This window comes from Anabrus simplex, chromosome 2 (genome assembly GCF_040414725.1).
Source record: "Anabrus simplex isolate iqAnaSimp1 chromosome 2, ASM4041472v1, whole genome shotgun sequence".
Taxonomy (NCBI): Eukaryota; Metazoa; Arthropoda; class Insecta; order Orthoptera; family Tettigoniidae; genus Anabrus; species Anabrus simplex.
Genome location: NC_090266.1, coordinates 197,614,512 through 197,686,600, shown reverse-complemented (window position 1 = coordinate 197,686,600; position 72,089 = coordinate 197,614,512).

The following is a 72,089-nucleotide window of genomic DNA, read 5'->3' as shown; positions in this document are numbered from 1 at the left end:
ATACATCTTTATCTTCAAAGGAAATTCAAAATACCGATTTTCACGTCTGTAACATCTTCAGTTTTTGAGATATAAGTACCCTCACATAAGAATTCAACTCTTCTTTCACTTCCGATAAGAGCCTTTCCCGAAAAACAAAAATTAAACATGTTCCTGTATTTTTACAGGACTTTCCAAATACCAAGTTTCAAGTCTGTAAGATGTTAGTTTTTGACATACATTATACTGTGCATATTGCAACCATACCACCCACGCCATTGCCCCATAGAATCACATGACAGCACCATTGTTCCCATTTTTCGGGCTACCGCCATATCGAATCATACGCTAAGGCGTTCGATGGTATGGGACCTTTTTAGTCTAGAGTCAAATGCCACCTCATGGAGAAAAACGAAGAAAAATAAACTTCAAAGTGATGGGTGAGCAAAAGCTCTTTCGACCGTGCAAGGACCAACTGCACTCCTCCGTTCCAAGGAAACAAACCAACGGCCTCCCAGGGCCATGGTGCGTTCGCGACAAAAGACCATAATATAACACTAAACTAACTTAAAGGCATAAATGAACGTAGGTAAATGTAGGATGCAATGTTTTTGCGGCAAAATGACAAGCAAAGAAAATTTTTAAAACCTATTTATTATTCCTTGATAAAATCACGATTAATTGAAATTAACCCTGAATAATTCTAATGTAATAAAAATAAAATATACAATGTCCGATGGACTAAATACAAATTAGGAAATGTCACTCCTTTCATTAAAATTTTTATAATTCATATTTGTTAATATGTATCGATTAAATGTCGAAATTGTTTGCTCCATTCTCTTTTTGACATGATAATAAGTATTACATTAAATAATCGGCACAAAATCCTTAATTTAAGAACAGAAATATCCTTATAAATGCGACGGTTCACATTACAATCCTTCTTCACTATTAGAAGAAACAATTATCTATGCGAAAAATTGGAGACAACTTGGAGTGGTCGCCTAACTAATTAATTATACTACTAAATAAATAATCAAAAGAATAAGCGAACACAAGTGGATAAAATCATAATCATCAAAATAAAATTTGACTGATGTCGGGTCCAGAAATCGAACCGACATCACAATGAATCCAATGACAAATAAGGAGACAGAACCCGTTTTGGAATCCAAATAAAAATTAAACTCAACTCAAGGAGCATATTAAAAAATATGTGCACATATTTTAAAACAAACTATAAACAAATAAACGCATGCAACTGGCTGTACAACGTAAAAGAAATATTGTGTGATAAAGAAAATCCATGGTCTGTCTTGGAGTTCGAACCGATGATCACCAAGATGCCATCGACAAACGGGTCTCTAAAAACTCCCTATCTCAATTATTCATAAGGTCAACAAATGAATAATAATACTGGCGTACCAGTTACTTAATTTCTTTATAGAAATAAACGAACGAGTTAAAATAATTCTTTAAATGTTATCGGGTTTATGCGAATCCCCAAACATTCAGTCTCAGTGGACAGGCTTGAACAATACACTTGGCAGTTTCCTTCCTAACAAGGGATTGCTAGCGCTCCATCTTTCTAAAATCATAAATCATACAACGCAGAACCGCACCTAATAATGGGTGGCCGCAGATCAGTTCTTGTCAACAAACTCAAGGCGAGAAAAACCGCCTCCCTGAAAATACATGTTGGTAAATAATAACATTTCAACTGATATCCTCTTATCATATTCCAAAGCACCACTGGCTTATTAATTAACAGCCCTGTTACAATTCTTTAATTCAATATCCCGCCACTGTTCATCTTTTCAATTTCACATCCATGGACTTAGAATGTCCAAGTTCACATCCATCCGACTACATAGAATATCTCAGCCTATGTATTCCTACAGTTTGAACTCAGACAAAAATCAATATGGATTTAAACGTATCCATAATGTTATTCTCATATTACAGAAAAGCAAATACTTGACATAACAGGAAAAAATGTATCTAAAATGGGAGTGCGTTTGTTCGTTGTCCAGGCTTGTCACAAGTTGCGCATATAATTAATACAGCCATCTAGATATTCTTATGATGCAAAATTACATTAAAACAAGAATGCCCTCCTATCTTCATGATTATTATGCAGATAGTGCATTCTGAAGAAACTGCCACCATGCATTACCCGAATAGGCTTGAATATTCCATAAAATAAAATATACATATCTCGGTTTGAAATCATCAATAATACATTACATACATACATACATACATACATACATACATACATACATACATACTTACATACATACATACATACATACATACATACATACATAATTACATACATACATACATACATCATTATAGACTGCTATGCCTTTCAGCGTTCAGTCTGCAAGCCTCTGTGGATTTACTAAACGTCGCCACAATCCTCGATTTGCAACTAGTGTTGTGGCCTCATTTAGTTCTATACCTCCTATCTTTAAATCGTTAGAAACCGAGTCTAACCATCGTCGTCTTGGTCTACCTCTACTTCTCTTACCCTCCATAGCAGAGTCCATTACTCTCCTACGTAAACTATCCTTCTCCATTCGCCTCACATGACCCACCAACGAAGCCGGTTTATGCATACTGCTTCATCCATCGAGTTCATTCCTAAATTACCCTTTATTTCCTCATTCCGAGTACCCTCCTGCCATTGTTCCCACCTGTTTATACCACCAGTCATTCTTGCTACTTTCATGTCTGATACTTCTAATTTATCAATAAAATATCCTGAGTCCACCCAGTTTTCGATCCCGTAAAGCAAAGTTGGTCTGAGCACAGACCGATGTAAAGATAGTTTCGTCTGGGAGGTGACTTCCTTCTTACAGAATACTTTTGATCGTAACTACGAGCTCACTGCATTAGCATAATACAAATCTACATTTTCCCCACCTAATCTAAAGCACTCTCAGACTTACTGATATTTTTCCATTAAATCACGTACATGCTTTACATTAAAATTATATTTTTCAGGCCCGAAATTTTAGCCCATATAATAGAGTTTCAATTCCCATCTAGATTAATATATAAAAATATGATGACCACTCACAAGTTCTTTCTCTCTAATTCAAGAATACATGCAATTTACATTACTAACCTAATTTATGTGATCTACATATTACATAACCGTGCATTTATTTAGATACAAATTTATATTTTCTGTACTTATCATCATGTCGTGAAATCCATGGTTCGGGCCCAGGGAAAGGCCCCTATCGTCTCTTAGCCTCTCATGGCGCTGACGTGGATCACAGGTTCGAATCCACTTCTATTAATGCTGAGCACGTTCATAATCCCAGGGCCTTCTTCACTGTAACAACTCTAATGACGTTGAAATAATTTCCGTCACTCAAAACATAATTTTTCAAAACTGCAACACAGTTCTCGCGGTCACATTACTTAAATAGTATCAATACTATCACTTGGACAATGTTTCTCACACAGCGTATTTGCAAAATTTATATTATCACTCCCAAATACAGGTAAGGTCAGAACACCAGCGGACCGTGGGTCTGCCTTCAATCTTTCGCGTCAAGTGGATGTTGTGTCATCATGGCTGCCCCTTTTATAACATTACTCCTACACACACAATAGACGGCGGTCAGTCCCCACCACATTTTGTTTTAAATTAGTGGTTCTACGTGTTGTATGACATCGGTAATGCGCTCAAATGTTTGATTCAGACTCTTAAGTACTCTTGTTATGTGCGGAACACGCATAGATCGGCGCTTTATTTAAAATTTATTATCAAAATGATGCCTTTACGGGGATCCCCCGTGAGGAGTCTGCGTACTTAGTTGGCGTGGGTACGCTACTAGTGGTTATATAATCAGATGGTAGCGTATTTTTCCACATGTTAACATTTTATAAACAACTCGAATTTTGGCAGAGGTCTATTTTAAACACATATGACATGCCAAGGTTTTCCTTACTAATTGCTGTGCATATATCGAAATCTCACCGTACAAATCAAGCTTGCACGTTGGCATTGCCGTGTTTCGGCCATTTTTAGTGGGCGGAGTTAATAGTATTGATTTTCTTTCCTTGTCATGTTTCATAGCTCTCTCTCTCTCTCTCTATCTGGGGATTCCCCAGCTATGACGGACTCGTGTTTACCAAGTTAGAGGTGTTGTGCAAACAGATGCAACCTAATGGAACATTCTGTAATATGTACAATGGCGCTTAACAAAAGTTTTCACTGCCAAAATAATTATTAAATAAATATGTACATGACCGATACGCTCACATCTGCCCTTCCGTCGGACTCAGGAAATTAGGAATGGGTTACGAATTTCTTGACTTATTACAATTTAGTGAAACGGACTCTCATTCACATATTTGTTTATGGTCTCTTCGGCAGTGTATTGTTCTCATGAGCTCTCGGTTTTGAACTCTCAACCTCTGGTTATCCCGTTCGAGTATAAAACCAAGTTAACGCAAAATTTCTCGTCGTTGTTCTAGCTCTTCACAATATTCACACCATTGGATACCCTCGTCTTCCTGGTGTTGAGTTCTTGTCATCTGGACCTCTGCTTCCTGAAGATTCTCATCTTCTTCATCCTGTGGAATGTTACCATCATCTTCATCTTGATCCTCTCCTTCTTCCTCGGAGTTCGGGTCCGGATGGTCCAAATCTGCTCTAATGCTCCCTGGTGGATAATATAGTTTTAAATATGCTGCATTGTACACGGTTTCTGTTAAACCATCCATACTCTGGCCTTTATAGGCATTATTTTCAAGATTTTCAATCACTCCATAAGGTCCGAAGTACAACTCCGCTAATTTATGATAAAATTTATTGGCGGGGTCGGACACTGCCTGTCTCTTTACCAACACGTATTCTCCTACCCTCAAAGGTCGATTGTACCTCTTACCTCTAAGTCGTCGCAGTCTTTTCTTTGCCTGTTGTCTCATATACTCTGCTGTTGCTTGGATGCATAGTTCTGCTGAAAATCGCGGATCTTGTGGACAATGTATGGTATTCTGCCACGGTCTCTTCGGCATCTCATCGAAATGGATAACGCTTCGAATCTGGCCCGTTGACTCGTGTACAGTACCATTTATGCACTCTTCAGTGATTGGGAGGACATCTATTCAACGCCAATGTTGACGGGGGCAATAGATCCGGCAAAACTTCCCGATCTCGCTCATGATTCGTTCTGCAGGATTAGATTTGGGGTGACGAATCGAACTTAAATGATGTTTCACCCCGTAATTGACCAAGGTCTCTGTTGAAAATCCCGGAAATAAATTGGGAACCATGGTCTGGCAGAATGCATTCTTGTTTTCCCATTTTAGGAATTAATTTGTTTTTAATTTGGTTGATGACGGCTCGGGTATTGGCCCTTTGGACCGGACATAGTTTGACATACTTCGAAAATATCCCCCCCACACACACACAAGAACACGTTGCGGGCCGCGCCTGGCACGTGGTAACCGGACGTAAAAATCCAAAACATACAGCTCCTTGGGCTTACTTGTCAGCAAATGTCGTGGTATCTGTTTTAACAAAACGGTATTGGGCTTCACCCTTTGACACGTGTGACAAGTAACCAATACTCGGGGAACTCTCTTTCTAAGATTCGGCCAAATGAATGCTTCTTTCAGGGTTGCTGACACTTTATCTATCCCTGCATGACTTATGGCTCGGTGGGCTAACCACACCAACTCATTCTGTAGAACTGGTGGTATCACAATTCGGTATCGTGTATGATTTTCTTCGACGAACTTATGCATAATGCCATTCCGCTCGCTTCTCCAATTCTGCATATTCTGGCGTGCCTGGTTGGACTCGTCGCTTGAAGAAGTCAATCAACCGACTAGTCTTCTGATACCTATCTTGTTCCTCACCGATGCTCTTTAATTTCTCTAATGTCTCACGATCCTCATTCACAAGCTGGATCTGATGAACTACAATACTCTCATGATCGGGATTCCGACTGAGTGCATCAGCAATGACGTTATTTTTGCCTGCACAGTGTTCTATTGTCAAATCATATTGCTGTGCAAACAAACACCACCGATTAACTCTTTCGCAAGTAATGGGTGATTTTAACATATATGTAAGAGCTTTATGGTCATTTCGCAATACAACGGGGGAAACCATAAATATATTTCCGCCAATGAGTTAGGGCTGTTATAACGGCTAACATCTCGAGCTCAGTTACGGTATATTTCAATTCATGTGCTCGTAACTTACGGATCATGAATGCCAAAAATGTGACCTTCGGTTTCTTCCCGGGATCTTCCTAATACAGGACGGCGCCTACTCCTATAATTGACTAGTCCGTCTGTACAATGAATTTCCTTTTATAATCTGGATACCTGAGCTTTACGCGATTTGTGAGGAGTCCCTTCGTTTTTACGAATGCCGCCTCGCATTCATCGTCCCAATTGCCATCGATTATTTTTTTCATCAAATTTTGCAGAGGGGCCACAACCTCTGTGTACCCTGGACAGTGTACGCGAAGAAATTACAAATACCCAGAAACTGCCTAATATGCTTCACCCTAGTTGGTCTCGGAAACTTCTGAATGGCCTGAATCTTGACTGGGTTTGGGGTCACAACTTCGGAATCAATAATATGACCCAGAAATAGAATGCTCCTTTGGCAAAATTGGGATTTCGAGAGGTTAATTTTGAAATTGTTTCTGTTCAAATCTAAAAGTAATTTCTTGATATTCTCGAGATGTTGGTCTACAGTTTCCGATGCAATCAAAATGTCATCGACATATCTTACTGTGAAGCCCTTCACTTCATCAATCAAATTTCTATCTAAAGCTCTAATGAGGGCAGATCCTGCATTCATTATCACAAATGGGAGCCTGTTAAAAACATATGTAGTTTAAACAAACATAAAACCTGTTTTTGGATCGAGTTCCACATGGTGAAATGATGAAGTCAAGTAAACCCCTGTGAATAATTTCCTATGAAGAAATTGCTTCATAATATCCTTGATGCAAGGAGTTTGGTCATACTCTGGAACAAGACGTTTGTTTATTGCCCGAACATCTAAGCAAACTCGTAATGACCCATTTGCTTTCTCCACAATCACTAGCGGATTTAAGAATGGTGTGGGGGATTTAGAAATAAAATATACAATGTCCGATGGACTAAATGAAAATTTGGAGATGTCACTCCATTCATTAAAAAATATAATTTATATTTGTTGATATTTGACGATTAAATGTCGAAATTGTTTGTAGCATTCTCTTTTTGTCTTGACAATAAGTATTACATTAAATAATCGTCACAAAATCCTTCTTTAAGAACAGAAATATGATTATAAATGCGACGGTTCTCATTACAATCCTTCTTCGCTATAAGAAGAAACAATTATCTATGCGAAAAATTAGACCATCCTTCCAGCTTACTACTAAATAAATAAACAAAAGAATAAGCGAAAACTAGTGGATAAAATCATAATCATCAAAATAAAATTTGACTGATGTCGGGTCCAGAAATCGAACCCACATCACAATGAATCCGATGACAAATAAGGAGACAGAACCCGTTTTGGAATCCAAACAAAAAAATAAGCACAACTCAAGGAGCATATTGAAAAAGTATGAGCACATATTTTAAAACAAACTATAAACAAATAAACGCATGCAACTGGCTGTACAACGTAAAAGAAATATTGTCTGTCAAAGAAAATCCATGGTCTGTCTTGGAATTTGAACCGATGATCACAAAGATGCCATTGACAAACGGGTCTCTAAAAACTCCCTATCTCAATTATTCATAAGGTCAACAAATCAATAATAATACTGGCGTTCCAGCTATGTAATTTCTTTATAGAAATAAATATGAACGAGTTAAAGGAATCCTTTAAATGTAATCGGGTTTATGCGAAACCCCAAACATTCAGTCTTAGTGACAGGCTTGAACAATACACTTGGCAGTTTCCTTCCTAACAAGGGATTGCTAGCGCTCGCTCTTCCTAAAATCATAAATCATACAAAGCAGAACCGCACCTAATAATGAGTGACCGCAGATCACTTATTGTCAACAAACTCAAGGCGAGACAAACCGTCTCCCTGAAAATACATCTTGGTAAAAAATAGCATTTCAACTGATATCCTCTTATCACAGTATCGTAGCCAGGATTTCAGTTTGGGGGGGCCATTTATCCAGAATTTTATTTTATAGGTGTCCAAACTTCCATAGTTTATGTGGGGTAGAATACCGAAAATGAAAACGAGTGTCCTTGGATCCAAGTAAGAGTGGTGGATTCGCGCGGATTCCGGAATCTAATTGTAATTTTCTTATTCTTCTTCTTCTGCTTCCTCCCCCGCTTTTCCCACATCTGTGGGGTCGCGGGTTCAAACTGTGTCCCTCATGTGATTTGGCCCTGTTTCACGGCCGGATGTCCTTCCCGACGCTAACCCTATATCGAGGGATGTAATCAGTGTTGTGCGTTCCTTTGGTGGTTGGTAGTGTAGTATGTTGTCTGAATATGAATATGTTGGGACAAACACCCAGTTCCCATCCAGAAGAATTAATCAGACGCGATTAAAATCTCCGAACCAGCCGGGAATCAAAACCGGGACCGTCTGAACCGATGGCCTCAACACTGATCATTCAGCCAATGAGTCGGACCTCGGAAGCTAATATTAATGTACATTATGTATAAAATGCTCAATAAAAGGAAATTCGTTAAAACTCCTGGGATGATTGGACTCCTTGGACGACAACCCCCCTCTCCCGTTCCCAGGCTACCTCCGTTACTCCCAACCCAACATAACTGCAGCATTTCATATATTCCGAGTACAAATGAAATTAATGCAAAAATAAACAGTTTGAGTAAGGATGCAATATTCTGGTTTAGAATAAATACGGTAATGTTATTATACTAATGATCATGTGATAAGCAATAAAGAAGTGACATTTTATACAAATAATGCGGCAAGGATACACACACACTCGTCCAATACAGGTTTTACGTCCTTCTTGTCCATGACTAGATGATAAAGGCAAGAGAATGATGGCCCACCGTGACTCGTTATTTCGACATTATAAACAAACCCTAGATGACACAGACTTAGAATCTTACCGCATCTTCAAACATCGCACAAAGCAGTTAATCAAAAACAAGAAATGTATATATTTCCAGAATTTAGCTAACAACTTCTAATCGCGCATGGGACCAACTTAGAGCTCTGGGAATAGGAAAACATCAACAGAGACAGACGACTTCTGACATCCCCACTTGACGAACTGAACGATTACTTTAGTAGAATAAATATTCAACCTACCCCCAATTAACTGCAACGACTCACCGCTCTCCCCTCCAGCCAATTCACCATTCACATTTCACAGTGTCACAGAAAATCAGGTTGAAAAGGCTTTGCATTCCATTAAATCAAAGGCTACAGGTGCAGATGATATTCCTGTTACTTTTATACATAACATTATGGGTGCTGTCTTGCCTATACTACTGACGCACATACTGATTTACTATTTACTAAACGGAAATTTCCCTACTGTCTGCAAAACAGCCAATATTATACCGATACCTAAGAGTTTGAACCTACAATCACCCTCTGAATATCGTCCTATGTCTATACTCCCTGCGCTTTCTAAAGCCTTTGAACGTTTATTATACGAGCAAGTTCTGGAATACCTAAATAAAAATGCTCTTTTGGACACTTTGAAGTCTGGATTTAAGAAGGATCACAGTAACGCGACAGCACTTTTGAAGGTTACTGAAGACATTAGGAACGCTATGAACAAACGACTGCTCACTATATTTATCATTCTTGACTTCAGTAGCGCCTTTGACACTATAGTAATTCCGACTATGATAAAGAAAATGAAACTGCTAAATTTCGACCTGGCTGCGCTTAAGGTTTTTAGTCCTTTCTTGAGTAACCGTCAACAGCGTGTAACAGTAAACGACAAGGCCTCTAAATGGAAAATGAAACTTAGTGTTGTCCCACAGGGCAGTCTTCCAGGGCCTCTAATTGTCTGTATTTATATCAATGACATACCTTCTGTCGCAGGAAATAACACACACCACCTCAATGCTGACGATCTTCAAATATATCGACATTGCAAGACAAGATATTAACAATGACCTCCGACGACTCAATATATATGCACAACGAAACTCTCTTATACTAAACTGCACAAAATCTCAGGCAAACATCATTTGATCAAGAAAATTACTGAGCTGCTCAAACAATGTCGCAATCCCGCCTATCCTACTGAATGGTAACATTATTCCCTACAGTAAAACGGTAAAAAATCACGGCGTAATGATGAATGAAACAGTTGATTGGTCTGATCACACGAAAGAAATACGTAAACAGATTTTTAGAGTTCTTCACCCTCTTAAACGGCAGAGGGATGTATTTCCATTTGAGCTACAAGCCAAACTAATACAGACACTTATTCTCCCTATTCTTGACTATTGTGACGTTGTTTTAGTTGACATGACGAGAGAAGAAACACTTAAACTTCAACAAGCACTGAATACCTGCCAGCGATTTATTTACAATATCGGGTACGATGTTCATATCACCCCATACTATCAGGCTGTCTCATGGCTGATGTCTGATAAACGTCGGCAGCTACACACTTTAACGACGGTGATCAGAGTGGTAGCTCAAAGTCAGCCAATGTATATTTCTCCTAAATTCATCTTTTTATCATCATTTCACAACTTAAATACACGTTCTAGATTCATTCTTTCTATTCCACTGCACCGCACAAATAAAATTAATAGATCATTTGTGATGACTGTCGCCAGATTATGGAATTCCCTGCCAGTTCAGGTCAGAGAAACTAGTTTTTTAAAATCACGATTTAAGGTCACCTGCCTAGACTACCTGCTGAGGACAGCTGACTGAATTTTTGAAGTATGAATGTATGCGTTCCTGAGGATTAGCATTGTTAAGAGTTTTAATATTAATTAGTTCTAATAATAATTTAGTAAGTAATTTATTTAAATTTATTTTCAATTCTCTTAATTTATGTAGTTTTAACTATTTTAAGTATCTAAGTATTTTATTTAAGATTCTGATTAGTATGTGGTTAAATGTATGAGAGGGCCTGGAGCTCTAACTTCGCTACTGAACTGAAGGCACTAATAATAAATAAATAAATAAATAAATAAATAAATAAATAAATAAATAAATAAATAAATAAATAAATAAATAAATAAATAAATAAATAAATAAATAATCTAAAGCATATGGGTATAGATATTTTGTTAGTTGGTAAAGAAAATACACGTTACAACATATGCTATGTAGGGTTTACCTTGTGCTATTAGTTTCCGACGCGGTTAGGGCAACGCAGCTGTGAGCTGGCATCTGGGAGATAGTGGATTGGAATTCCACTGTCGGCACCACTGAAAATATTTTCCTGTAGTTTCCCTTTTTCACACCAAGCTGTAGCTTAATTAAGTTCACGGCCGCTTCCTTCCCACTCCTAAGCCTTTCCTATCCCACCGTCGCCATAAGACCTATCTGTGTCGGTGCGACGTAAAGTAAATTGTTATTTACATTTCCACGTAACCCTGCGATACAGAATATAGTAGTATAAAGTTAGAGTTTTGTGACGCTAATATTCGTATGTATAATTTTTATTAACGTACCAGAAACCAACAACACTGAGCTGTTGCCATTTCAACACCATTTTAAGGGTTACCGATTCAAGCCGGGATTTGAACCTGCGAACTCAGACTCAGAAGGACAGCTACTCAACCAACTGAGCCACATGAAAAGGAGGCGTTTGTTATTATTGTTATAAATAGATGCAGTTAGTATTTTTACAAAGGTTTTATGAGGAGCATTTATTAAGGCGTACGTTTTCTTACTGTCCTAAATGCACGAGGCCGGACAGAAGAACTAGCTGGAAGCTAAGGAGACTTGCAGGGGTGTTGCTTCCTTCTCTGTTCACTTTTCCAAACCAAACTCCATGGCGTAAGAACCCCGAAGGGCCATCGCCTACCAAGCGACTGCTGTTCTATCCGAAGGCCTGCAGATTACGAGGTGTCGTGTGGTCAGCACGACGAATCCTCTCCGCCGTTATTCCTGGCCTTCTAGACCGCGGCCGCCATCTCACCGTCAGATAGCTCCTCACTTATAAACACGTGGGCTGAGTGTACCTCGCAGCAGTCCTCAGACCCAGGTAAAAGTCCCTGACCTGGTCGGGAATCCAACCTGGGGGCTCCGGTAAGAGGCAGGCACGCTACCCCTACACCGTGGGGCCGGCTGGTTACTTTTAGGGATCCCTATTTTCGAATTTGACTTAAGGCATCCTGCATTCGATTCCCGACACTGACGGAGTTAAGAAAGGCATGGGATGAGGAGGATGGCTTGTTTTGGGGTGCAGTAGAGTTTTCCTTGAGTCTACCGTAATCTGAATATCTACGGCCTGGGAAGTAGTCACCTTCACGGGGTGTAGTACCAAAGTGGTTCCTTTTTTTAAGAAGACAAATTAAATGAACGTTCTACTTCCTCACAAACGAAGAACGATATTACCAATTTTACGAACGGTTTCAATAATGCAACAGGTTCCTATAAAGTGTACAGAAGCTATGATTGTACATGGTTACAATAAAAACCAACAAAATCTACTGAAAATCCGTCACCGCACTCGTTCTTTTCATATCCACCGGGCGAGTGGATCGTGCGGTTAGGGGCGCAGAGCTGTGTGCTTGCATCCGGGAGATAGTGGGTTGAAACACCACTGTCGGCAGCCCTAAAGATGGTTTTGTGTGGTTTCACAAGTTCACACCAGGCAAATGCTGGGGCTGTACCTTAATTAAGGCCACGGCCGTTTCTTCCCACTCTCATCCCTTTCCTTTCCCATCGTCGCCATAAGACCTACGGTGCGACGTAAAGCAAATTCTAAATAAAAAGTAAAATATCTTTTCACAACCCCTTCCAAGGAAAAGTTGTATCCACACCACTGGCCACTGAAATTATACGCCATTGCATTCACTCACCCGGCATTTGACAATACAGTATATATAGGCCTATCTGTCGAACTTAAATCACGCATCCGCGATTGTCTTGCAACTGTAAGAAAAAAAATATTTTTCATAACTTACCGAGGATGCACATAGTGTTGGCTTCTCAGTGACAAAACGGTCCCTCTTCAAGAAACTTACTTATATGGCACAAAATGAGGAACTAACGTGCAGCTCACAATCCTGTCACAGTCTTCCCAACGCTGCAACTTAAACACAGCACATCTCTCAACCACGGTACAACCCGAGGATCCCTAGGACATTGTTGTTTCCTGGAACCGATATGAAAAGCTGACACGAAGTTGTAAGCTTGCAACTGTTCCTGGCCGTCGTCCCTGTTATCTCGGTGGTCGCGTTCCGGCCCCCTACTGAGTAATCCCTTGCTAATTGCCCCTCTCTTCATGTCTTGACATTTTTCAACACACGGTCACGTTCTCAATAGTGAGACCTCTACAGGGAAATATCCCCGCGCATCACAATCCTAAGTGTCTTCCTTTCTTTCAAGGAGTACAAATATGGAGAATTATGTATGGCCCTATTGAACCCTGCTAGTAGATTCTTGCCGCTACGTTAAATTAACATTTCGACGTACGTTTTTAAGTTGTTCGTAACGTACGTAAAACAACGGCTGATCCTCGCTCTAGTTTCAGGAATTTTTTTGGGGTGGGCCTGCCCCACTGACCCCCCCCTTGGCTACGTCAGTGTCTTATCATATTCCAAAGCTCCACTGGCGTATTAATTAACTGCCCTGTTACAATTCTTTAATTCAATATCAAGCCACTGTTCATTTTTTCAATTTCACATCCATGGACTTAGAATGTCCAGGTTCACATTCATCCGACTACATAGAATATCTCAGCCTATGTTTTCCTACAGTTTGAACTCAGGCAAAAAGTCAAATATGGATTTAAACGTATCCATAATGTTATTCTCATATTACAGAAAAGCAAATACTTGACATAACAGGAAAACATTTATCTAAAATGGGAGTGCATTTGTTCGTTGTCCAGGCTTGTCACAAGTTGCGCATATAATTAATACAAACATCTAGATATTCTTATCATGCAAAATTACATTAAAGCAAGAGCGCCTTCCTATCTCCATGATTATTATGCCGATAGTGCATTTTGAAGACACTGTCACCATGCATTACCAAAATAGGCTTGAATATTCCATAAAACAAAATATACATATTACGGTTTGAAATCATCAATAATACAAATCTACATTTTTCCCATCTAATCTAAACACTCTCAGACTTATATTTTTCCATTAAATCACGTACATGCATTACATTACAATATATTTTTCAGGCCCGAAATTTTAGCCCATATAATAGAATTTCAATTCCCATCTAGATGAATATATAAACATTATGAAGACCACTCACAAGTTCTCTCTCTCTAATTCAAGAATACATGCAATTTACATTACTAACCTAATTTATATGATCTACGTATTACATAACCATGCATTTATTTAGATAAAAAATATATTCTCTGTACTTATCATCATGTCGTGAAATCCATGGTTCGGGCCCAGGGAAAGCCTCTTATCGTCGCTTAGACTCTCATGGCGCTGACGTGGATCACAGGTTCGAATCCACTTCTATTCCTGCTGAGCACGTTCATAGTCCCAGGGTCTTCTTCACTGTAACAACTCTAATGACGTTGAAATGATTTGCGTCACTCAAAAGACAATTTTTCAAAACTGTAACACAGTTATCGCGGTCACATTACTTAAATAGTTTCATTACCATCACTTGGACAATGTTTCTCACACAGCGTATTTGCAAAATTTATATTATCACTCCCAAATACAGGTAAGGTCAGAACACCAGCGGACCGTGGGTCTGCCTTCAATCTTTCGCGTCAAGTGGATGTTGTGTCATCATGGCTGCCCCTTCTATAACATTACCCCTACACACACAATAGACGGCGGTCAGTCCCCACCACATTTTTTTAAAATTAGTGGTTCTACGTGTTGTACGACATCGGTAATGAGCTCAAATGTTTGATTCAGACTCTTAAGTACTCTTGTTATGTGCGGAACACGCATAGATCGGCGCTTTATTTAAAATTTATTATCAAAATGATGCCTTTACGGGGATCCCCCGTGAGGAGGCTGCGTACTTAGTTGGCGTGGGTACGCTACTAGTGGTTATATAATCAGATGGTAGCGTATTTTTCCACATGTTAACATTTTATAAACAACTCGAATTTTGGCAGAGGTCTATTTTAAACACATATGACATGCCAAGGTTTTCCTTACTAATTGCTGTGCATATATCGAAATCTCACCGTACAAATCAAGCTTGCACGTTGGCATTGCCGTGTTTCGGCCATTTTTAGTGGGCGGAGTTAATAGTATTGATTTTCTTTCCTTGTCATGTTTCATAGCTCTCTCTCTCTCTCTCTCTCTATCTGGGGATTCCCCAGCTATGACGGACTCGTGTTTACCAAGTTAGAGGCGTTGTGCAAACAGATGCAACTTAATGCAACATCCTGTAATATGTACAATGGCGCTTAACAAAAGTTTTCACTGCCAAAATAATTATTAAATAAATATGTACATGACCGATACCGTCACAATATATTGGTCCTCATTTAAAAAAACACCTGATTTTTCAATTATTTTCACTCCTTGAGAGGATTTTCCGAAAACAAAAAAAACATTTCCTTTATTTTTAAAGGAGATTCCAAATACCAGTTTTCACGTCTGTAACATCCTCAGGTCTTCAGATGTAAGTATCCTCATAAAAATAATTCAACTTCTTCTTCACTTCTTTACACACCTCTCCCACCTTAAGTGGACTTTATGAAAAAATAAATACGTGTTGCTTTATTTTTAAAGGAGATTCAAAATACTAACTTTCACGTCTGTAACATCTTCAGTTTCTGAGATATATGTATTCTCATAAAGGGAATTAAACTCCTTCTTTACTTATTTTCACCCTCCAACTAAGTCGATTTTCCGAAAACAAAAAATATCTGTTCCTTTTATTAAACGAGATTCCAAATACCAATTTTCACCTCTATAACATTTTTAGTTTTCTAGATATAAATATACCCATACAAAGAATTCAACTAAATTTTCACTTCAGTGGGTTTTGCAAAAACAAAGGAATACGTGTTTCTTTACTTTGAAAGAAGATTCCGAATACATTTATGTCTGTAACATCTTCATCTTTTGAGATATAAGTATCCTCATAAAAATAATTCAACTCATTTTCACCCCCACTCCCCGTTATGTTGATTTTCCCCCTCATTAAATGCGTGTTTCTTTGTTTATGAAGGAGCTTTCCATTGTCATAAAAAGAACTAAACACCTTTTTTCACCCCCAGCCGCAAGTTGACTTTCCCCCCAAAATGCGTGTTTCTTTGTATGTAAAAGAGATTCCAAATACCAGTTTTCACGTCTGTAACATCATTAGTTTTTTAGATATAAGTATCCTAATGAAATAATCAACTAATTTTTCAATTCTCTCACCCCCTTAAGTCGATTTTCCAAAAACAGATGAATAGATATATCTCTATTTTTAAAGGCGATTCCAAATACCAACTTTCATGTCTGCAACATCGTTAGTTTCTGAGATGTAAGTATCCGCATACAAATACTTCAACTAATTTTTCTATTCTTTCAACCCCCTTAAGTGGATTTTCCGAAAGCAAAGAAATATGTATTTCTTTATTTTTAAAGGAGACTCCGAATATTTATTTTCACTTCTATGATATTTTCAGTTTTTGAGATATAATTATCCTCGTGGAAAGAATTCAACTCACTTTTCACTTCGTTTTACGCACTTCCTTAAGTAGATTCAAAATACCGATTTTCACGTCTATCACCTTCCGTTTTTGAGATATAAGTATCCTCATAAAAATAATTCTTAAATAATTTTTTCCACTTTCTTTCACCATTTCCCCCTGAAGTGGATTTTCCAAAAACAAAAAAGTACGTGATTCTTTACTTAAAAAGGAGATACCAAATACCCATTTTCACGACTGTGACATCTTCAGTTATTGAGATAAAAGTATCCTCATAACAGTAATTCAACTCCTTCTTCCCCCCACCCACTCCCCCGCTTAAGTGACCTTTCAGAAAACAAAAATACGAGTTTCTTTATTTATAATGGAGATTTCAAACACCAATTATTACGACTGTCACATTTTCAGTTTTTGAGATATAAGTATCCTCATAAAAAGAATTCAATCCCTTTCTCAGTCCTTTTTTATCCCCCCTTAAGAGGCTTTCCCGAAAACAAAAAATGCGTGATTCTTTATTTTAAAAAGAGATTCCTAATACCAATTTTCACGTTGTAACATGTTAAGTTTTTGAGATAAACTGTAGATACGCAGATTTTAAAAATTGATCCCCATTTCTATTCCCCGTACGTGTATTTTCCGAAAACAAATTATGCGGGTTCCTTTACTTTTAAAGGAGATTCTAAAAACCAATTTTCATATCTGAAACATGTTACGTTTTTTAGATATACAGTAGATATAATTTTTTTATAATTCATCCCTTTTCTCACACCCGTTAACTCTCCCCCCGTAAGTGAATTTGGAAAACGAAACATACGTGTTTCTTTATTTTAAAAGAAGGCTCCAAATACCAATTTTCATGTCTGTAACAACTTCAGGTTTTAAAATATAGGTATCTTCGTAAATGGTACTCAACCCGTATTTTACCCTTTTTCACTCCCTCAAGGGGATTATCCGATAACATTTATTTCTAGGGGATTTACGACGCACCGACATAGATAGGTCCAATGGCGACGATGGGATAGGAAAGGCCTAGGAGTTGGAAGTAGGCGGCCGTGGGCGTAATTAAGGTACAGCCCCAGCATTTACCTGGTATGAAAATGGGAAACCACTGAAAATGATATCCCGGATGCAAGCTCACAGCAGCGCGCCCCTAACCGCACGGCCAACTCGCCCGGCTTCAGAGAACAAAAAAGTACGTGTTTCTTTATTTTTAAAGGAGATTTCAAATACCATTTTTTACGACTGTAAACTATTAAATTTTCCAGATATAGGTATACTGTACTCATTTTTATAATTCACTCCCTTTTCTCACACCCGTTCATTCCCCCCTAAGTGGATTTTCGAGAAACGAAAAAATACATGTTACTTAATTTTTAAAGGAGATCCAAAATACCGATTTTCATGTGTGTAACATCTTCAGGTTTTGACGTATAAACATCGCCACAAAAAGGTTTCAACTCTTTTTTTACCTTTTTCACCCCCCTTAAGGAGATTTTCCGAAAACAAAAAATACAGGTTTCTTTATTTTTAAAGGAGACGGAAATACCAATTATACTGTCCAGTTTTTGAGATATAGATATACTCATTTTAAAAATATCCCCCCCTTTCACCGCCTTAGCGACGGAATATCCAAACATCCTCCCTTAGTGAATACCTGCATTGCAATTTGGATGTATCCCCAAAATTTCATTCCTTTATGTCCAGTAGTTTTGGCTTGGCAATGATGAATCTGTCAGTCACCAAGAGAAGTTATCTCTATATATATTGAACCCATGACCTTTGTGCCCTAAGAATATTATGCATGAAGTGTCAATTTAATAAGAAGTTCGATTCTTGATGGCATGGATTTGACACGTGACGAGGGGGTGATTACCTTCGGTCCCAAGCTCTGGGATACGTGACGTCAGTCGCACGTGTCAACGGCGAAAGAATCTTAAGTCAGTTTTGTGAACTATTTCAAAGTGCGTGTATATGGCGTGCCCCAAGCCAAGTCAAAATATATAGTGCCTACCAAAGGAGGTCATTTATCCCACAAATCGAACACGTATACATTTTTAATGTCCATGAACACTACCGCCAGAAATGTAGCAAGTATGTAGTCTCTTTCAAAACTCTTGTAATTACAGTTTAGTTAAGTCAGAAAATTTACAGAAATTTTCTTGGCGACAAAGGGAGATACCCGAAGAGAGGGGGTAACTGGTATAAATATGAAGGGACGCCATGACGAAGTCTCCTTCTCCTGCATTTATGGTACGAAGCGGACGATAAAGTGTTGAGCTGCTCTGTGAAATCAAACAACAAAAGTAGACTAAGTTCCACCGCAGATTTTAGCCATTGTGGCTGGGGTCTTGACTCCATGTGGAGATAGTTTTCTTGAGTGGAAATAATTGTACCAGATAGGACGGTCAAAGTACTGAAAAAATTCTCCTGTGATAATTAAAGTAATTCGTGTGCGGAAATAATTACAGTCCATCGTGTGCGCTCAAAGAAAAAAAGTGAAGGGAATTTCTTTTTTTTATGCTTTACTAGCAAGATACCCGTGCTTCGCTACGGTATTATACTGAAATTTATAATTGAATGCTTAACGTTTTATATATAATCCTCCGAAATTCGCGATCTGACTCGTTTTCTGAGATAATCCGCCAAAATTCGAGATCTGACTCGTTTTCTGATAGATTACGGCAAAGTTCCTCACATTTTTCAATCTTTCTTTCAGGCAATCGATTTCGTACTTCCTGGGCTAGGTCCAAGTATTCCACGCGGTCAGATGGGTCCCTAAACCTTTGCCATCTTTTCCTAGAAGCATTTTTAGTATGGATCAAATGCTGAAGGAGATCCGGCGTCGTGTCGTCTTGGGTGCCTTGGCGGTACTGAACCCGCGGCCGGACTGTATTCGTAGTCATTGCCAGGCCAGAACCCGTTTCCAGCGCGGTCCGCACAATTTGGCGATGGTCCAGGACATTATTATTATTATTATTATTATTATTATTATTATTATTATTATTATTATTATTATTATTATTATTATTATTATTATTATTATTATTATTAGATGTTCTGGACCCCACAGCAAGATGAAAGACCGCTACTTGGCGGTAAATTACATCTACTGCCATTGTCATTGTTGACAATGTGACCAGCACCATTGTCACGCGTAGGCAAGTGTGCGAGATTTCTGGCGATACGAATGACATACTTCCGTGCATTATTGACCTTATTATAGAGGTGAACAATTTGACGGTCAATCTCATTCCTATCGTTTATTTCAAATGTGTTTAAATTTTTATTTATATGCCAGGAGAGTCTACTGTAATCTAAGAACGTTCTCCGAAGGAAAACATGGCTGTTGAAATCGAACCCAGGAGAGACTAAAAATGATCGGTTTATGATCACAATAAGTACATCGAAAATCTACAGCCCGTTTGCAATCATTCGACAGGGTCAGGAATGGAATGAATAAAGCCCCCTCTAGCGGCGACAATAGGAATTGTGCCGGCTGCGGAAGCACTCCTCTGGGGCAATGATCGATGAATGACAAATGAAATGAAATATTGGACAGTTTTGCTGGAATGAATGATGACAGGGAAAACCGGAGCATCCGGAGAAAAACCAGTCCCGCCTCCGTTTTGTCCAGCACGAATGTCACATGGAGTGACCGGGATTTGAACCACGGAACCCAGCTGTGAGAGGCCGGCGCGCTACCGCCTGAGCAACGAAGGCTTCTTAGAAGTATATTATGAACAGTAAAATCAATTGGTCTCACCTCCTTTTACACCTCACCGCCGTTAAGTTTATTGACCAATCACCCCCTCCCCAAAAAATTACGTGTTTCTTTATGTTTAAAGGAGATTCCAAACACAAATGTTCACGTCTATTACCTTCAGTTTTGAGATATAAGTATCCCCATAAAAATACTTCACTTTTTTCACTTCCTTTCAAACTCCCCACCCCCCTAAGTGAATTTTCCGGCAAAAAATTACTTGTTTCTTTAATAGTAAAGGATCTTCTAAATACCAATTATCACGACTCTAACTTCTTCAGTTTTTGATTTATGTGTCCTCGTGAAGGGAATTCAACTCCTTTTCACTCCCGCCCCGCAAGATGCCCCCCCCCCTCCAAAAGCGTTCTTCTTTGTTTTTAAAGGAAATCCAAATACCAATTCTCACGTCTGTAACATCTTTATTTTTATTAGATGTATGTATTCTCATACAATTAAGTCAATTAATTTTTCAATTGCTTCACCCCCCGCCACTTCATTGGATTTTCCGAAAATACGTGTTGCTTCACTTTTAAAGCAGATTCCAAATATCAAATTTCACGTCTGTAACATCTTCATTTTTGAGATATCAGTAGTTTAATTACAATAAATCAACACCATTCAGTAACTTTAACTCCTCTCCATCCAAGTGGTATTTCCGAAAACTAAAAATACACGTTTGTTTATTCTTAATAGAGATAAAAAATGCCATTTTTCACTTCTGTAACATGTTAAGTTTTTGTTATATACTGTACAAATTCTCATTTTAAAGTTTCTTCCCTTTTTATTTCACCTTAAGGGGAGTTTCCTAAAACAAATCACCTATATTTACAGGAAATTCCAAATAACCACTTTTTACGTCTGTAACATTTTACGTTTCTCAGATATTCTGTAGATGTAGTCTTTCGAAAAATTCACCCCAATTTGTCATTCCTGTTTAACCGCCATTAACTGGGTTTTCCAAAAACAAAAAATACGTGTTTCTTTATTTTTAAAGGAGATCCCATATACAAATTCTCAGTTCTGTAATATCTTCAGTTTCTGAGATATATGTATCATCATTAAAGGCATTCAACCCTTTTACACCCCTCCTATTGTGATTTACAGAAAACAAAAAAAAATACGTGTTCCTTTCTTTTTAAAGGAGGTTCTAAATACCAATTTTTACATCTGCAAACTTTTAAAGTTTTAGGATGTAGACACACTCATTTTAAAAATTCACCCCCCCCCTATTATTTGGATTTTCCAAAACGAAAAAATACCTGCTCCTTTTTATTTTTGAAGTAGATCCAAAATACCAATTTTCAGGTCTGTAATATCTTCTGGTTCTGAAATATAAGTAGCCTCAAAAAGGTATTCAACCAACTTTTCACCCTTTTCCACCCTTCCCATTGGGATTTTCCGAAAACAAAACGATACGTGTTTCTTTATTTTTAAAGAAGATTCTAAATACAAATTTTAAAATCTATAAGCTTTAAAAGTTTTGAGATATAGATGCTCGCATTTTTAAAAATTCACCATCTTTTAACCCTCCCCCCATTAATTGGATTTTCCAAAAACAAAAAATACATGTTTCTTTATTTTTAAAGGAGATCCCAAACACCAATTTTCAGGTCTGTAATATCTTCAGGTTCCGATATATAAGTATCCTCATTAAATGCATTCTACCCATTTTTCACCCTTTTCCACCCTTCCTATTGGAATTTTCCGAAAACAAAAAATACTTGTTTTTTTATTTTTAAAAGGGATTCTAAATACCAATTTTTACATTTATAAACTTTAAAAGTTTTGAGATATAGATACACTCATTTTAAAAATTCACTCCCTTTTCACCCCCCCATTAATTGGATATTCCAAAAACAAAAAAATACGTGCTTCTTTATCTTTAAAGGAGATCCCAAACACCAATTTTCAGGTCTGTAATATCTTCAGTTTCTGAGATATAAGTATCCTTATTAAAGGCATTCAACCAATTTTTCAACAATTTCACCACTCTTATTGAGATTTTCCAAAAACAAAAAAGTGTTTATTTATTTTTAATGAAGATTCTAAATACCAATTTTTACATATGTAAACGTTTAAAAGTTGTGAATTATAGATGCATTCATTTTAAAAATTCACCCCCCTTCTCACCCTCCCATGAATTGGATTTTCCAAAAACAAAAAGTACATGTTTCTTTATTTATAAAAGAGATCAAAAGTACCAATTTTCAGGTCTGTAATAACTTCAGTTTCTGAGATATAAGTATCCTCATTAAAGGCATTCTACCCATTTTTCACCCTTTTCCACCCTTCCTATTGGAATTTTCTGAAAACAAAAAAATATGTGTTCCTTTATTCTTAATGGAGATTATAAATACCAATTTTTACATCTGCAAACTTTAAAAGTTTAGAGGTATAGATGCATTCATTTTAAAAATTCACCCTCCCTTTTCACCCTCTCATTAATTGGATTTTCTGAAAACAAAAAAATACGTGTTCCCTTATTTTTAAAGAAGATTCTAAATACCAATTTTTACATCTGTAAACTTTTAACGTTTTGTGATATAGATACACTAATTTTAAAATTTCACACCCCTTTTCACTCCCTTAGCGAAGGAATATCCAAAAATCCTCTCTTAGCGAGCACCTACATCTTAATATGATTCTATGCCCAAAATTTCATTTCTTTATGTCCAGTAGTTTTGGCTCGGCGATGATGAATCAGTCAGTCAGTCAGTCAGTCAGTCAGTCAGTCAGTCAGTCAGTCAGTCTGTCTGTCAGTCAGTCAGGACAAGTTATTTTATATATATAGATTCCAGGAAACCCGAAGAAATATAATAATCTGTAAAGCCAGAAATGTAAAAATGGCTAAACAAAGATGCCAGGGTCGCAGGTGAGCCCTATGACGAACATTGGCGTGACTACATAAGGTATGTGACTTTCCATCTTACTACCTATTATATCTTGTTTCATGATCTCTAAATGTGTATATGAATGGAGATATACGACGCAGAGGTCACCCCTATTAAGTTTTGTAAATGTTAAATACGACTAAAAGAGTCATTTGTTTTATTTTCCACTTGGATAAATTTTTGAAGTCTTGCGAGTGCCGTGTGATGTAAAAAGTTATTGAATAGGGTTTCGAAGTGATATCACGTCCAATGTAGATCGTCATTTCCGTGTGTTTACTGCCTATATTTTGTGATGTCATATTAAGATGTTCATTCGACGTAAAAATTTTCTGTCTGTAATTTTGACTTAAATAATATAGAAATCCATGGTTACTCATTTTCAATCGAGTGGAAGCGCGCTGTCGGGTGAGAGTATAGTGTGATGAATTTGGTCACGGAGTGAAACGTTTTTCTAGGCCCATTTTAAACTGTGTCTGACTGACAATAAAAAGATCTAGTAGAATTTTTCAGTCATTTTCGTGAAAATCCAGTTATTAAATACGATATCATTTTATGCGAAGTATTCATTATTAATGCATTGTGCGATATTAGACGTCGGGATTTCTAGTAAGGATTTTATCCCAGTTCTTTTGTCGGTGATAGTTGTGAGTGGGGAAACAGAGGTTAGTTTTGTCATATGAGTCGAGATGAGATTTGTGAATCAGTGTGTAGACCTGTCAATGAAGCCGGGACATGGAAGCCCGAGGAATATTTTATAATGTTGGGAATGGAAAGCAATATATAGAAATCCACAGCGGTATTAATTTGCGACGCGTATAATTACTGTGGGCATCTTGAAGCATAATCTGTGCATTTTGTTGTTTAGAATATCGTATTTGTTTAATTATGTCGGCAGAGTTTAAAGATTTAAAGAGAGAGGCCAGTGAGGTAGAACGACAGATGTCTCGTGTAACTGCCAAGCGAACTTGGGGGTGAGAGGCCTCAGCTGAGAGGGGTTCACCGCAAGATAACGGGACACGCGTGGAATTGAGATTGTATTTCTCGGCCGGGGAGAACGTTAAATGTTGGATTTAGTTGAAATTTTCATCCGGTAATAACCTAAGTGTTGTGGAATGCTGTAAATGTGTTTAATTGGGGACGTAATGAACATTTGAAACCACGAACTTCGAGTATAATGAACAAGAGTAACCAAATTAAGGGTTGTCCAAAATATAGAGCGATGGTAGTGGTGATTGTTTGTCTGTGAGGGGTGTGCAAACTTTATAAATGTTATGACGAGATATGACATCGTAATTATATGGCGAGTTGCTTTTGGTTTGTACGTAGATTATTGGGGTATCCAAGTGTTAATAATGGCTAGGGTTAGATTAGATTTAAAGTGTGAGGTCATGAAACGAGATATATAAACTGGACATGAATGATGTAGTTCTTTTCCAGATAATAGGAAGCAACAAATAAACATCGACAGGATTTAAAAATTGTGAGAACACAATTGCGTAGGAATTTGTGAAGAAACCAGAGTCCGCGGAGATAGAATTTGTTGTCCTTTAAGATTTCATTAAATCATTTAAATTTATTTAATTATTAAATTCAGTGAAGCCGCATTTTGAAATAACTTTAATCAAGCGAATAACTTGGAGATGCATTCTGGAAATCTTAGTTTGTTTTCTGGGGAATATGTAAATGGTAACGTAACGATTAAGGGGACATGTCCAAAGGAAATGGATTTTACTGCCACAAAGCTTGTGAGCATTGCTATTGTTGTAATTATTGAACTTTGATTGATTGAGCAGTGAGTGTGCTGGGGGTTGTAAAGTGGAAACTTTGGTCATCAACCGATGTAATTTAATTGTGTTTAGCCTTCAGCCTAGAAACTTGGATGGTCAGGGGGTCATCAACCTCAGTGACTTAGATTAGGGCCATATGTCACTGTAGCATCATTTTCCTTGCGGTCATCATCCACAATGACTTTAAAGTAACTTAGAAGTTTAGATGTAGGTCCATGACATAGACGCAGGTCACATCGATTCAATTAAGGGTCCATGTTGTATAACCACTGTGTGGCACACACCGACTGGACGGCCTTAATTATACCCAGAGTCCAGAGTTCGTGCTACGAGGGCTGGACCATAACGAATCACTAAGATGGTACATGTGGTCTCACATGGAAGCCGAATTTAAGGATTTCCAGACTTTCCTTTCTTTAATAAAAAATGAGACAATGGTTTCTAGTAAGAATGCCCATCAGGCAGACACGTCAAAGGCTCACCAGTGTTCTAACCTTCTATGTAATAAGATGATTGTGGTGTCCAGGGGACACGATTGATTTCAGTGATACCGTTGACATATCGGAATGCTTCAAAATTTCCTGGTAAAAATAGGAATCTTTTAAACAGACCTTTCGTTTAGTAGATAGATTAGAATTACTGAAACCTACCTTTACCTCAGCAAGTGACGAAGAACCCGATACGACCCAAGAGACAGATCTCATGAACTTTGCTGATAGGTAAGAAAGGTACGTATCCCTCAATATGGACCTAAAGGGTTCAATATAAAGTAACTTGTCCTGACTGACTGCCTGATTCATCATCGCCGAGCCAAAACTACTGGACATAATGAAATGAAATTTTGAGGGTACATTTATAGTAAAATGTAGGTGCTCACTAAGGTTGGATTTTTAGATATTCTGTCGCTAAGGGGGTGAAAAGGGGAGTGAAATTTTAAAATGAGTGTATCTATATCGTAAAACTAAAAATTTACAGACGTAAAAATTGGTATTTAGAATCACCATTAAAAATACGCAAGCGGGTACTTTTTTGTTTTCGGAAAATCCCAATAGGAGGGGTGAAAAAGGGTGAAAAACGGGTTGAATGCCTTTAATGAGGATACTTATATCTCAGAAATTGAGGATATTACAGACCTTAAAATTGGTATTTGTGATATCATTTAAAAACAAAGAAACACGTATTTTTTGTTTTAGGAAAATCCAATTAATGGGAGGGTAAAAAGGGGTTGAATTTTTAAAATGAGTGTATCTGTATCTCAAAATTTTAAAAGTACACAGATGTAAAAAATGGTATTTAGAATCTCCTTTAAAAATAAAGGAACAGGTATTTTTTGTTTACGGAAAATCCCAATAGTAGGGGTGAAATGGGGTGAAAAAGGGGTTGAATGCCTTTAATGAGGATACTTATATCTCAGAAAATGAAGATATTACAGACCTGAAAATTGGTATTTGGGATCTCTTTTAAAAATAAAGAAAAATGTATTTTTTGTTTTTGGAAAATCCAATTAATGAGGGGATGAAAAGGGGTGTGGATTTTTAAAATGAGCGTATCTATATCTCAAATTTTTTAAAGTTTACAGATGTGAAATTGGTTTTAGAATCTCCTTTAAAAAATAAAGGAACACATATTTTTGGTTTTTGGAAATTTTCTTTTAACGGCGGGTGAAATGGGGTGAAATTTTAAAAGGATTGTATCTATACCTCCAAACGTTTAAGGTTTACAGATGTAAAAATTGGTATTTGGAATCTCCGTAAAAATAAAGAAACACATATTTTTTGTTTTCGGAAAATCCTATCAAGGGGGGGGGGGTGAAAAAGGGGGAAAAGCGGTTGAACAAATTTTATGAGTAGACTTATATCTCAGAAACTGAAGATGTTACAGACATGAAAATTGTAATTTGGAATCTGTTTTGAAAATAAGGAAGCACGCATTCCTTGGTTTTCGGGAAAAACCCTTAACCGGAGGGGGGGGGGGCTGAAAGAAATGAAAAATTATTGGAATTATTTGTATGAGAATATATATACCAAAAAATTCCAAGGTGTTACAAACGTGAAAACTGGTATTTGGAATTTCTTTAAAAATAAAGAAAGGCGCATTTGGAGAGGGAATCAACTTGGTGGGGGATGAAAACGGAGATTAATTCCTTTTACGAGGATACATATATCTCAAAAACTGAAGATGTTACAGTCGTGATAATTGGTATTTGGAAGCTCTTTTAAGGAAAAGGGCACTGTTTGTTTCTGGAAAATTCACTTGAGTGGGGGAGTGTGAAAGGATGTAAAAAATAAATTCTTTTTCTGGAAAAAGTATCTCTAAAATAAAGGCTACAGACATGGAAATTGGTATTTGGAATCTCCTTTAAAAATCAATAAACACGCATTTTTGGGTGCGGGAAACCAACTTAACGGGCGGGAGTGGAGTGAAAAAGGAGTTGAATTCTTTTCATGAGGATACTTATATTTCAAAAACTGAAGATGTTATAGACATGAAAATTCGTATTTGGAATTTTCTTTCAAAGTAAAGAAACACGTAATCTTTTGTGTTTGGAAAATCCACTTAAGGGGTGAATTAACTGAAAAATTAGTTGAATTCTTTGTATGAGGATACATATATCTCAAAAACTAAAGATGTTACAAACGTGAAAATTAGTATTTTGAATCACTTTTAAAAGTAAAGAAACACGTATTTTGGGGGGAAATTAACTTGGGGCGGGGGCGGTGAAAAGGGAGTTTAATTCGTTTTCATGAGCATACATGTACCGGTATCTCAAAACTGAAGATGTTACAGTCGTGATAATTGGCATTCGGTAGCTCCTTTATAAACAAACAAGTATTTTTGGTTTTCGGAAAATTCACTTAAGGGGGAGGGTGAAAGGAAGTGAAAAAATTAATTCTTTTTATGGAGAAACTTAGATCTCAAAATCTTAAGGTTACACACGTGAAAATTTGTATTCGATATCTCCTTTAAAAAAAAAAGGAACACGCATTTTTTAAAGGGGGAACAACTTAATGGGCTGGGGTGAAAAAGGAGTTGAATTCTTTTTATGAGGATACTTTTATCTCAAAAACTGAAGATGTTAGAGGCATGAACATTTGTATTTCGAATCTTCTTTCAAAGTAAAGGAACACGTGTTCCTTTGTCATCGGAAAATCCACTTAAGAGGGGGGGGGGTTGAATGAATTGAAAAATTAGTTGAATTCTTTGTATGAGGATACTTATATCTCAAAAGCTAAAGAAGTTAAAGAAGAGAATAGGTATTTGTAATCTCCTTTATAAATAAACACGCAATTTTGGGGAAGGGTGAATCAACTTAACGAGATGGAAAGGGGGGGACGGTGTGAAAAAGGAGCTGAATTACTTTTATGAGGATACTTATATCTCAAAACCTGAAGATGTAACAGACATGAAAATGTGTATTTGGAATGTTCTTTCAGAGTAATGAAACATGTAATCTTTGTTCTTTGGAAAATCCACTTAAGGGGCTGAATGAATTGAAAGATTAGTTGATTTCTTCCTATGAGGAGACATATCTCAAAAGCTAAAGAAGTTAAAGACGTTAAAATTGGTATTCGGCATCTCCTTTAAAAATCAGGGAACACGCACTTTTGGGAGGGGGAATAAGCTTAACGGTAGGAAGAGGGGGGCTGAAAAAGTAGTTGAATTACGTTTATGAGGATACTTATATCTCAAAAAATGAAGACGTTACAGACGTGGAAATTAGTATTTGGAATCCTTTAAAAATAAAGTATCACGCAATTGTTTTTTTTTTCGGAAAATGGACGTAAGGGGTGTGGTGTTGAAAATAAGTAAATAAGGAGTTGAAATAGCCTATGTTTATAAGGATACTTTATCTTAAAAACTGAAGCTGTTACAGACCTAAATTTCCTTTCAAAATAAAGAAACGTGTACGTTTTGTTTTCGGAAAGTCCACTTAAGTTGGGAAAGGAGTGGAAAGAAGTGAAGAAGAAGAAGAAGAAGAAGTTGAATTATTTTTATGAGTATACATTTATCTCAAAAGCTGAAGGTGTTATAGACGTACAGACATGAAAAATGGTATTTGAAATCTCCTTTAAAATTATAACCGAGCTCGATATCTGCAGTCGCTTAAGTGGGGCCAGTATCCAGTATTCGGGAGATAGTTGGTTCGAACCCCACCGTCGGCAGCCCTGCAGATGGTTTTCCGTGGTTTCCCAATTTCCCACCAAGCAAATGCTGGACCTGTACCTTAATGAAGGCAACGACCACCTCCTTCCCACTCCTAGCCCTCTCCCGTCCCATCGTCGCCATAAAACCTTTCTTTGTCGGTGCGACGTAAAGCAAAAGTCATAAAAATAATGAAACGCATATTTTTTTGTTTTCGGAAAATCCGTTAAGGGGCTGAAAGGAATTGGAAAAGCGGGTAAATTTTTAAAATGAGTTACCGGTATATCTACAGAGACAAGGAACTTGGTATTTGGAAAGTACTTTAAAATTACAGGAACATGTAGTTTTTGGTTTTCGGAGAAGGCATTTAAAGGGGGGTGAAAAGAAGTGAAATATAGTTGAATTATTTTTATGAGGACACTTATATCTTAAAAACTGAAGATATTACAGAGGTGAAAATTGGTATTAGGAATCTCCTTTAAAAGTAAAGAAACATGTATTTTTATTTTCGGAAAATACACTTAAATGGGGGGTGGGAGTGGGGGAAGGCCTGATCAATGGGTTGAATTCTTTTTATGGGGATACTTATCTACATATCAAAAACTGAAGATGTTACAGATGTGGGAATAGGTATTTGGAACCTCCTTTAAAATTAAAGAATCATGTATTTATTTTTTCGAATTGAGAGAAGACTGTTTCTCACATGTAAACTTCTATATCGCGTGGTCGTCTTAGCCCCAAAAGGTAATACCACAAACACGGTTTACAAATAATTACTGGTGTAAATGAAACTCAGTTTCTTTTATACTTCAGGAATTTTCAGACCATGTCTTAGTATAATGCCGAGGAACGATTACTTTGATCAATTTACGAAATCCACGCGAGCGAATCCGCGGGTAATTGCTAGTCTATATATATATAAAATAACGTGTCCTGACTGACTGATTCATCATCGCCGAGCCAAAACCACTGGACATAAAGAAATGAAATTTTGGGGATACATTCATATTAACATGTAGATGCTCGGTAAGGGAGGATTTTTTGATATTCGATCGCTAAGGGGGTGAGAAGGGGGGGGAATTTTAAAATCAGGATATCTCAAAAACTTAAAAGATTACAGACGTAAAAAGTTGGTATTTGGAATCTCTCTTGAAAATAAAGAAACATGTATTTTTTTGTTTTCAGAAAATACCATTAAGGGGGAGAAAAAAGGCGGAGAAGGGGTTGAACACCTTTTATGAAGAGACTTATAAATCAAAAACTGAAAATGTTGTAGATATTAAAATTTAAATTAGGAATCTCCTTTGAAAATAAATAAACACGTATTTTTATGTTTTCTGGATAATGCGAAGAATAGGGGGTGAACAGGAGTGACAAATGGGGTGAATTTAAAAAAAAGACAATATCTGCTAATTATCTCAGACACGTAACATATCACAGATTTGAAAACTGGTATTTGGATTTTCCTGTAAAAGTAAAGAAATACATTTATTTCGGAAAAATAACTAAAGGGGAACTGAAAAAGGGGGTGAATTTTTAAAATTAGAGTATCTACAGTATATCTCAAAAACTTCACATGTTGAAGACGTGAAAAATGGTATTTGGAATCTCCTTTAAAAAGAAGAAAACACGTATTATTTGTTTCCGGGTAAAGCCCTTAACGGCGGTGGGGGTGGGGGGGGGGGCGGAAGAATTGAAAAATTAGTTGAAGTATTTGTATGAGAATGTATATCTATATTTATAAAACTAGCAAGATATCCGTGCTGCGCTACGGTATTATAATGAAATTTATAACTGAAGTTTTAACGTTTTATATATAATCCGCCGAAACTCGCGATCTAACACGTTTTCTGAGAGAATCCGCCAAAATTCGTGATCTGACTCGTTTTCTGAGTGATTACGGCAAAGTTCCTCCCTTCTTTCAATCTTTCTTTCCAACAATCGATTTCGTACTTCCCGGGCTAGGTCCAGGTATTCCACCCGGCCAGTTGGGTGCCTTAATCTTTGCCATCTTTTCCTATAAGCATTTTAAAATGGATCAAATCCTTGAGGAGATCCGGCGTGGTGTCGTCTAGGGTGCCTTGGCGGTACTGAACCCGCGGCTGGACTGCAATCGTAGTCAATACCCGGGGAGGACCGCACATTTTGACGACGGTCCAGAACATTCTTCTTATTATTATTAGTATTATTATTATTATTATTATTATTATTATTATTATTATTATTATTATTATTATTATTATTATTATTATTATTATTATTGATGGTCTGGAACCCACAGCAAGATGCAAGACCGCTACTTGGCGGTAAACTACATCTTCTGCCATTGTCATTGCTGACAATGTGACCAGCACAATCGTCGCGCGTAGGCAAGAGCGCGAGATTTCTGGTGACACGAATGATATACTTCCGTGAATTTTTATAGTGGTGAACAATTGCAAGGTCAATATCATTCATATCGTTTATTTCAAATGTGTTTAAATTTTTATTTATATGCCAGGAAAATCCACTGCAATCTACCTCTTTGTACTCCAAAGGAAAATATGGTTCTTGAAAACGAACCCAGGAAAGACTAAAAATGATCAATTTATGATCAGAATAAGTACATAATGAACAGTAAAGTAAATTGTTCTCAACTCCTTTTTCACCCCATCGCCGTTAAGTTGATTTACCGTTCCCCCAAAAAGAAGGCGTGTTTCCTTATGTTTAAAGGAGATTCCAAATACCAATGTTCACGTCTGTTACCGTCAGTTCCGAAATATAACTATCCCCATAAAAGAATTTCACTTTTTCTCACTTCCTTTCACACTCCCCCCACTAAATGAATTTCCCGTTAAAAGTACTCGTCTCTTTAATAGTAAAGGATCTTTTGAATTCCAATTATCACGACTCTAACATCATCAGTCTTTGAGATATGTGTCCACATAAAAGGAATTCAACTCCTCTTCACCCCAAACCCCCAAAATGAATTTGCCCCAAAACGTTTTTTGTTTATTTTTAAAGGAGATCCAAGAATCAATGTTTATAACTGTAACAACTTCAGTTTTTATTAGATGTAAGTATCCTAATACAATTAATTCAGTTAATTTTTCAATTTTTCACCCCCCCCCCACACCCTTCATTGGATTTTCCGAGAATACGAGTTTGTTTAATTTTAAAGCAGATCCCAAATACCAATTTTCACGCCTGCAAAATCTTTCGTCTTTTAGATAATAGTACCTCATACAAATAATTCAACTAATTTTTCAATTTCCCTCCTCCCTTTAGGTGGATTTCCGAAAACAAAAAATACGTATTCCTTTATTTTTAAAGGAAATTCCAAATACCAAATTTCACGTTTGTAACAACTTCAGCTTTTGAGGTATCAGTATCCTAATTAAAAGAATTGAACCCCATTTTCAGTCACTTTTACCCCTCCACCCAAGTGGTTTTTCAGAAAACAAAAAATACATGTTCTTTATTTGCAATAGAGATAAAAAATACTATATTTCACTTCGGTAACATGTTAAGTTTTTGAGATATACTGTAGAAATGCTCATTCTAAAATTTCACCCCCGTTTTAGTTCCCCTTAAGTGGAGTTTTCAAAAACAAATCACCTATGTTTCCTTACTTTTACAGGTTGATTCCAAATACCAATTTTTACGTCTGTAACATTTTACGTTTCTGAGATATACTGTAGAAATAGTCTTTCTAAATATTCACCCCAATTTGTCACTCCTGTTTAACCCCCATTAATTAGATTTTACAAAAACAAAAAATACATGTTTCTTTATTTTCAAAGGAGATCCCAAACACTAATATTCAGGTCTGTAATATTTTCAGCTTCTGAGATATAAGTATCTTCTTTAAAGGCATTCAACCCATTATTCACCCCTTTTCACCCCACCTATTGGGATTTTTCGAAAACAAATATGTACATGTTTATTTTTAATGGAGATTCTAAATACCAATTTTAACATGTGTAAACTTTTAAGGTTTTGAGATATAGATACACTCATTTTAAAAATTCACCCCACTTTTCACCCGCACATGAATTGGATATTCCAAAAACAAAAAATATGTTTTTTTATTTTTAAACGAGAACAAAAGTACCGATTTTCAGGCCTGTAATATCTGCAGTTTCTGAGATATGAGTACCGGTATCCTGATTAAAGTCATTCAACCACTTTTTCACCCCTTTTCACCCCTCCTATTAAGATTTTCCGAAAACAAAAATACGTGCTTCCTTATTTTTAAAGAAGATTAAAAAAATACCAATTTTTTAAATCTGTAAACTTTTAAAGTTTTGAGATATAGATACACACATTTTAAAATTTCACCCCCCTTTTTATCCCCTTAGCGACGGTATATCCAAAAATCCTCTCTTAGCGAGCACCTACATCTTAATAGGAATGTATCCCCAAAATGTCATTTCATTGTGTCCAGTAGTTTTGGCTCGGCGATGATGAATCAAGCAGTCAGTCAGGACAAGTTCTTTCATATGAATAGACTAGCAAGATACCTGTGCTTCGCTACGGTATTATAATGCAATTTATAATTGATTGCTTAAAATTTTATATATAATCCGCCGAAATTCCCGATCTAACTCGTTTTCTGAGAGAATCCGCCAAAATTCGTGATCTGTCTCGTTTTCTGAGAGATTACGACAAAGTTCCTCCCATTTTTCAATCTTTCTTTGCAGCAATCGATTTCGTACTTCCCGGGCTATGTCCAGGTATTCTACCCGGCCAGCTGGGTCTCTAAATCTTTGCCATCCTTTCCTATAAGCACTTTACTATGGATCAAATCCTTGAGGAGATCCAGTGTGGTGTCGTCTTGGGTGCCTTAGCGTTACTGAACCCGCGGCCGGACTGCAATCGTAGTCTTTACCCGGCCAGGACCCGTTTCCAGCGCGGTCCGTACATTTTGACGACGGTCCAGAATATCATTATTATTATTATTATTATTATTATTATTATTATTATTATTATTATTATTATTATTATTATTATTATTATTATTATTATTATTATTAGGCTGGCTGGTATTGGTTGAATTTAGGTACTTATTATTTTTATTATTATTATTATTACTATTGATGGTCTGGAACCCACAGCAAGATGCAAGACCGCTACTTGGCGGTGAATTACATCCTCTGCCATTGTCATTGCTGACAATGTGACCAGCACCACCGTCACGCGTAGGCAATGCGCGAGATTTCTGGCAACACGAATGATATATTTCCGTGAATTATTGACCTTATTATAGAGGTGAATCAATTGCACGGTCAATATCATTCATATCGTTTATTTCAAATGTGTTAAATTTTTATTTCTATTCCAGGAGAATCTACTGTATTCTAACATTATGTACTCCAAAGGAAAATATTCTTGAAAACGAACCCAGGAAAGATTAAAAGTGATCAGTTTATGATCAGAATAAGTACATGATGAACAGTAAAATCAATTGGTCTCAACTCCTTTTTGACCCCACTGCCGTTAAGTTGATTTACCCGCACCCCCCAAAAAAGAAGGCGTGTTTCCTTATGTTTAAAGGAGATTCCAAATACCAATGTTCACGTCTGTTACCTTCAGCTCCGAGATATAAGTATCCACATAAAAAGAATTAATTTTCACTTCCTTTCACACCCCCACCAAGTGAATTTCCCGTTAAAAATATTTGTCTCTTTAATAGTAAAGGATCTTCTAAATACCAACTACCACGACTCTAACATCTTCCGTTTTTGAGACATGTTTCCACTTAAAAGGAATTCAACTCCTCTTCACCCTAGCCCCCAAAAAGATTTCGCCCATAAACGCTTTTTTCTTCGTTTTTAAAGGAGCCCCAAATGTCAATTTTTATGTCAGTAACAACTTTATTTTTTATTAGATGTAAGTATCCTCATACGCGAGAATACGTGTTTGTTTAATTTTAAAGCAGATTCCATATACCAATTTTCACCTCTGCCAAATCTTTCGTTTTTGAGATAATGCCATCCTCATACAAATAATTCATCAAATTTTTCAATTTCTCTCCTCACTTTAGGTGGATTTCCGAAAAAAATACGTATTCCTTTATTTTTAAAGGCAATTCCAAATACCAAATTTCACGTCTGTAACATCTTCAGCTTTTGAGATATCAGGATCCTACTTAATAGACTTCAACCCCATTTTCAGTCACTTTTACCCCTCCACCCAAGTGGTTTTTCAGGAGACAAACAATTCATGTTTCGTTATTTTCAATAGAGATAAAAATACTATTTTTCACTTCGGTACATGTTAAGTTTTTGAGATATACTGTAGAAATGCTCATTATAAATTTCACCCCCTTTTTAGTTCCCCTTAAGTGGAGTTTCCAAAAACAAATCACCTATGTTTCTTTACTTTTACAGGAGATTCCAAATACCAACTTTTACGTCTGTAACATTTTACGTTTCTGAGATAAACTGTAGATACAGTCCTTGTAAAAATTAACCCCAATTTGTCACTCCTCTTTAACCCCCATTAATTAGATTTTCCAAAACTAAAAAATACGTGTTTCTTAATTTTCAAAGGAGTTTCCAAATACCATTTTTACGTCTGTAACATTTTACGTTTCTCAGATATTCTGTAGATATAGTCTTTCAAAAAATTCACCCCAATTTGTCATTCCTGCTTAACCGCCATTAATTGTATTTTCCAAAAACAAAAAATTACGTTTTTTTATTTTTAAAGGAGATCCCGTATACTAATTTTCAGTTCTGTAATATCTTCAGTTTCTGAGATATATGTATCTCCATTAAAGGCATTCAACCCATTATTCACCCTTTTACACCCCTCCTATTGGGATTTACAGAAAACAAAAAAATACGTGTTCCTTTATATTGAAAGGAGATTCTAAATATCAATTTTTACATATGCAAACTTTTAAAGTTTTGAGATATAGATACACTAGTTTTAAAAATCCACCCTCTTTTCACCCCCCACTATTTGAATTTTCCAAAAGCAAAAAAAAAGTTGATTAATTTTTAAAGGAGATCCAAATACCAATTTTCTGGTCAGTAATATCTTCAGTTTCTGAGATATAAGTATCCTCTTTAAAGGCATTCAACCCCTTTTTCACCCCTCCTATTGGGATTTACAGAAAACAAAAAATACGTGTTCCTTTATATTGAAAGGAGATTATAAATATCAATTTTTACATATGCAAACTTTTAAAGTTTTGAGATATAGATACACTCGTTTTAAAAATCCACCCCCTTTTCACCCTCCACTATTTGAATTTTCCAAAAGCAAAAAAAAAGTTTATTAATTTTTAAAGGAGATCCAAATACCAATTTTCTGGTCAGTAATATCTTCAGTTTCTGAGATATAAGTATCCTCTTTAAAGGCATTCAACCCCTTTTTCACCCCTCCTATTGGGATTTTCCGAAAACAAAAAATACGTGTTTTTTAGTTTTAAAGGAGATTCTAAATACCGATTTTTACATCTGTAAACATTTAAAGTTTTAAGATGTAGATACACTCATTTTAATAATTCACCCCCTTTTTCACCCCCATTATTTGGATTTCCCAAAAATGAAAAAATACACGTTTCTTTATTTTTTAAGTAGATCCCAAATACCAATTTTCAGATCTGTAATATCTTCTGGTTCTGAAATATAAGTAGCCTCATTAAAGACATTCAACCCATTTTCACCCTTTTCCACCCTTCCTATTGGGATTTTCCGGAAACAAAAAATACGTGTTTCTTTATTTTTAAAGGAGATTCTAAATACCAATTTTTACATCTATAAACTTTAAATGTTTTGAGATATAGATACACTCATTTTCAAAATTCACCCCCTTTCACCCCCATTAATTGGATTTTCCACAAACAAATAACGTGTTTCTTTATTTTTAAAGGAGATCCCAAACACCAATTTTCAGATGTGTAATATCTTCAGTTTCTGAGATATAAGTATCCTCATTAAAGGCATTCAACCCATTTTCACCCTTTTCCACCCTTCCTATTGGGATTTTCCGAAAACAAAAACATACCTATGTGTTTCTTTATTTTTAATGAAAATTCTAAATACCAAATTTACATCTGTAAACTTTCAAAGTTTTGATATATATATATACTAATTTTAAAAATTCACCCCCTCTTTTTACCCTCCCGTTAATTGGATTTTCAAAAAAAAGTACATGTTTCTTTATTTGTAAAAGAGATCAAAAGTACCGATTTTCAGGTCTGTAATATCTTCAGTTTCTGATATATATAAGTACCGGTATCCTGATTAAAGGCAATCAACCCCTTTTTCACCCTTTTCACCCCTCCTATTGGGATTTTCCTAGAAAAAGTGTTTCCTTATTTTTAAAGAAAATTCTAAATACCAATTTTTACATCTTTAAACTTCTAGAGTTTTTAGATATAGATACACTCATTTTAAAATTTCAACCCCCATTTTACCCCCTTAGCGACGGAATATCCAAAAATCATCTCTTAGCGAACACCTACATCTTCATATGAATGTATCCCCAAAATTTCATTTCTTTATGTCCAGTAGTTTTGGTTCGGCGATGATGAATCAGTCAGTCAGTCAGTCAGGACAAGTTATATATATAAGTAGATTGGATGTTGGTATGTTTGAAGCTAATGAACTCAAAAATTACTGGACCGATTTCGCTGAAATTTTCACAGTTTGTTCCTATTACATCTGAGAGGGATTATGAAGTGGTTTGAACGAAATCTGAATGGCAGTTCGGCACTAAGAGGTGAAAACTAAAATAGGGGAAGATAAGCAAACCGCAAGACAAGTCCGATCAGCGGGTCGCCTACCCAACGGTATGTGTTCCTTAAAACTTATTTCTGCTTTTATCTTCTATATCTTCTATGAACTATGACATTCAAAATGCTGTTTTAGTCAAGTTCATCCCGAGTAGCACCAATAGGGGTGGGCTTGAAAGGGGGGGTGAATTATTAATGTAGAATCCATAGTTTTCGTGGTCGCTGAGATGAATCAATGTACTTCAGATGTTGTTTTAAGTCCAATATCAGCTCCAACGGCATGGGGGTGAGAGATGATAGTGGTGGTGATGGAGATAATTATTGTTTTAAAAAGAATTACAACTAAGCAACTATCCCCTATTAACTAATCAGTGGGGAAGTTGAAAAGATCTGACACTTCGAAAAGTGAAGGTAACGGCCGACGAACGAAAATAACAAGAGTCGACCAAGTGAGGTAGGTTAATTTAGATGAAAGTGATGAGCCTGACACAGGTAAGTTGAAGCAATGCCAGGACTCAGCTAAGGACCTCATGTTCGCAAACCCACGCTCGAAATGTAAGAGCCCTGAGACCCTTTTAGCCGATACTTACGACAAGCAGGGGATTCCCTGGGCGTTATTCTAGCGAAGGTTCCCGCAGGGAACATGGAGGTGGGAAGAGGTGCGAAAGAAATTATACAAAACTACAGATACTACGGAGCAATATGTGTAAAAACTTGGTACACATATGACGTACTATCCGGAAAATAATCGCGTGGTCAACCGCTAGCACAGTATATACATACAAGCATCTCTCTAAAACCAAGACATCGCTCGAACACGTTCGATACCGCCCAAGGTACGTAGAATACAAGGTAGGGATCACGAGAGAGGTGCGCAGCAGCAAAGCAGAGCTGTGACGTCACGCAGGACCCTCGCGTTGAATCTGCTCTGAATGAGGTAGAGGTAGTTCGAATAAGAATCGCTGTACACGCAGAAGCTAGGTGCTAATAATACACGATAGTAACATATCTGTGGTGTATAAGACACCGTGTGTGTTTATTTTATGTGATAAAACGTAAAAAGCAGTAATAGTGTACACTTTTCAGTATGCTTTGTCATGCCATTGCAGGCTGCACAAATCATAGCAGGCACGCGAAGGAACGAAACATACACTTTCATGTATTCCCTAAAGCCACTGACCTAAATAAATGGTGACAGAAGTAATCAAGTCATTATCGAAAGCTATCTTTCTCCTCTTCGAGGGTTCGGAAGGCTTTATGACCATCCTCTTTCGACAGCTGTGACGCGAAAGGTGAGATCATTGCTTCTTAGACTCAATGCTTCCGAGGCGATAAGAAATTACATCTGTTCTCCGGAATATTATGAAACACTACGCCCAAATATGTTACATGCTACTGATGAACTCGATCAAAACTCGGATATCGTGTGCCAGTGTAAGGCCAGCGTTGAGCCCACAACGTCCAATTCTTCACCGGAGAATGAACAAGGGTTCGTTTAAGCCCTTGAAGAGCTAGTAAAACAGCTCGAGGACAGTCGTGAAACCAAGGATCGTGATGAGCTGCTTGAAAACTTCACTGGCTGTATTGTAGCTTTTATGGTAAAGAAGAAGAACCTAGATATAGAAAGCGATTACGGAAAGAAAACAGGTCAAACTACAAGGGGTGGAAATTAGATTTCAATAAGAGTTCCATTTTTTTTTTTTTTTGCAGGTTGCTTTACGTCGCACCGGCACAGATAGGTCTTATGGCGACGATGGGACAGGAAAGGGCTAGGAGTGGGAAGGAAGCGTCCGTGGCCTTAATTAAGGTACAGCCCCAGCATTTTCTTGGTGTGCAAATGGGAAACCACGGAAAACCATCTTCAGGGCTGCCGATAGTGGAGTTCGAACCCACTACCTCCCGAATACTGGACACTGGCCGCACTTAAGCAACTGCATCTATCGAGCTCGGGAAAGAACTGAAAGAGTGTTCTAACATCATCACAAACCTTACGGATATCCTGAAGAAGAAATTCCCCGAAATTTATGAGCTTGCAAGTTGCTTCGTGAGAAGCCGTTCTTTTATTCGAATGGAGACCGGGTTTCAGTTAATACAATACCGATAAAGAAAGAAGAAAAGCAAAGAAATTCCACTGATGCTTTGGATACGTGTGTTTGATATTCTTTTTTTAAATATCAGCATTATTCTTTGTGAATAACAAGCCTGTTATTTTTTATGAAAGGTAATTTATTATGTTGTATATGAAACCAGTGCTAAGAATGTTAGTATACAGGCTCATTAATTTATATGGCCTATATATTGTTAACGTGGAATTTGTCAGTTCCTGGCACTTGGAGGAGCACATTTACTGTACCGTTCTGTGGACAGTTTCCTAACATTTGCTGTTTGTGTTGTTGACAGTGTATATAGTTTCCCAATATTGCTTGTAACAACGGACATATTTCTTGCAGTCATCAAGCTTTAATGTTCGAGTCTGTAACAATTAGAGCCCCTTGCTACTGTTATCATGGGTGTTGAGAACATGAACATATGAAATGGCCATTCCACTGGGATCACAGTCTTAGCATTGTTACAACCTTTTATACAGATCGAAATACTTCAGTAACGCTGCTGGTTTCACACTGTATTTTATCTCCTATTATTACTCTCGTAATAGTGAAGTGGATTGCCTTTTGTTAGGTGATGTTAAAATGTCAATGAAGTTCTCTTATCTCTAACTTGTGGCTAAAACAGAATAGCTTACAGCTGTATATTAGCCTACCTCATACAGAAGACAAGGCGCTGAGGGTTCATGTTGACGTCATCGACGGCCAAGCGTGGTGGGGAGACCTGCGCGTGATCCCTACCTGTTACTCTAACTACCTTGGATACCGCCAGCGTAGTCGCCGTGCACTCCGAAAAGGTTTACATTTTCAAATGCTGACAATCGCTAATATCTCTCCTCGAAAATCCATGTTTCTTACTTAGCACCACAAATACTACTAACGACAGAAAAATGAGTCAGCGAGTACCGCTGCTCATTGCTTCGCGAGATAAACCATTCTGAGTAAGGACGGGAGAGATAGTAATATTCTTATGAAACACAGTTACTTTAATTATATACTCGTGGGGTTCCAGAAGTGTGCATCCCTTGAACGTCTGGGTCCTACGTCGTATATCACATGGATGAGCTCCGATAAGCAGCTGAGTTTCATAGGACATATTTACCATACCAAATGATATATTATTACTACTACTACTACTACTAATAATAATAAATAAACTCAAATTCTCGACCCGAGCTTAAACAGCTCTTTACAGGCACACCTTCAATGGAGGTGAGCTGTATGTATACTATTTAGACCACATTCTAGCCTTCCTGCCTTTCTTAAATCTCTGGCAGTACCAGAAATCGAACCAAGGTCTCCGAAGACGGCAGCATTATTGTTTTAAGTTCCACTATCTTCATTTACAGTTTTCAAGGACGCCGACCTGCTGCTACTTTGTCCCGCAGGAGTTCATTTACGTACCAGTAAATCTACCCACACGGGGCTGGCGTATTTGAGCACCTTCAAATACCACCGAACTAAACTAGGATCGAACCTGCAAGTATTTGGGAATATGCAAGTGTTGTTTGTGTGTGATGTGCCAGTTATAATAAGTGAAATGAATTAGGTGAGATATTCACAAACTCAAACTCTGAATTATTAGGCACTGTTCAATGTTTTTTTAGAAAGAGCCTATTTTGTTTATATTTTTACAGGTGTCTGTCTCTTCATATACTTTTACGAAGCGGTCAATTAAGTTATATCTTCTTGTAATTTATACATATAACCTCACTATTTGCTGATTACCTTATTTTCTCGTATAGATACCTATAATTGCCCCATCTTACACATTTCAATATATTATAATTCACGTAAAGCAATGCGATGTCTTGGTTTCTGTGCTTTCTGGTTTAGCCTTGGGACCAATACATTTTTGGTTGAATTCATATCTCTTTATTCATTTCTACCCTGTAGGTGAGCCCATTCAGTGGTGTTGATGACGTCATTATCGCCGTACTGATGGCTCTACTTAAAGATCGGAATCGTTACTATTACTGAATACTGGCCGCACTTAAGCGACTGCAGCTATCGAGCTCGGTGACGGAAACATAGTATCCAGTAATCGGAAGATAGTGGGTTCGAGCCACACTGTCGGCAGCCCTGAAGATGGTTTTCCGTGGTTTCCCATTTTCACACCAGGCAAATGCCGGGGCTGTACCTTAATTAAGGCCACGGCCACGGCCGCTTCCTTCAAATTCCTAGGCCTTTCCTATCCCATCGTCGCCATAAAACATATCTGTGTCGGTGCGACGTAAAGCAAATAGCAAAAACAACAAAAAAACAAAAAATACAGAAACATAGAAATCAGTACAGTACCTGTGTCATATTATGATTACCGGTACATGAAGTACTGAACTTGAAGTACCTAAAGACACTTGTAATAAATTACCTTCAGCATTTTTTTTAAGAGTGTAATTACCGATACTGCGTTTCCAGAAGGTTACCCCAGTATGTTGACAAACACTGAATGCCTCTTGAGCTGACCATTAAATTATGTATGGTAACTGTTGTTATCCATTCATGTGGTATTTCTTTGGGTTCTAAGGCAAAAATACTCTGTACATTTGCAACAAGAGTGATGTTCTTAGCTACTCTTAACTAGTTTATTGATAACCCATGCAGCTATATAGTACAAAGTGTTGGTGGTGATTATTGTTTTAAGAGGAAGAGCAACTGGGCAACCATCCTTTACAAACAGTAATCAGAAGAAAACAAATGGAAGGGTCCAGCACTTCGAAAAGTGAAGGTATCGCCAAAAGAAAGATGGAGGCTACAAATTGAGTGGAAATGAAAAACTTCCTAGGCCCCGAATGCGCTAAATGATGTCGCGGTCGGAAATGAACAAGTGTTGACCAGGGGAGGTCGGATGGGCTAGAATAGGTGAGAGCCTGACACAAGTAAGTGAAAGCAATGTCAAGATTCAGCTAAGGGCCTCGTAGTCACAACCCAAAATAGATTTCCCCTTGTGGGTGGGGGCAATAGAATAACACCCACGTTATCCCCTGCCTGTCATAAGAGGCGACTGAAAGGGGCGTCAGGAGCTCCTAACTTGGAAGCATGGGTTGGTGACCACGGGGCTCTTAGCTGAGTCCGAACATTCATGCATATGATAATAATAATAATAATAATAATAATAATAATAATAATAATAATAATAATAATAATAATAATAATAATAATAATAATAGCTAAGAAAATTAAAGCCATTGGTAGACACGATTCCATAAGAAATTGAAATTCAGTCACTATTAAGTTGAGTTAACCTAGGTTAGGCTATTTTAGGGATTATATTAGGATATTACAGTAGTTGGTTAGTGCGAGTGAAGCGAGTGTTGTGATCTTTAAGTATTTGTCACCCATATAATCTACTCTAGAGAGCATTTAAGATGAATGAAATATAGCTGTAAATAATAACAACAGTACGTATTAAGACTGCTATTAATAATTCCTGTATTCATGGCAAGCTGGACACAAATTGTTGGTTTGAAGTGATAGGCCTATTGCTCGTTGTGATTGTAATTCGTAAATGAACAGGAAAAAGCATTTAAAATATCTGTGAAACATTTCCACAATGCATTTAGGGTTAGAAAAATACTGTCTGTAGTATAGGCTACATAAAAAGAAATGGAATGAAATGGCGTACGGGAGCGTCCGAGGACAGGTTCGTCTCGCCAGGTGCAGGTCTTTTGATTTGACACCCGTAGGTGACCTGCGCGTCGTGATGAGGATGAAATGATGATGAACACGACACAACACCCAGCCCCCGTGCCAGCGAAATTAACCAATTATGGTAAAAATTCCTGACTCTGCCGGGAGTCGAAACCGGAACCCCTGTGACCAAATGATAGTACGCTAACCATTTAACCATGTAGCCGGACACGTGAAAAGGGAATTTTCATTAATATCAGTGCTACTATTACACATTTCCTGTTACTTTCCTTGCTTGCTTTGAAAGACAATTCTCTTTCTTTGGGAAGTTTCCTATTATATGTCAAAGACTTGGGTGGATTAGGGACGTTGAAAATTGTTGGGCTGGAATTCCACTTGAGTAGTTTTCGTCCATCTGCCCTCGTTAGTTCAAATTGCGATTCTTCAAAATGATGCTAGAAGAAAATACATAATAGGACCTATAAATATAAAACATCGTTCATATAAATATATTATTATTCAGGAAAAATTCGAATGTATAACTTCACTAGGTTGCCATTTGTCACGCCTACAGTTTTGTACCCACTGAGCTCTCCTTTGCTTATCTCTCGGGAAGCGGAACACTCTAATTCCGTCAGTTATCTTATTTTGACAATTTGGTGCGGCACAGTATACCATTTTCCTTCAAAATACAAGCAATAACTCATTATACATCGGGTACGCCCACATAACAACGATATTTAAGACCCAATATGGCCGCCACCGCAAAGGATTGTGGTATCGTGACTAGACCTCCCTAGACAGACCTTGTCGAAACCTCTTGAGCAGTGCTGCTGTCTGATGGAGCGAGCGAACACAATTCGGTCTAGCTGTCGTCCACATACTTGATTAAAATACTCCACCGAAATTACTAAAGAATCGTCCTTGTTTCATAATAGATGTCTCAGACGTGTGACGAAAGTGTCCGTACTGCTGAATTGGTCGTTTATTTGTACTAGGATTGGGAAAGTAGCGACCGTGGCCTGTCTTATCAAGTTATCACCCCGCTAATGGCCTGAAGTTGGATGGGAAATCTTGGAAAATACATTCTAGGATGCTCGACGGTGGGATTTTCACACTCTTTTTTAATCAATATGCCGAGCGAGCCCAACTGTACCGTATTCCAGTCTACAGACAACACTGTAGATAGAAAGATAGACAAAAATATTATTTATTCTGACAAATTGAGGGACATTTTTTCTTCTTCAAAGGTAAACAACAACAACAACAACAACTACTACTACTACTACTACTACTACTACTACTACTACTTTTTTACAACTTGTTTTACGTCGCACCGACACAGATAGGTCTTATGGCGACGATGGTACAGGAAAAGGGCTAGGAGTGGGAAGGAAGCGGCCTTGGCATTAATTAAGGTACAGCCCCAGCACTTGCCTGATGTGAAAATGGAAAACCACGGAAAACCATCTTCAGGGCTGCCGACAGTGGGATTCGAACCCACTATCTCCCGAATATTGGATACTGGCCGCACTTAAGTGACTGCAGCTATCGAGCTCGGTCTACTGCTACTACTACAACTAATAATAATAATAATGTCCGCCTGTGTGGTGTAGTGGTTAGTGTGATTAGCTGCCTCCCCCATAGGCCCGGGTTCGATTCCAGACTCTTTCACGTAATTTGAGAAGTGGTACGAGGGCTGGAACGAGGTCCACTCAGCCTCGGGAGGTCAGCAGAGTAGAGGGGAGTTCGATTCCCACCTCAGCCAACCTCGAAGTGGTTTTCCACTTCTCCTCCAGGCAAATGCCGAGGTGGTACCTAACTTAAGGCCACGTCCTCTTCCTTCCCCTTCCTTGGCTATCACTTCCGATCTTCCTATCCCCCACAACGCCCCTGTTTAGCTTAACAGGTGAGACCGCCTGGGCGAGGTACTGGTCTTCCTTCTCAGTTGTAACCCGACCCAAAGTCTGACCCTCCAGGACACTGCCCTTGAGGTGGCAGAGGTGGGATTCTTCGCTGAGTCCGAGGGAAGAAAGCAACCCTGGAGGGTAAACGGATTAAGAAAGAAAGAAAGAAAGAAAGAAAGAATAATAATAATAATAATAATAATAATAATAATAATAATAATAATAATAATAATAATAATAATAATAATAATAATAATGGGCATTTTTCCTTCTTCAGAGGTAAACTACTACAACTATTAGGGGTCTACTAATACTGTTATTGGTATTACGTCGCACTAACAATTTTAACGGTTTTCGGAGATATGAGGTGCCGGAATTTTGTCCCTGAAAGAATTATTTAACGTGCCAGTAAATTTACCGACACGAGGGTGACATATTTGAGCATTTGAAATACCACCTGAATAAACCTGGATCGAAATCGCTAACTTGAGCTCAGAAGTCCAGCGCCTTACCACCTGAGCTGCACAGCCCTGCTGCTGCTGCTATTATTATTATTATTATTATTATTATTATTATTATTATTATTATTATTATTATTATTATTATTAGTAGTAGTAGTAGTAGTAGTAGTAGTAGTAGTAGTAGTGTACATGATACTAGTAATCCGAATAACTTGTACCCTTGCATGTAGAAAATCTGGCCCATATCCGCAGATCCAATAGTGTTTATCGTTCCGTAAAGTTTCCGCATTAACCTTACACCTCACTCCACTCGGCCATTGCTCCGTCTGTTTATGACTGGCTTGAAGTCAATCGGGAGACACAAATAGGAACCAATGAATGTACCATGAAAAATGAAGAGTGGATTAGAAATAGCCTTCTTTAATGAAATTTGCTATTATTGGAATAAATATTGATGAAGGTTGACACTAGAGAGGGTGAGCCTCTTAGACACTTCAGCCCAGAGGCTGGTTGGATTCGTAGGTTATCCGGTGATACAGTTTGCTTTACATCGCACTGGCGACGATGGGTTAGGAATAATACAGGGTTAGGAGTGGGAAAGAAGTGACAGTGGTCTTAATTACGGTACATTCCCAGCATTTGCTTCATCTTCAGGACTGCCGATAGTAGTGGTTCGAACGCAATACATCCCGATTGCAAACTGACCCAAACCGTATGCGGTTGTGGAAAGCGGCAAAGAACCGCTGGTGGCACCAAAATATAGCATACTCTGCAAGATGAGGATTGTGGTAGTTTGCCATTGCTTTCCTCACAAGGCCCGTATGACTGACCATATGAGCAACTCTAATCATAACATTCAGACACACCAGTTGCTTGGAGCACCATACGGCGGTCCTACTTCGGAGTGGCGTTTCATGGTCGACCCGAACATGCAGGACGAGATTGGGTGCCGTCATGTACCCATTGAATCAATCCACGCGCACTTGTCCGCATACCTTGAAACCATGATTCAGTATGACATTACTTCAGAACTGTCTTCTTGTAAATTGTGTAACTATTAATCTGACTAAAACACATTATATCATCTATATATATTAATTAATATGTACTGACTGACTGACTCATCATCGCCGAGCCAAAACTACTGGACATAAGGGAATGAAATTTTGGGGATACGATTATATTAGAGTGTAGGTGCTCACTAAGGAAGGATTTTTGGATATTCCGGCGCTAAGGGGGGCGAAAAGGGGGGGGGTGAATTTTTAAAATGTGGATATCTATATCTCTAAAGCTTAAAAGTTAACAGACGTATTAGTTGGTATTTGGGATCTCCTTTAAACATAAAGAAACACATATTGTTTTGTTTTCGGAACATCTCATTAAGGGGGAGTGAAATATGGGGGGAAAGGAGTTGAACACCTTTTATGACTAGACTTATATCTCAAAACTGAAGGTTGCAGACGTGGAAATTGGTATATGGAATCTCCTTGAACAGTAAAGTAACACGCATTTTTGGGGTGGGGTGACACCAACTTAACGGACAGGGGTGGAGTGAAAAAGGAGTTGAATTCTTTTTATGAGTATACTTAAATCTCAAAAACTGAAGATGTTGCAGACATGAAAATTTATATTCGGAACGTTCTTTCAAAGTAAAGAAACACGTAATCTCTTGTCTTTTGAAAATCCACTTAAGGGGGTGAATTAATTGAAAAATTAGCCGAATTCTTTGTATGAGGATATTTATATATAAAAAATTAAACATATTACACACGTGAACATTTGTATAAGGAATCTCCTTTACAAATAAAGAAATACGCAATTGTTTTTTTCGGAAAATCAACGTAAGGGGTGTGGGGTTGAAAGTAAGTAAATAAGGAGTTGAAATATGTTTATGAAGATACTCTATCTTAAAAACTGAATCTGTTATAGACGTGAAAGTTGGTATTTTGAATTTCCTTTCAAAATAAGGGAACATGTAATTTTTGTTTTTGGAAGGTCCACTTAAGGCGGGAGAAGGGTGGAAAATATGAAGAAGAAGAATTATTTTATGAGCATACATTTATCTCAAAAACGGAAGGTGTTACACACATACAGACATCAACTCTGGTATTTGGAATCTTATTTAAAAATAATGAAACAAGTATTTTTTGTTTTCGGAAAATCCAGTTAGGGGGCTGAAAGGAATTGGAATATCGGGTGAATTTTTAAAATGAGTACCGGTGTATCTATATTATATGTCAAAAACTTAATAAGTTAGTGACAAGAAACTTGGTATTTGGAAAGTACTTTAAAAATACAGGAACATGTACCATTTGTCTTCGGAGGAGGCACTTAACGGGGGTGATAAGAAGTGAAAAGTAGTTTAATTATTTTTTATGAGGACACTTATATCTTAAAAACTGAAGATATTACAGACGTGTAAGTTGGTATTTGGAATCTCCTTTAAAAGAAAGATACGTATATTTTTGTTTTCGGAAAATACACTTAGATGGGTGTGGGGGTGGGGAAGGACTGATCAAGGGGTTGAATTCCTTTAATGGGGATACTTATGTATATCTCAAAAACTGAAGGTGTTACAGATGTGGGAATAGGTATTTGGAATCTCCTTTAAAAAGAAATATGTATTTATTTTTTCTACTCGAGAGAAGACTTGTTTCTCGCATGTAGTTCTATATCGCGTGGTCGTCTTAGCCCCAAAAGGGAATACCACAAACATGGTTTACAAAGATTTTCTGGGGTAAATGGCACTCAATTTTAGGTGAGTTTTTTACCTCAGAATATTCAGATAATATCTTAGTACAATGCCGAGGAACCATTACTTTGATCAAATTACGAAATCCACGCGAGCGAAGCCGCGGGTAATTGCTAGTATATATATATATATACCAAAAAATCTAAAGATGTTACAAACGTGAAAACTGGTATTTGGATTCACCTTTAAAAATTAAAAATCACGCATTTGGGGGGAAACAACTTGGAAGGGGGGATCAAAACGGAGATGAATTCCTTTTACGAGAATACATAATTCTAAAAAACTGAAGCTGTTAAAGTCGTGATAATTGGTATTTGGAAGCTCTTTTAAAGAGACGGGTAATGTTTGTTTTTGAAAAATTCACTTGAGTGGGGAGAGTGAAAGGAAGTAAAGAAACTGAATTCTTTTTCTGGAGAAACTTATATCTCAAAACTGAAGGTTACAGACGTGGAAATTGGTATTTGGAATCTCCTTTAAAAATAAAGAAATACGCATTTTTTGGGTGGGGGAAACCAACTTAACGGACGGGGGTGCAATGAAAAAGGAGTTGAATTCTTTTCATGAGGATACTTATATCTAAGAAACTGAAGATGTTACAGACTTGAAAATTTGTATTTGGAATTTTCTGTCAAAGTAAAGAAACATGCAATCTTTTGTCTTTGGAAAATCCACTTAAGGAGGGTGAATTAATTGAAAAAATCGTTGAATAGTTTGTATGAGGATACTTATATCTCAAAAACTAAAGATGTTACAGACGTAAAAATTAGTATTTAAAATCTCCTTTAAAAATAAAGAAACATGCATTTGGAGGGGGAGGGGGGGAATCAACTTGGGGCGGGGGCGGTGAAAAAGAAGTTTGTTTCCTTTTTATGGGGATACATATATCTCAAAAATGAAGATGTTACAGTCGTGATAATTGGCATTTGCAAACTCCTTTATCAATAAAGAAATACGTTTTTTTGGTTTTCGGAAAATTCACCTAAGGTGGGAGGGTTAAAGGAAGTGAAAAATTCTAATTCTTTTTATGTAAAAACTTATATTTCAAACACTTAAGGTTACACCCGTGAAAATTTGTATTTGGAATCCCTTAAACAAATAAAGGAACAAGCACTTTTGGAGTGGGGTGGATCAACGTAACGCGCTGGGGTGAAAAAGGAGTTGAATGATTTTTATGAGGATACTTAAATCTCAAAATCTGAAGATGTTAGAGGCATGAATATTTGTATTTGGAATCTTCCTTGAAAGTAAAGAAACACGTGTTCTTTTGTTTTCGGAAAATCCAATTAAGGGGGTAAATGAATTGAAAAATTTGTTGAATTCTTTGTGTGAGGATACTTATATCTCAAAAGCTAAAAATGTTAAAGACGTGAAAATTGGTGTTTGGAATCTCCTTTAAAAATAAAGAAACACGCAATTTTTGGGAGGAGAGGAATCAACGCGTAGGAAGGGGGATGAAACGGGGGATGAATTACCTTTATGAGTATACTTATACCTCAAAAACTGAGGATGTTACAGACGTGAAAATAAGTATTTGGAATCTCCTTTAAAAATGAAGAAACACGCATTTTTTTCGGAAAATCGGCGTAAGAAGTGTGGGGTTGAAAATAAGTAAATAAAGAGTTGAAATATGTTTATGAGGATACTTTATCTTAAAAATTGAAGCTGTTACAGACGTGAACGTTGGTATTTTGAATTTCCTTTCAAAATAAAGAAACATTCTTTTTTTTTTTTTTGGAAAGTCATCTTAAGGCGGGAGAGGGGTGGAAAGAAGTGAAAAAGGAGACGTACAGGCATGAAAACTTGTATTTGGAATATCCTTTAAAAATAATGAAACACGTATTTTATTGCTTTCGGAAAATCCAGTTAAGGGGCTGAAAGGAATTGGAAAAGCGGGTGAATTTTTAAAATGAGGACCGGTATATCTACACTATATGTCAAAAGCTTAACACATTAGAGACAAGAAACTTGGTATTAGGAAAGTCCTTTAAAAATACAGGAACCTGTACCTTTTTGTTTTTGGAGAAGGCACTTAACAGGGGGTGAAAGGAAGTGAAAAATAGTTAATTTTTTTTGAAGATACTTATATCTTAACAACAGGAAATGTTACAGACGTGAAAATTGGTATTAGGAATCTCCTTTAAAAATAAAGAAACATGTATTTTTGTTTTCGGAAAATACACTTAGATGGGGGTGAGGGTGGGGGGAAGAACTGATCAAGGGGTTGAATTACCGGGCGAGTTGGTCGTGTGGCTAGAGGGGCGCGGCAGTGAGCTTGCATCCGGGAGTTAGTGGGTTCGAATCTCAGTGTCGGGAGCCCTGAAGATGGTTTTCCGTGGTTTCCCATTTTCACACTAGGCAAATTCTGGGGCTGTACCTTAATTAAGGCGACGGTCGCTTCATTCCAATTCCTACGCCTTTCCTATCCCATCGTCTCCATAAAACCTATCTGTGTCGGAGCGACGTAAAGCCACTAGCAAAAAAAGGGAGTTGAATTCTTTTTATGGGGATACTTATGTATACCTCAAAAACTGAAGACGTTACAGATGTGGGAAAAGGTATTTGGAATCTCCTTTAAACATAAAGAAACATGTATGTATTTTTTCGACTTGAGAGAAGGCTGTTTCTCACATGTACAGTTCTATGTAGCATGGTCGTCTTAGCCGCAAAAGGTAATACCACAAACATGGTTTACAAAGAATTTATGGGGTAAACGGAACTCAATTATTGGGTGAGTTTTTATACTTTAGGAATTTTCAAATAATATCTTAGTACAATGCCGAGGATCGAGTACTTTGATTAAATTACGATATCTACGCGAGCGAAGCAATTACTAGAAATTACCCGCGGCTTTTGGGGCTAAGACGACCACGCGACATAGAACTGTACATGTGAGAAACAGTCTTCTCTCAAGTGGAAAAAATAAATACATATTTCTTATTTTAAAAGAGATTCCAAATACCTATTCCCACATCTGTAACACCTTCAGGTTTTGAGATATACATAAGTATCCCCATAAAAAGTATTCAACCCCTTGATCAGTCCTTCCCCCACCCCCACACCCATCTAAGTGTATTTTCCGAAAACAAAAATACATGTTTCTTTCTTTTAAAGGAGATCCCAAATACCAATTTTCACGTCTGTAACGTCTTCAGTTTTTAAGATGTAAGTGTCCTCATAAAAAATATTCAATTGTTCTTCACTTCTTATCACCTCCCGTTAAGTGCCTCCTCCGAAAACAAAATGGTACATGTTCCTGTATTTTTAAAGGACTTTCCAAATACCAAGTTTATTGTCTCTAACTTGTTAAGTTTTTGACATATAATGTAGATATACCGGTACACATTTTAAAAATTCACCCCATTTTCCAATTCCTTTCAGCCCCCTAACTGGATTTTCCGAAAACAAAAAATACGTGTTTCATTATTTTTAAATAAGATTCCAAATACCAGTTTTGATGTCTGTACATGAGTAACACCTTCCGTTTTCGAGATAAGTGTATGCTCATAAAAATAATTCAACTTCTTCTTCTTCTTCTTCTTCTTCTTCATACTTTCCACCCTTCTCCCGCCTTAAGTGACCTTCCAATGACAAAAAAATTACATGCTCCTTTATTTTGAAAGGAAATTCAAAATACCAACTTTCACGCCTGTAACAGATACAGTTTGTAAGATAGAGTATCTTCATAAACATATTTCAACTCCTTATTTACTTAAGTTCAACCCCACACCCCTTACGTCGGTTTTCCGGAAAAAATCAAATGCGTGTTTTTTTATTTTTAAAGGAGATTCCAAACACTAATTTTCACGTCTGTAACATCTCGAGTTTTTTGAGATCTAAGTATCCTCATAAAAGTAATTCAGCTCCTTTTTCACCCCAACCCCTTTCCTACCCGTTAAGTTGATTCCCCACTCCCCAAAAGTACGTATTTTTTATTTTAAAGGAGATCCCAAATAACAGTTTTCACGTCTTTAACATCTTTAGTTTTTGGGATATAAGTATCCTCATACAAAGAATTTAACTAATTTTTCAATTCATTCACCCCCTTTAAGTGGATTTTCCGAAGAAAAGAGAACACGTGTTTCTTTACTTTGAAAAAAGATTTTTAATATAAATGTTCATGCCTCTAACATCTTCAGTTTTTGAGATGTAAGTATCCTCATAAAAAGAATTCAAATCCTTTTTCTCCCCAGCCCGTTAAGTTGATTCTACAGCGCCCCTCTCCAAAAAATGCGCGTTTCATTATTTGTAAAGGAGATTCCAAATACAAATGTTCATGTGTGTAACATCTTTAGTTTTTGATATATAAGTATCCTCATAAAAAGAATCCGACTAATTTTTCAATTAACCCTCACCCCGTTAAGGGGATTTTCAAAAGACAAGAGATTACGTGTTTCTTTACTTTGAAAGAACGTTCCGAATATAAATTTTCATGTCTGCAACATCTTCAGTTTTTGAGATATAAGTATCCTCATGAAGAGAATTCAACTCCTTTTTCACTCCACCACCGCCCGTTAAGCTGGTGTCACCCCACGCCAAAAATGCGTGTTACTTTACTTCAAGGAGATTCCAAATACCAATTTCCACGTCTGCAACCTTCAGTATTGAGATATAAGTCTACTCATAAAAGGTGTTCAGCCCCTTTCCCCCCCATTTCCACTCCCACTTAATGGGATTTTCCGTAAACAAAACAATACGTGTTTCTTTATGTTTAAAGGAGATCCCAAATACCAATTAATACGTCTATTAACTTTTAAGCTTTAGAGATATAGATATCCACATTTTAAAAATTCACCCCCTCCTTTTCGCCCCCCTTAGCGCCGGAATACCCAAAAATCCTTCCTTAGTGAGCACCTACACCCTAATATAATTCTATCCCCAAAATTTCGTTTCTTTATGTCCAGTAGTTTTGGCTCGGCGATGATGAATCAGTCAGTCAGTCAGTCAGTCAGTCAGGACATGTTAATTAATATATATATATAGATGATATAGTGTGTTTTAGTCAGATTAATACTTACACGATTTGCAAGAAGGCAATTCTGAAGTAATGTCATAATGAATCATGATTTCAAGGTATCCGGACAAGTGGCCATGTAAAACCCGTGAGTGTCATCAGCAAATAGAGACTATCAACTGTACAATTTTAGTGATCCTATATCATATATGACAAAAAGAATGGGACCGAGTAATGAACCTTGAGGTACACCTATGTATATATATAGGCAATATGATACTCTTCGCATTATTACAGGAACAAACTTGTTCTCTGTCTGTAAGGTAATTTATAAACCAGTTTAATACTGTTGCTCTATCTCCAGCAGCTTCCAATTTAGTGATAAGGATATCTTGATCCACTGTTTGGAAGGCTTTCTTCAAGGCGATGAATAATCCCGCAGCTATATTTCTTGAGTCTAAGGTGTCCTGAAGTTTAATTGTTATATCGTCTATTGCGTTGTATGTACTAGAATTTGGTAAAAATCCATATGGTATGTAAAAAACTATTTTTAAGTAAAAAGCTATGCAATCTCTCTTTAACTGTTTTCTTAAATAGTAGATAAGACAGGTAGTATAGAAATTAGACGATAATTATTTGCGTAAAATGTATCTAAACTTTTGTGTATTGGTATAATTTTAGCGACCTTCAACATTTTGGGGACAGTAGCCTCACTAACGATTTATTTACAAGTTGTGTAATATTGGGGACTAGGTATGGAGCGTCTTTATATATTAGGTTGTTACACTATAACAGTCACAGCTGCTGGTCATTTTCAGTTTCCTGATTGTATTTAATACTTCATTATCATTGGTATTGTGTAAAAATTGAGAACTACATGGACCTGTTCCTAAACTGGGAGTGGTTTTATATGGAAACTTATCAGCTAAATTCAGACCAACATTAGGCTAGTGAAATATTAATTAAATGTTATTGGTATTTCTAGTGGATTTGTGATAACCGTATTCTGTACTCTGAAGTGTATTTCTTTACTATCATTATTGCTGTCGGTGATTAGGATTTCATATACTACTTTCCAATAGATTTCTGTAGTATTTTGTCTGTCGATAAAATATGAATTTCCTATTTCACATTTCATTTTAGCTACTTTTCTACATAGTGATTTGTAGTCCCCTACCAGTTCTTCTGAATAATATTCTCACCCCCTTTCTGTTTCTAAGGTGTTGCCTTTTAATTTTGTACAAACCTTGTTCTTATGTTCAACATGTTTCAAGAGGTCAGTTGTCACCCATGGGCATGTTGGTCTCTTAGTGTTTAAGTTATCTTGGTTGTTGACGAACAGCGTACACTTTTCATCTATATAGCTAATTAGTTTATTTACTACTGTGTCACACTTATCATCCTTATCAATTAGTATGGGATTATTAAACATATGTTCAATTAAACTTTTAACATATATTATTTTGTTTACCAAACGTTTCTTATTTGTTTGTACAACGATCTGATTTTTAAATTCAAATATTAATGCATTATGGTCACTAAAATCAATGTTTCAAATTGAAACAATGGTGTTCGTTTATACATTGCCTGACAAATGAAGTTAAGCACCCAGAAGGAACGATCCTATAATATCCAATTTCGGTATACGTACATACCATTGATGTGTGAGTAAATTATTAGATTTACAAACATCTGTACTATGTAGAACATCCACCAGAGTGCTTTCGTGTTGATAACTTGTTACCAGTCAACTGTCGTGAATCAGACAGTTAAGCAAGACGTGTAGACAGGACTACGTACAGTACGAAGCACCCGCCATGCCTCGCAGACGCGTTAGATAGCCTATTCACCAACTGGCAGCATTTGACAGAGGCTGCATTGTGGGACTGAATGAGACTGGTTGGTCGTATCGTACAATTGCCGGGCATGTGGGCCATCCGGATGTCACAGTGGCACGATTTTGGATCGATTCAATGGGTACATGAGGGCACCCAGTCGCGTCCTGCATGTTCGGGTCGACCATGAAACGCCACTCCGAAGTAGGACCGCCGTATGGTGCTCCAAGCAACTGGTGTGTCTGAATGTTATGAAAAGTGTTGCTCATACGGTCAGTCATACGGGCATTGTGAGGAAAGCAATGGCAAACTACCGCAATCCTCATCTTGCATCTTGGTGCCACCAGTTCTTTGCCGCTTTCCACAACCGCATACGGTTTGGGTCAGTTTGCAATCGGGATGTATTGCGTTCGAACTAGTGATGGGACATTCGATTCATTTTACTGAATCGATTCATTTGATTCCGTTCACGTTACTGAATCGATACAGTGATCCGATTCACGGGACATTACTCACCGCTCCTACTGCATCTGTGTATGTGCGGGTAAGACAGCAGCAACAGTATTCAGTGCTCGCAGCTGCCATCTATGAACTCCTTTCTTAGAAAAAATGCTAGTCACTCTAATACATCGAAGGTTTCCGGCGACGCAGGGTGGGAAAGGTTAGGATTAGGAAGGTAGCAGCCATGGCCTGAGTTAAGGTACAGTCACAGCATTTCCTGGTGTAAAAATGAGGAAACTACGGAAAACCATCTTAACGGCTGCCGACGGTGGGTTTCGAACCCACCATCCTCCGAATGCAAGCGCATAGCTACGCGATACTAACCGCACGACAAGTCGCTCAGTCATTTTTAAAAATATGCATTTTTCTATCAGCTGAGGATTTTTTAAATCATCAATCATCATATTTTGTACAGGCTACCCGAGATGTACAGCAGCCCGCTGGTTTTCTGATTCAGCATACTGTTGGTTAAGTTATTGCGTCTGTCCACATATGATTGAAGTCTTGTGCAACGATGTGACATATGAACTGAGAGAATACCGAGCCGTTCTTCCCAATATAAAACAGGTACTTTTGAGTGGTCATGAGCATGACTCATAGTCATAGGGCAGGCTAGAGTCGAGTTTAATTGTCAAATGTCAACTAACTTATAATACTAAGATTCATTAAACTAATAAATAGTATAACCTAATAGCCTACCTACTTACTAGCTACTTCAGAATTATGTTTTGACTACCTTTTTAACACTGCAAATAAAACCATATATTATTTAAACCTCCCTGTAAGAAGAGGACAGTGAATGAAAATGGGTATTATTTTCAATAGAGCTGAGCTCGAGAATCCATTATAGAATACGATTCTTTCAGTGTACTGTACCATGGCTCACTGTATGTCTCGCTGCATCGGAAGCTCGGCTCTCCGCCAGTGTTTCAACTGTCCAGTGTGCCGATAAGGAGCCGCGTATCTTGTGTCTCACTGAGCCGTGCTCGTTCACGATTCTTTCGGTGTGCCATGGCTCACTGTATGTCTCGCTGCAGCGGAATCTTGGCTCTCCGCGTGTCCAGTGAGCCGATAAGGAGCCGTGTGTATCTTGTGTCTCACTGAGCCGCGCTCGTTCACGATTCTTTCGATGTGCCATGATTCACTGTCTCGCTGCAGCGGCAGCTCGGCTCCCCGTCAACGTCCAGTGAGTGCGCCACTCAGCACTGTCCGCTGGGAGTAAGCTGAATCGTGTGGCGTGAGCTCGCTGTTCCTGTGAATCGATTCACTCGGACACTTGTATGAATCGATACACTGCTTCGAATCATGCATTCAGTAGCCAACACTAGTTCGAACCACTACTATCGGCAGTCCTGAAGATGAAGCAAATGCTAGGACTGTATCTTAATTAAGACCACTGTCACTTCCTTCCCACTCCTAACCCTATATTATTCCTAACACATCGTCGCCACATGACCTAAAACGCCAGTGCGATGTAAAGCAAATTGTATCACCGGATAACCTACGAATCCAACCAGCCTCAGGGCTGAAGTGTCTAAGAGGCTCACCCTCTCTAGTGTCAACCTTCATCAATATTTATTCCAATCATAGCAAGTTTCATTAAAGAAGGCTATTTCTAATCCACTCTTCATTTTTCATGGTACATTCATTGGTTCCTATTTGTGTCTCCCGATTGACTTCAAGCCAGTCATTAACAGACGAAGCAATGGCGGAGTGGAGTGAGGTGTAAGGTAAATGCGGAAACTTTACGGAACGATAAACACTATTGGATCTGCGGATATGGGCCAGATTTTCTACATGCAAGGGTACAAGTTATTCGGATTACCAGTATCATGTACAATAATAATAATAATAATAATAATAATAATAATAATAATAATAATAATAATAACAGCAGCAGGGCTGTGTAGCTCAGGTGGTAAGGCGCTGGACTTCTGAGCTCAAGTTAGCGATTTCGATCCAGGTTTAGTCAGGTAGTATTTCAAATGCTCAAATATGTCACCCTCGTGTCGGTAAATTTACCGGCACGTTAAATAACTCTTTCAGGGACAAAATTCCGGCACCTCATATCTCCGAAAACCGTTAAAATAGTTAGTGCGACGTAATACCAATAACAGTATTAGTAGACCCCTAATAGTTGTAGTAGTTTACCTCTGAAGAAGGAAAAATGCCCATTATTATTATTATTATTATTATTATTATTATTATTATTATTATTATTTCTTTCTTTCTTTCTTTCTTTCTTTCTTTCATAATCCGTTTACCCTCCAGGGTTGGTTTTTTCCTCGGACTCAGCGAGGAATCGCACCTCTGCGTCAGATTTTTTGTCGGGGATAGAACTGAGAAGGAGGACCAGTACCTCGCCCAGGCGGTCTCACCTGCTAAGCTAAACAGCGGCCTTGTGGGGGATGGGAAGATCGGAAGTGATAGCCAAGGAAGAGGAAGGAAGTGGCCGTGGCCTTAAGTTAGGTACCATCTAGGCATTTGCCTGCAGGAGAAGTGGAAAACCACTTCGAGGATGGCTGAGTTGGGAATCGAACACCCCTCTACCCTGTTGACCTCCCGAGGCTGAGTGGACCTCGTTCCAACCATCGTACCACTTTCCAAATTTCGTGACAGAGCCGGGAATCGAACCCGGGCTTCCGGGGGTGGCAGGTAATCACACTAAAGACTACACCACAGAGGCGGACATTATTATTATTATTATTATTATTATTATTATTATTATTATTATTATTATTATTATTATTATTATTATTATTATTATTATTATTATTATTATTTTGGTAGTAGTAGTAGTAAGCGCGGCCAGTATCCAGTATTCGGGAGATAGTGGGTTCGAATCCCACTGTCGGCAGACTTGAAGATGGTTTTCCGTGGTTTCCCATTTTCACATCGGGTAAATGCTGGGGCTGTATCTTAATTAAGGCCAAGGCCGCTTCCTTTCCACTCCTAGCCCTTTTCCTGTCCCATCGTCGCCATAAGACCTATCTGTGTCGGTGCGACTAAAACAATTGTAAAAAAGTAGTAGTTGTTGTTTACCTTTGAAGAAGGAAAACTGTCCCTCAATTTGTCACAATAAATAATAATTTTGTCCTATCTACAGTGTTGTCTGTGGACTGAAATACGGTACAGTTGGGCTTGCTCAACATATTGGTTTGAAAAGAGTGTGGAAATCCCACTCTCTACCATCCTGGAATGTATTTTCCAAGATTTCCCATCCAACTTCAGGCCAATAGCGGGGTGATAACTTGATAAGACAGGCCACGATCGCTACTTTCCCAATCCTAGTACAAATAAACGACCAATTCAGCAGTACAGACTCTTCTTCACACATTCAATAATTACACGGGAATGATCAAAATGTCTCAGACACCTATTGTGAAACAACGACGATTAATTGGTAATTTCGATGGAGTATTGTAATCAAGTATGTGGACAACAGCTAGACCGAATAGTGTTCGATCGCTCCATCAGAGAGCAGCACAGCTCAAGAGGTTTTGAGATATCCCGGTAGATGGTACCACCTTTGCTGTGAACGCGCGTAAATGTGCTGGGCTACTGTATTACGGGGTACGCTGTTACCCGGTGTAATATGTACTTGTTGTATGTAAAATATTATGCTTCTCTGTCACAGTGATGTCCGTATATAAGTATGCACAGCTGTGATCAATTTGCGACTGGATGAACACCACTCACGACTAAAACTACGAGTAAGTTCAGCTCACGAGAGTGCGGCCGCGGGTCATTGTTCAATGTAACACACGGGGCCTTCCAGTCTGTCTCCTATCACCCCTTTCTTGAAGTCATACATTCCTTCACTTATTTATCGCCACAGGAACTTTCAACCATTCATTCATTTATGAATTCATCCATCTCTTCATTCATACATTCATACCATAAATCATCATTAAAAAAAAGCAAGCTTCCAGTTATTGACACAATTAACTTTCCTACCACCTTTATTATTTACACCGCCCCCAACCACCTCCTTAAAACCCTTCACTTTTACATCTAACTACCCGAATCTCTTGGCCAGAGAGAGGCCCGCCTCCCCCTTCTTGGGAGGAATGACAACTATTTATGATGATAGCGATGATTCAGGTCGGCAGGTGCAAATACGTGGTGTCCGCGCCTAGTCCATAGCTCATCAGCTCTGCAATCCGACCGAATAACCGAGCACGGCTCCTCCTTGGCTCTACACCTCTGCATTCGGGAGACGGAGTGGGGCTGGTCCCCACCACCGGCTGTCCTGAGAATGATTTTCCGTGGTTGCCCATTCTCATTTCCACGCAAATGCTGGGACAGTTCCTATTTATAGGCCAAGGCCAATCCCTTCTCCTTTGTCCTTCACTGCACCGCAATTCACCACACATCTCCTGGCCTCAGAGAGGGCGTCACCCTCGTACCCCATCGGGATATGGAATGAAAGCTATATTTAAACAGAAACGAAACTTTACACCGCGCAGTGCGGCTCTGGAGCTGAGCTTTAAATTCGGGAGGCGGTACACCACCATCCTGAGAATGGATTTCTGCGGTATCCCACTCTCACCTTCAGGCAAATTCCAGTACAGAGAGATTTAAGAAAGGCAGGGGGGTGGTGGGGGCGGGCTGAAATGTGATCTAAATAGTATACATACAGCTCACCTCCATTGGGGGTGTGCATGAGAAGAGCCGCATTACCTCGGGACAAGGACTTGAATTTATTATTATTATTATTATTATTATTATCATTATTATTATTATTATTATTATTATTATTATTATTATTATTATTATTATTATTATTATTTACAATATTTTCAGACGGACGACTTCCAGATTACGCTGCGTTCTGCAATGTAGAGAAGATACTACCCTGGTATATTACCAGTGGCGGTTCATAGGGTTCACAAGAGATGGGGAGACCGACACTAGTAAATAATCAGATCTTAAAGTAACGCCATCAGTACGGCGATAATGACGTCATCAATGCCACTGAATGGGCTCACCTACAGGGTAGAAATGAATAAAGTGATATGAATTTAACCAAAACTGTATTGGTCCCAAGGCTAAACCAGAAAGCACTGAAACCAAGACATCGCATTGCTTTGCGAGAATTATAATATATTGAAATGTGTAAGAAGGGGCAATTATACCTATCTATACGAGAAAATAAAGTAATCAGCAAATAACAAGGTTATATGTGTAAATTACAAAAAGATCTTAATTGACCGCTTCGTAAAAGTATATGAAGAGAGACACCTGTAAAAATATAAACAAAATAGGCTCTTTCTAAAAAAAAATTGAGCAGTGGCTAATAAATCAGAGTTTGAGTTTGTGAATATCTCACCTAATTCATTTCACTTACTATAACTGGCATATCATACACAAACAACACTTGCATATTCCCAAATACTTGCAGGTTCGATCCTAGTTCAGTTCGGTGGTATTTGAAGGTGCTCAAATACGCCAGCCCCGTATGGGTAGATTTACTGGTACGTAAATTAACTCCTGCGGGACAAAATATCAGCAGCTCGGCGTCCCTGAACATCGTAAATGAAGATAGTGGAACTTAAAACAATAACGCTGCCGTCCTCGGAGACCTTGGTTCGATTTCTGGTACTGCCAGAGATTTAAGGAAGACAGGAATCTAGAATGTGGTCTAAATAGTATACATACAGCTCACCTCCATTGGGGGTGTGCATGTAAAGAGCTGCTTTATCTCGCGTCGAGGATTTGAGTTTATTGTTATTATTATTATTATTATTATTATTATTATTATTATTAGTAGTAGTAGTAGTAGTAATATATCATTTGGTATGGTAAATATGTCCTATGAAACTCAGCTGCTTATCGGAGCTCATCCATGTGATATACGACGTAGGACCCAAACGTTCAAGGTATGTACACCCCTGGAACCCCACGAGTATATAATTAAAGTAACTGTGTCTGATAAGAATAGTACTATCTCTCCCGTCCTTACTCAGAATGGTTTATATCGCGAAGCAATGAGCAGTGGTGCTCGCTGACTCATTTTTCTGTCGTTAGTAGTATTAGTGGTGCTAAGTGAGAAACGTGGATTTTCGAGGACAGATATTAGCGATTGTCAGCTTTTGAAAATGTAAACATTTTCGGAGTGCACGGCGACTACGCTGGCGGTATCGAACGTGTTCGAGTGATGTCTTGGTTTTAGAGAGATCCTTGTATGTATATACTGTATATACCGGTATATATATATATTTCAATCTACTCTACTTCGCACCGACACAGATAGGTCTTACGGCGACGATGGGGCAGGAAAGGGCTAGGAGTGGGAAGGAAGCGCTCGTAGTTTTCCCACGTAGCCTCATTATTTGCCTGGTGTGAAAATGGGAAAACACACAGAAAATGACCTTCAGGGCTGCCGACAGTGGGGTTCGAACCCACTATTTGCCGAATGAAAGCTCACAGCTACGCGTCCTTAACAGCACGGCCAACTCGCTTGATCATTGGTATGTTTTGATTAGCAGATAATTCTCTGCTCGGAACACATTACTCAGGTTTAAAATACAAACCAAATTCTTTATCTGGATATTTTACATAGGTACCTGGAATGTTAGTAAGTGGACAGTAGTATCTCCCACATGAAGACGCGCCTCCTCGTCGGTCTCTACTGGTCTCAGAATTTCCTACCAATCTTGAAACCTCTGTGTTTCGAAATGAGTCATATTCACCCGACTTGGTCCGTTACGAGTTTTATCTCGCTCCAAAGAGTATGAATCATTGGAAGGGACGTCGTTTTTTCATCAGAAAATGAGGTAAAGGCAGTATCGCTTGAAGCATTACGGGAGATTACAAAAGGTCTGGTCAACTAAGGGGAGTACTTTGAAGGTAGTTGTTCATCTGCGTTATAAAGAAAGTTCTTGACTTCATGACTGAGTGATCAGCTTCTTGCTTACGGCTCCCAGAGTCGCGAGTTTGATTCTTAGCCGGATCGAAGGATTTTAATTTTTAATCTTTAACGGTCAGTTCCCTTGGCTCAGAAACTGTAGGTTTGTGCTGTTCCCATCATTCCTGCTACTCACACACCACATACGGTCATTTTTCCCACAACCACTTTACCCAAAAAGGAAATTCCACCAATACCATCTTTCCTAGTTGTCCGTTCATCCGATAACATTCAAATACGTTATTTTCACTAAAAGTTATTACCAAATAATTAAAAAACGTTTACGTGCAGTATAAGTATTGTTTCACAGTGTGAAAAGATGACCGGAAGTTCTTAAATATTCTAAAATCTTTTTTTCTCCTTATAAGTGGCGTAACTCACAACTATGGAAGGTATTCTTTGCTGCATCTACATCCATTTTCTTTTCAGTTTTCCCCTTGTGGTTTGTCCTAGGGATGAAATGAAATGGCATATGGTTTTTTAGTGCCCGCAGTGTCCGAGGACATGTTCGGCTCACCAGGTGCAGGTCATTTGAATTGACACCTGTTGGTGACTTGCGCGTCGTGATGAGGGTGAAATTATGATGAAGACGACACATATACAGTACCCAGTCACCGTGCCAGCGAAATTATCAATGATGGTTAAAATTCCAGGCCCTGCCGGGAATCGAACCCGGGACCCCTGTGACCAACGGACAGCACGCTAACCATTTAGCCATGGAGCCGGACAGCAAGGGTGATGTTTTCCTACAACTGACTTGAACCTGTTATGCCATCCTTTGGAAACGATATTGGTGCCATATTCACCATAAATTGTCGCATAATCTTCTATATAAATAAAATCGTAACGACCGTGTGTCTGTACATTGATTATTTTGGAGAAATTTCCGTACAGTTATCCGTTTCAGGTGTAATAATGACCATCTGCATAATTTTTAGCTTTGGTGTCTGTTTGTTTGTTTGTTTGTCTGTTTGTCTGTCCTATAACTTGAAAACTACTGGATATATTTCCACAAAACTTCATATTTAGAATTCACCTGTCCTAGGGTAGGTTTTAGCGCAAATATCGTTTCTAAATCCCTGAAGTGAGTGGGGATTTTTACGAAACCGAAACCGTGATTTTGCACTCCCTCAAAGTATACACAACCGAACTTAATGGAAATCTACCTGCCTTAATGAAAATTAATTTCTAAACCTTTTTTTCTCATGTGCAGCATTTCGATAACAGGATTTAATAAGGGAGATATCATTAACGGACTGTTTTTCGGTACACATCCCAGCGGACATAACGCAAGAGCGGGTGCGTGTAAAGCATATTTCTTACAACTTGAAAACTACTGAAGATATTTGAACCAGACTTTATATATAGCATCCATCTGTCCAAGGGTACGTTTCCTTTGTGTCTGTTAGTTAGTTAGTTTGTTTGTTTGTTTGTCTGTTTGTCTTTCTATAACTTGAAAACTACCGGATATATTTCCACCAAACTTCATATTTAGAATCCACCTGTCCTTGGGTAGGTTTTAGGGCAAATATTGTTTCTAAATCCCTGAATTAATTGGCGGTTTATACGAAACAGAAAGCGTGATTTTGCACTCCCTCAAAATATATACAACCAAACTTAATGGAAATCTACCTGCCTTAATGGAAATTAATTTCTAAACCTTTTTTCCTCATGTGAATCATTTCGATACCAGGATTAATAACGGAGATATCATTAACGAACCGTTTTTCGGTACAAGTCCCACCTGGACTTAACGCAAGAGCGGGTGCGCGTAAAGCGTATTTCTTACAACTTGAAAACTACTGAGATATTTGAACCAAACTTTATATTTAGCAACCACCCCTCCAAGGGTAGGTTTTAAGGTTTATACCATTTCAGATTCCCGGGATGGACTGGGGTTTTATAGGGGACCGAAATGGTGATTTTTACTCTCCCACAATATATAAAGTACAAGACCAACCTGACTGGAAATCGATCAAACTGTTTGGATATCCAATTCTAATTTCTTTTTCCCATGTGCATTTTTCAACGGGAGGATTAATAAGGGAGATAACATGAAAGGTCGGTTTTCAGGCTAAGTCTAGCGGACATAGCCCAAAAGGTGTTATACGTGGAGCAGATTCCTTATCTATCTAGATAAATCATATCGTAACGACCGTGTGTCTGTGCTTTGACTATTTTGGCGAAATTTTCGTACAGCTTTCCGTTTAAGGGGTAATAATGACCACCTGCATATTTTTTAGCTATAGTTTCCTGGAAGTCTTGGTCCTGTGATATTTTGTCGTCTCTCTCTCTCTCCCTTATAGGGTAGATTTGGCTGTATATTTCGATGGTTCGTAAATTTTGTGCTTTTTACACGTGTATTACTTAGTTTGACACACTTATAGGAAAGGTAGAGTCATCGAATTTGGCACGCACATTGACACGACCAATGGCTATATGCGAACCCAATTTCATGATTCTAGCTTCCATATAAGTATGTGAAAAATAATGTAAAATGATGAAAATGTACCCAAATTTCACCCCATTCAAATAACGTAACTCAATCGAACCCATAAATATGTGAGATACGAGAAAATGTTTTAACACCAAACATGTAGAGCGATAAAAGGGACGTCTGAGGGTGCAAACCGTTTGTTGGTATGATGTACCATTTAGGAGCAGTAAATCTCGAAATGAAGGTTTGCACTTTCAAACGTGCCCATGCTTATCTGTCATTTATATAAATATAATCGCAACGACCGTCTGTCTATACATTTGCTATTTTGGTGGAATTTCCGTACAGTTATCCGTTTCAGTTGTAATAATGACCATCTGCATATTTCTTAACTTTGGTGTCTGTTTGTCGGTTTGATTGTATGAGTTTTTATAACTTGAAAACTACTGAATATATTTCTACCAAATTTGATATTTAGAATCCACCTGTCCTTGTGTAGGTTTTAGGGCCAATATTATTTCTGAATACCTAAATTTACTGGGGGTTTATGCGAAACCGGAACCATGATTTTGCACTTCCTCAAAATATGCACATCCGAAATTAATCGAAATCTACAATCCTTAATGGAAATCCATTTCTAAAACTTTTGTTCTCATGTGAATTTTTCGACAGGAGGATTAATAAGTGAGATATCATGAACGGTTGGTTTTGCAGGTTAAGTCCAGCGGACGTAGACAATATGTGTTGTACGTGGAGCAGATTCCTTATCTATCTATATAAATAAAATCGTAACGACTGTGTGTGCCTGTACATTGACTATTTTGGTGAAATTTTCGTACATATACCCGTTTGAGGGGTGATAATGATCGTCTGCATATTTTTTGGTTTAATTTCCTGAAAGTCATAATTTTTACCCCCTCACCCAAAATCCAGATTGCAGCATAATCTGCCAGACAAGCAAGAAAATTGAAATTTGGCAAAATTATACGTTTCAGCCTGTAACGAACGAAAAACTTCACAGATCTTTAATTTTTGACTTTTTTATACCCGAAGAATATCGAAATATGGAAGCAATTTTAATGATGGTGCAGACCTTCGTTTCGAGGTATTTCGTGGGATAAACGGGAAGTCCTATCACATAACGGATGGCACAATCTTCGTTGAATTAGGAGTGATCTTCAACCTTGGTCTTATGACTTTTTGTCGTATCTGTATCGCTTGAACGTTAGATTCGTCTCTATTTCTCGATTTTAAGTAAATTTGGACTCTTTACCTATATAATTAATACTTTCAATCACTTACAGGAAAGATAGTATGATCAAACTCTACACGAACATTGGCCCACCCAGTACCCATATGTGAGCCAAATGCTATGTCACATAATTATCCGAAAAGTAATGCAATGTAAGATAATCTTACACAAATTTCAACCTATTCAACGTTTCTGACTCAATCTGACCCATGAATAAATGAGATGCGAGAAAATATCATAGGACCAGCCATTTAGAGCGCTAAATACTGCGCCTTACGGTACAATCCTTTGTCAATATGACGTACCGTTTAGCAGCAGTTAATCTGTAAATGAAGGTCTGCAATATTGTAAACATGCATATACTTTCGTATGTCCATCTATATATATTCATTGATGTCGATTTGTAGCGATCGAGAAAGGATGTGTCTACTATTGTAATCAGTACTCCCTACACCGACTTTGACTTCTGGCAGTAGGAATGGGGTCCTTCTCCAACTCCTGTGTAACTGGCATTAGTAAGGAGGGCCTACCATTTTAAAGAATAATTAACTTCTCGATTTGTCTTGCAGAAGGCAAGGGATCATGTAGTTTTGTTCGTAAGTCCCCTACCCTATTGTGTTTGGCTCTAGGCCAGGGTGCCCGCCATTATAAACAAATGTTCCAATCTAAAATTTGACAAGCATTAGGCATAGTGGCCTGGTATTTTCATGGAAACTCACTAATTCTATGTGACTGGCAGTAAGCTGGCTGGCAGCAGTAAAAAGGGCCTGTCTTTATAATGATAACTGCACAACTCAAATTTGACTGGTGGTAGGGAAGTTGCCTGCTATTATAATAAAAACTCCTCAAATGTAATCTGTCTGAAAGTAGGAAATGGGTCTGGCATTGTAACTAAAACTCCGCAAATCGATTGTGAACGCGCAGTAGGCAATGGGGCCTGCAATTATAATGTAAACTTGCCAACTCGATTGTGAATGGCAGTAGGCAAGTGAGCCTGCCGTTATCATCACAACTCCGCAACCCTCACTTTACATTGGAAACAACGTATGGGGACCTCCCCATGCTGTTTCTCGGATGAGGCTAAGAGGCGTGCAATTTTAAAACAATCTCATTTACTGCACGCACAGTCTTTCCGTCGATATCCGTATACAATGTAGAATACCGTAGCGAAGCACGGGTACATTTGCTAGTAACAATTAAGATGTTGTGGGGGGAATCTGGGTGGAACAGGCAATTTTTCATACACATCTAAAACATCTTACACTGGTATAAAGAAAAGAGCTAATAGCGTTAAAGTTCTAATGTTCTATAATTAGGATCACTGTAAATTCCTTGCAGTACGGTGCACTGACCGGCACAAGTGGAAAGAGCAACAGGAGATGTCGTTACCGAGAAAAGCTGTGCTGTGAGTATGGAGTTTATCATGACAAATTCCAAATCGGACATAATTCTGTCATTGGGGGGAGGGGTGTATACTGCATTTCAGATCGTTCAGCAGCACTTCTCAGCACCTGGAAACCTTTAAATGTGAACTGTAATTTTTTGACGCCAAAGGAGAGTAAATATGAAAACCGGGAAATAATTTTAGGGTCCTCATTATTTCTGGATACCTTTCCTAAAATAGAGAAAATATGTTCTTGGTGACATTGAAGGTAGGCTGCCATCAACCTACTATGTCCCTAACTCTTGTTTCAAACACCAGAACTCGTTCTTCGTCAGATTCTAAATCTACCTTTTCATAGGAATCATAATACAAGAAATATCTCTATTCAATATCAGTCGAGTACTTACCTTAAATCACTCAAAGCTTTCGGTTCAGATAATTGATCTCTCCTACGTTCCCGTCTGAAAGTACTTGTTAAGATTTCTCGTTCTGTTAGTTGACATAAAACACCGGATGCAACGCTGGGCAATCCTGTTCGAATGAAGTGTGATGGTTCTTCTCTTTAAATGATTATAAGTAAGCTCTGTCTGAACTTGCCCCTCATTGGGAGCATGAACATGAATCCCTTCTTTCACTATATTTAGTGTATTTTGAGACCCTGCGGTTATGGCAGTTATTCTGAATTCTGGCTTCCTATTACATGTCCGATACTTCTCCTCTTCCTCCTCCCCTCTGGAATCTCTCCTGTGTTACGTGTACCCATTTAAATAAGATTTTCGCCACCCCGAGGGGAGGTTATACCCTGAGGTTATTTCTACATTCCATTTGAACATCTTGGCACTATTTCCGTGGAAACAAACATGACTGTTGTTAAATAATATAAGTTATTAGCTGCGACTTTGCTCGCGTGGATTTCGTAATTTGATAACAGTAATCGTTCCTCGCTACTATAGTAAGACATTTTCTGAAAATTCCTAAGGTATAAAAACACACCGAATAACTGAGTTTCAACTACCCCTGTACCTATTTGCAAAACCACGTTTGTGTTATTGCCTTTTGGGGCGAGGACGACCAGGCTACTGGCAGAGCTAACTCTGGATCATGCGACATTGAATTGTCCATGTGAGAAACTGCCCTCTCTCAAGTCGAAAAGAAAAACGCACATGTTCATTTTTAAGGGGATTCTAATATCCAGTTTCCACGTCTGTAACATCTGCAGTTTTTGAGATATAAGTATCCCCACAAAAATAGCTCAACCCCATTTTCCAGCCCCTCTTTTATGTGGATATTCCGTAAACAAAAAGCATGTTTCGTTATTTTTAAAGTAGATCCGAAGTTCCAATTTTCACGACTACAATATCTTCAGTTTTTGAGATTCATGTATCCTCATAAAATTAATTAAAATCTTTCTTCAATTCATTTCACCCGCACCCCTTAAAAGGAATTTCCGAAAACGAAAAATACGTGTTCCTTTAGTTTTAAAGGAGATCCCAAATACCAATTTCCACGTCCGTTACATCTCCAGTTTATGAGGCATACGTATCCTCATAAAAAGTGTTCAACCCCTTTTGCACATCTTTTCAGCCCGTTCAAGGGGATTTTCCGAATACCAAAAAAGTAGGCGTCTCTTTATTTTTAAAGGAGATTCCAAATGCCAATTTCAACGTCTGTTACATCTTCAGTTTTTGAGATATATCCTAATAAAATGAATTCGACAACTTATTCACTTCTTTTCAAACACCCTTAAGTGGATATTCCAAAAATAGAAGAAATATAGGTTTCTTTATTTTTAAAGGAGATACCAAATACCAATTATCACGTCTATAACATCCATTTTTGAGATGTAAGTATCCCCATGAAAATAATTCAACCTCTTTTTCTGTCCTTTTAACCGTCCCTCTTAAGAGGATTTTCAGAAAACAAAAAAATACGCGCTCTTTTAATTTTAGTTTTTGAGACATAAGTATTCCCCAAAAAATAATTCAACCCCTTTAGCACTTCTTTTCATCCCACGCTTAAGTGGGTCTTACGAAAACAAAGTATACACGTTTCTTTATTTTGAAAGGAAATTCCAGTACCGATTTTCTTGTCTGTGAAATCTTCAGTTTTTGACCTATAAGAATTCTCATAAAAATGCAACACATTTGCAGTCCATTTCACCCCCACCCACTCAAGTGGATTTTCCGAGGAAAATATAAATGTTTCCTTATTTTTAAAGGAGATCGCAAATACCTATTTTAGCGTCAGTAACATCTTCAGTTTTTGAGATATAAGTATCCTCATGAAAAGAATTAAAATTTTACACATCTTTCTACCCACACCCTTAAGTGGATTTTCCGAAAACGGAAAATACGTGTTCCTTTGCTTTTAAAGGAAATTCCAAATACCATTTTTCACGTGTGTAACCTTCAGCTTATGATATATAAGTACACTCATAAAAATAATTCAATCTCTTTCACTTCCTTCTTCCCCCCTTAAAGGGATTTTCCGAAAACAAATAAATACGTCTTTCCTTATTTATAAAGGAGCTTCCAAATACCAATTTTTACGACTTTAACAATTTCATTTTTTGAGTTATAAATATCCTCATAAAAAGAATTCAACTCCTCGTGCCCAGCCACCCTCCCCCCAAGTTGATTCACCCCCGCTAAAAGTACGTGAATCTTTGTCTTTAAAGGAGATTCCAAATACAAATTTAGACGTCTGTAAAATCTTTAGCTTTTGGGATACGGTATAAGTCTTCTTATAAAAAGGATTCAACTAATTTTTCAATTCTTTCACCCTCCTTAAGAGGAGTTTTCGATAACAAACAAATATGTGTTTCTTTATTTATAAGGGAGCTTCCAAATATCGATTTTCGTGACTTCCACTTTTTGAGATATAAAGATAATTCAACCATTTCTTCAGTCCTTTTTACAACCTTCCTCAAGAGGATATCCCAAAAAAATACGTGTTTCTTTATTTTTAAAGGAGAATACAAATACCAATTTTCACGTCTGTAACATCTTCTGTTTTCGAGATATCAGTATCCTAATAAAAATAATTCAACCTCTTTCACAGTCCTTTTTAACCCATTCCCCCATAAGTTTTTTCGGAAACAAAAAAAGTGTTGCTCATTTTTTTTGAAAGAGATTACAAATACCAATTTTCACGTCAGTAACATTTTAAGATATTGAGATATAGTGTAGGTATTCTCATTTTAAAAATTCACCCTCCTTTTCACTTCCCCTTAAATGGATATTCCAAAAACAAACTATCCGTGTTTCTTTACTTTTGCAGAAGATTCCAAATACCAATTTTCTCACCTGTAACATGTTACTTTTTGAGATGTACTGTAGATATACTCATTTTAAAATTCTATCCCTTTCTTCACTCCTCTTCACCCCCTTATGTGGATTTTCCAAAAACAAAAAATACGTGTTTCTTTATTCTTAAAGGAGATTCGAAACACCAAGTTTCCTATGCGTAACATCTTCAGTTTTTGAGATACAAGTATCTTCATAAAATGTATTCAACCCATTTTCACCTTTTTCATCCGCCTTAAGGAGATTTTCCGAAAACAAAAAATACATATTTATTTATTTTTAGAGGATATTCCAAAAACAATTTTACGTCTGTAAACTGTTTAGTTTTTGAAATATACTGCACCCGACAGGGGCATGACCCAAGGACCCCTGGTCAATACTGGTCTTTGAAATTACAGACGCAATGATCTTCGAGGGAATAAAACCAAAACTAATTAATATCCATATCATTAAGACAGGTAAAATGAGTCTTTTAAATTTATTCCACAGGATTTCATTACTTGCGATCTATTGCGCAATATCTTTCTTTGTGTAGCTGGAACCCGCGGCAGAAGCCAAGCCCGCCTGGACTCGGGCGGGGTTG